The sequence below is a fragment of the Rhea pennata genome, chromosome 1 (genome assembly GCF_028389875.1).
Source record: "Rhea pennata isolate bPtePen1 chromosome 1, bPtePen1.pri, whole genome shotgun sequence".
In the NCBI taxonomy this organism is placed as follows: domain Eukaryota; kingdom Metazoa; phylum Chordata; class Aves; order Rheiformes; family Rheidae; genus Rhea; species Rhea pennata.
The window spans coordinates 182,540,292-182,612,380 of NC_084663.1; the positions used below are offsets into that span (position 1 = coordinate 182,540,292).

The 72,089-nt window shown below is 40.6% G+C and overlaps 1 protein-coding gene across 1 annotated transcript; it reads right to left on the reverse strand.

Moving 5' to 3' along the window:
* Nucleotides 1–17,118: 17,118 nt before the first annotated feature.
* On the reverse strand, nucleotides 17,119–40,964 carry OLFM4 (olfactomedin 4). Its single transcript, XM_062576204.1, has 6 exons — nucleotides 40,881–40,964; nucleotides 38,679–38,756; nucleotides 34,594–34,746; nucleotides 28,277–28,489; nucleotides 27,207–27,363; nucleotides 17,119–19,173 (listed from the first exon to the last, which is right to left on the reverse strand). Exons 1-6 carry the CDS (start codon nucleotides 40,962–40,964, stop codon nucleotides 18,380–18,382), a joined length of 1,479 nt encoding a protein of 492 aa, XP_062432188.1. The 3' UTR covers nucleotides 17,119–18,379.
* Nucleotides 40,965–72,089: the final 31,125 nt, after the last annotated feature.

The following is a 72,089-nucleotide window of genomic DNA, read 5'->3' on the forward strand; positions in this document are numbered from 1 at the left end:
ACTTACCAAAAAACAGGCTGTATTAAAAGAACAGGATAGAAGACAAAGAGAGTATTACATTTCCCCCTCATTTAATAAAATTCGTTTAATGTGGATGTTCTCTTTAAGTGTTTGCTAACTGTGACTGGCATGGAAAGAGAAGATTCCTTCAAGCTTCAAATAATCTTCCCAAAAAACCATCAAGCTAAAAAATGTGATACTTTCAAAGGGGAGATTTTTAACAACACTTCTGATAAGAGCATATATTGGAACTCCTTTGAGACTGATCTTCCTATGATTTCATTGATGTCTGGAGTATTTCAACTGAAATGTTAGACATTCCTTTAGCATAACTACGAGGTTTGTTTTTTTAGCAAGACAATCTAAGTTTTATGTTTTTAATCACCATCTGTTGTTCAATAAATGTCAAATTGTTCCTAATGCTATCTCCTAGCATAGGGTTTTTAATTTGATTTTTTACTCTGTTTTCATTACTGGCAATTGAGTACTTGTCATAGAAGATTTCTGTTTCTCATAGTGTCTTGATTCCAGTTGGAAATAAACATGCGTATGTACACATACACTCACACACAAACACAAAAGATGTGCACACTTTTTAAAGCTGTAGAGGAAAACAGAAAGCATATTAAAATGTTGTTTAACAAATACTTTATGACTCCTTTTCTCTGCAGTCATCAAGGAGAGGTGAAATATCTTTCAACTGTCAATGCACTATTAATAAGCTGAACTCCAAGTGACACACTTGATTGCTTGGATCAATTTTGAAATATTCTCCAAAGCCTTGGGAAGCCATATGGTAAAGCTAGTTGAGACAGATTAAAGATATAGTGTTAGAAATATGGAAGACCAAGGCAGGTCATTGTAAAAAGCATCATAACTAGTGAAGCTTAGACCCTCAAGAGATATAAACTGATGAAAAGGCAAAGGAGGATGCCTCATGTGCATAAATAGCCACAAGTGAAAACTCAGGAGTGAAGCTGGAGATGGGTATCAAATCTAATTCCAGAATTTAAAGTTATGGTTCTAAGTTAGAATAGATAAAAACTCATTTCTCAGCCACCAAAATGGGAAGTAGACTCACAAATAGAACCTGAATAGGGCTAACATTGCAAGAGAACATTCAGGCCAGCCCCAACATCAGGGCATGATCAATCAAGCTTATATTGTTCTTTACAGATATTTGTGCAGTCTAAAGACTGCTTATTTACATCTTCCCTTAGTCTTTTCTTCTTAGCACCATCTATCACCTTAAAGGAATAAAACACTGATAGAACTGGAGTTTGTTCACTCGATTTCCAAGTTCATTCAGAACCAGTAGGGTCACATTGAAATCAGCCAGGCAGACTATGGTAAGAAAAGCTTGTTCATGGAGAAGTGTTAAGAAGTATGAAGCCAAGAAAATAATAGTGATTAAGTTTCTTAGAGATTGTTGAACACCCTGGCTATTTATTTCTGGCCAAACATTCAAGAGTTCATCAGATCAAAAGAAAAGCCATGTGATATGCCAAAAACACCACTAGCGACAACAGCCTTTGTGCATTGCAAATGTCGTCAATCAGATCACAAGTCTATTTACGCACAGGGCACCACAAAAACTACCAAGTCCATATTCCCTTACCTGTCCTATATGAGCCCCCTTCTCCGACTTTTTAGCTGCAACCGCAAACCAGACCGGGCTCCATTTGTGTTGCTGCAAGAGCCTGCCCAGAGGACCTTGCTGCTGCATTCAGGACATTGCACTGTCCTTGCTGACTTTGCGTTTCTCCTCCCTGCACCCTTAACATCTTGCAGCAACAAGCTGTGGTGATTCCAGTGGAGCTCAGCTGGCAGCAAAAAGTCATCTTACAATATACTAATAACACAGATATTTGAGCCTGCACAGTTGTAGACAAGAAGACTGGGTAAGGCTGTGCTGAAAATTTGGCCTCAGATTCCAATCTAACATCGATTTTACACTCAATTTACAGAAATCTTCCTGAGGTGACTAAACACAATGATAGTGAAATGAGAGGTGATAAGGGTCTAGGTGGATAATAACAGTGGATAGTAACAGAAAAAAGGCCTAATTTTAGTGATACTGCACAAGAAGACACAGAAAGATTTTAACATGACCTGCATACTGGGATTGGAGAAAGGATTCCCGTGAGAAAAAGTGGCTGTATGACGCTTAGTATTGGAAAAAAGGAAAACAGCTTCAGGGGAACTACTAAGAGCTCCACTTTGTCTGCGTTAAACTTATGCCAATGGTTTCAAAAGTGTAATTGCTACTAAAATGGTCAAATTATGCATTATGAATACATTATCTCATGCATTTAGTCTTTTTTTTAGCTGACAAATAATTCACAAAACAATCCTGATTTCTGCGAATCTATCCACTCAAAGCTCAGAAATTGGTCTGAAAACAGATCTTTACAGCACTGAGAGAAACACCTCTGCTAGATCAGCTGCATTAAGAGATCAGATGTATCTTCCATTAGACAGTCTCTCTCTCACACATACACACACATATACACACACAAGTTAGCACATACTATACAGTCTCTATATTATGGCAGCTTCCTGAATGTTTCTCAGCTTACAAGAGGAATTGCCATGGAAATGTTGTGACAATCCCCTCGAGGCAAATGAGTGGTCTACACAACAGCATTTCTGAACTCAAGAGGTCCCTTTTCAAGGGTATATTGAATTGAGTAAGTCGCACCATTACTGAAGCACTCTCAAGACTGGCAGCGCAAAACTCTACAGTGATTTGCCAGCCTTAATCGCTTTTCAGCTCTATGCAACAGCCCTCTGGAAGTCCTGAGACATGCTTTTCCAACACTTGCACCGTATAACTGAAGTGCCCATTGTTAAAAGCCTGTTTTCAATTTTTCTTAGCAGTCCCTTTTGTAGCAGGAGTAGCTTTCTAAGGAGGGCTAACACTCCTTCAGTGTCAAAAGGACCCCAGCTTCCAAGAAAAGATCCCACAAAGTAAAAAGAATCAAACAGGTTATTTAAATAATGTAATACTGTATTATCACAGATCAGATTATTTCTGTCCTGCTTCTTCAGCACAACCAGCCTCCTACTCTCCCACTTCATATAGTCGTATAGCTTTCAGGTCTGAACCTTTTAGTGTTTCCTTTCTCCGCTCATTTTATCCTTTCCATTCTCTCCCTATTTTTCCTCACAGACTCCTTCTCTCTCTCTCGCTAGTCTATCAATTGCTGATATGTAGATTAACAAAAAATAGTGTATCTCATGACCTGCTATATATCTTCATCCTCCCACTGCACTCAAACTGGTATAACCTACCCCAGTTCCAAATATTGTCCTATACGTATATGTTTTTAATAGGAGGGACTTCAACTTTCAGGTGTAGATACTAACCCATACTCTCGGCAGACCAGGGATCCTCCTGGTTACTCGAATGGAGGAAGTGGGGCTTGCTGTTCAGATAGATCAGCTGTAAGTTATAACTTCATGTTCCCTTATGCTTCTACCCACCTCCCAAAATGGAGAAGAGTCTACGTCAGGGGCTTGGTTCAGTGTCATCTCTCACTGTAAGGGAATTAAGTACTTCTAAAAAGTGTCAGAATGACACTCTGGGAATTCAAGAGTCTTCCTTAAGGACAGAAATGACCTAGCATAGGTAGGAACATGGCAAGAACTTCAGTTCATGGTACGCCTCAATGATATGTTGAGGGATCATGCCTGTCACTGATGAACATTCATTCTACCCTGGCATCTTCGTTGATGTGACTCAACAGTGCTGAGCGTTATGGCAACAACAGTGATGATGGGATAACTGCTCCTCTAAAAAACAGGCTAAAAAATAAATAATTTTCTACAAACTACTAAATGTTGCTTTCACCTCCTTTTTCCTCTGAGCTGTCATAGGCCTGATCCTGCTATAGGCAGACCCAGGAGGACAGCTGGGACCTTTTTAAAGCAGTGATCCTGCTCAGCTGTTCCTCTCCAGAGAGCTCTGGAGCTCCACTTACACCACTGTCTGACTCTAAACAAGGAGTATGAAAAGGGAAGTGGAAAAAATTCTGGACTTGTGTGACCAGGCTTGGACCTACACTTTTCTGACAGTGCAAACTTGCCAAGCTGATTCCTTTTTGCTCCCCAAACCAATACTGTTCTTCTTGAGAGACTCATTGCTAATATTATAATCTACACTGGCAGATAAATGTACACATCCCATTGATTACTAGAATGACTTCAATGAAATTACTTCCTCACGTCTTTCTGTCCTTTTTCTTAGCTCTGCACATGTAATTTTCCACTCTATTGTACTTGCTCTGAACTCCACTTCGAAGAGCTTTTCCATTTCCTGCAATGCTAAGCAGTCACAACAATTTATTTGCACTGCTATTGTGCCTGCCTCCCCTCCAAGAATATCAACACAAATTACAAACATCAGTGATTTTAGCCTCCATTCACTCCAGCAACGTAATCCCCAGCCTACAGATGAAAAAACTAAAGTGTGACTTGTCCAAAGTCATATAGGAAACTCACTCCAGAAATCAGTGGTGTCTTAAAGATGCTGGAGGCCATTGGTACTGTGAGCACGTGCAATAAAGAAACTCTGTACATGCAGTGAGACCTGAGGAAGGGAGGAGGATTCATACCATCTAAGTCTCCAGACTCTCATAGCTACTGCCCAGTAAGTCTGACTTGGGGCTGCTTTCAAAGGAAAGGTCCAAACCCTGAGCTTTGTCGTACTATACTTTAAGACAATACTGCCAAAAATAAGAACCTAATTCCTGTGCTTCATATACCGGTCCCTGTCCTGCAGAAGTTTCAGGCCACAGCAAAGAAATTACTGTACACATCACCAGAAACTTTTCATTTCAGTTTCTTTTGCCTCTTCATCTCAGCAACATCCCATGATGCAAACAGCTCACTCGTGCCCTGCAAATTTACTAATGATCTCCTAAAAAGACCCCATAAATGAACGCTGCACCTCCACTGGTTTTGTTTAGACCAATGACTGGGAGAAAAGGGGATTAAATGACTTGTGGCAGACTCCACAAGTTAAGGTTAGACACATCAGATAGGAGCCCTAGACCTTACCTTTATCTCATATGCCAAGTTAAGTTTGTTTTGTTCCAAGCAAAACCATAGTCCCAAATTATTTCTTTAGAAGTCAAAACTGAGTTTTCATTCATTGTCTATTCAATGCAATCTTTTCAACATGAATGTTGTGGGATTTGAATTTTCAGTCATTCTGTTACGATGTTACTAGTCACAGAGAATAAATTGCCTGACTTCTTATAAAAACTGAATTCACACTGTGCTAGTTATGTAAGTTGTCTGTTCACAGATCAGAAATAGAACTATCTCCAAAATATAGGTGAATAATAAATTTGATTAAAAATGTGGTTTTCACATGATAGAAATGATGTAAACTTGACTTGCGTTCATTTGACATTTCATCTGAAGAATACAGACACGAGATTTTAAAAATGGCAAAGCATTTCATTTCAACATTTTCAAAAGGAATCTTTTGCATTTTTTATTTTGAAATGGCTTTTTCATATCAAAATTGACCTCATTTAAAAATAAGGGAATTAAACTGTGTAAAGAACATATGTTTTTAGTTGAAACTATACATTTTATTTATGCCAGTATGGAACAAATAATGTCATCTAGGGGTTTCTTTATCTCCTCCTTAAAAAAGAAAGAGAGATGCTCCAGTTTAATGTGAGCTGAGGTTTTTTCCCATGATTTTTTGGCTCAACCATCAAATTGAAAAATCTATTATTTGTTATTTTTTCTTCACAAACAAAACCCTTGAGGGAGACACATCTTATGCAGCTGAAGTCCTCCAAAATGCAATGATAGGATTCATACCCCTGCATGTAGGTGTCTATGATGCAGGCATCTACATGTGAGGTGGGTTTCCAAGAGTCCAAATGAATACAGGCAGCAGAGGCTAGAGAGCTACTCAACTCAACCTACGGTAAACACATACATTTGATCAACTAAAGAAACTGCTAACTTCTTTGACCATGATGACTAAGAGATTTATGGATTTTGATGCCTTCATGTAAGCACTTGGTGCCATTTGAGATGCCCTAGGGCTCACACATATAACACAGGCTAAAAAAACATGTGTCCCACTAGACCGGGTAGGGGCAAGACAGAATATCCAAAGGAACCTCAGATGGCTCTAGACTTCTCAGTGTAGGCAACAGAATTGAGCCTCACATCTCTAATCTAAGCCATTTATGTGCCACAGAACTCCAGAGTGTTATCCAGCCTACTTATTTTTATTATTTCATTCTTTTCCTTAAAAATCAATCATTGGAACATGCCTGACCCTTTCTATAGAGAGCATCTATACAATTAGCTTAGACTAGATGCATCTTTTAGACAGATAAGGATCTGTAAGATAAATCCTATTCCATCTGATTCATGTAGTTTTACAGTATGATAACAAGAGTGAAGTTCGAATACTCACAGCAAACTCATCATATTGAAAGGACCATGAATGAAACACAGCCAGTCACAACAAGTATTTCATGAGCTATTTGATAATATTTTATGAAAAGGAAAAGTGGGTTCAAGTCTACATTTAAAGCATCCATGCCAAATTATTTACTCTGCTAAAATAAAACTACTTATTATGGTATTATATATAGCACTTAGTTTCACTCATGAAAGCCTATGGAAATAGTGTTTGGAAATAGACTATGGAAATAGACTGTGCCAGATAATGGCACTGGGCAAAAGGTTCACAAGGCCACAAGGAAATGTCTAAAGTAGGTAGAAAATTTCTCTGGGTTCCCTACATAATCTACAGAGATTGAACAAAAGGAAGCAGCCTGCCTCAGTGCCACCTAAACCTCAGGCAGCAACCTATTCTGCTGACGTTTGAACCATCTTAACCCAATAGGTACTTAAATTCGTTAGGAACTTGGTTCTGCTGCTCTCAGGTTTTGGTCCCTGCAATAATCTACAGGCTATCAAGGATAGGAAACCCATATCCATCTGGAAAGGTAGATGAAGTCAGGCACAGTACCCCCAGGCTCCTCAAATGGCTCCAGACCTAAACTATATAAAGGTCCAAGGGACTTCATACTTTGCCTCAAATTCCAAGAAGTTTATCTTGGATACTGAAAAGGACCTCTATTTTAGAGATAAGCATGCATTCTCTATTCCAATCCAAGATTATGCAGACAGGTGAAGTTCAAGAGACTAAGTCCCATAGAAAAGCCCAGTTTATCCTAGTCTGGCAGAAATTCCCTTTCCAAATGCCCTTTTTGCTGAAAAGGCTTTTTGGCAGTAGTAGGGAAAGGTAGTGTAATGACTGAATGGTAATATTTGAAATTCACTTCAATTCACGTGTTTGGACTTGTTTCCCCCACAGTTGCCTCCCACTTGTCTAGATTGAACAATCCCCCTGATGTGACTATGGAGGTCCTTCAGATGTGCACCATATTTGGAATAAAATAATGCTATTATCATACAAATGATGCTGAAGAGCTGCCTCTGTTGTGCAGGCTACATTAAAAAATGAATGAAAAAAAGATTAGGTTCTGTGAGATCCTTCCTTGCAGGAACAATGTATTGTAAAGCAGATTTGCTTCATTTCCTTCAAAATCCCTCAGATAGCGCAGGACAACGCTTTTCAATGGTTCCCACTATATGCACTGCGTGTCTAAGTAAATGGGAACATGGTACACTTCAGAAATCATTGTAAAGAGTTACCGTTTATCTGGATAAGGAAGGGTAGTCTTGAGACCTGATTATGCCTACTGATCCAAATGCATTGAAAACTCTGTTCTCCTTTTCACATTCTTGGAGTAGCAAAACTTGACATCTGTGCAAAAACTGTCCCGCTGAACAAAAAATATGGCTGGTAGTGCAACTAAAAGGGGTAGAGTTTGCTGCTAATGAAACCTTCACCACATTTTATCTGTCCTTCAGAGAAGTTTGTGGTTATTGTTTTTTTAAAGTTCCCACAGGAAATCTCAGCGGTTTTATCTGCATTTTAAGGGTCATGTAAAAGGTTGGGGCATGTTTGAATGCTGAAGAAATTATTCAGAATGCAGATCTGTAAACGAGAGTGAATATTTACTCAGAACAATGGAGTCCAGGCACAAAAGCCAGGAAGCACGCATAGAGGGAGAGGGCTAGATGCCAGCTCTACGTGCTCACTGCCTATCTACATTCCCGAGCACCCATATCTCTCGACCAGTGACACTAACGAGAGATGAGGACAGTCGGTATCTCATGGGCTCTGACTGCTGCCAGGCTGCTTGCACAGACCATCCTGGGGTTTGCACGCTTGCTATAGTTCATGTAAACCTGGCCATGGGGATATATCACCTTGCACCTAGACCTCTGCTCTAGCCTTAATTATTTGGTCCTAGTTCTGACTGCTGTTATTTATTTCTTTAACACTAGAACTGTCACAGTTACAGTTATCCTGTATGACTTGATGGTATCCTGGCAACAATCTTCCTTAAAGGACAACACCACCGATTTTTCCTAAACAGCTTTTCCATCCTGTACAGCCTCACACACTCGCACACAGCACAGCTGCTATCTCCCTGAAAGACTTGTATCTGTTTCAAGTAAAGAGATGCTGAAGTCAATCATTAGGTCATTTGTGTAGCGCAATCAGTTGTCTGCCATAGCACAGAGCAGTCTGCAAGCCGCACTGCTGACATTATGCACAAAGAGCAGGTATTGAAATGATGGGGCATTCAGCTCTGCCTCCTAAAGAGCCCCCAGTACACGACGCAGAATAACGTAATTGTTAAGAATGGAGGGGTGCGTTTTCAGAGCGCTTCGCTCAGCAGTTTATCCTCCTAACTCTGATTAAAGTTAATGGGAGTCGTGCGGCTGAAACCCCATGGATTGCACATGGTTTGATGACACAATACAGCTGCAAACGAAGGCAGAATTGTGAAAGAGTCAGGTACAAAATGGCAATTTTTGTTCCATTTAGTCATCATCTCTTTTCCAGCTCTCAGCACATTAACCACTTTTCTGCTGATCATGTCTACAATGTCTAAATAGAAATTGTACTCTTTGGAGCATCTTTTTTTCAGTAGCAAAACTGAAACCTTGTCAATACCTCCAATAGTACCTATGGTAACACCTGTCTTGCATTTTTTTCCCCAAAGTCAATGCTCTTTACAGTGCTATGTGAGCTAAAACAAAATGATTTTCAGCCTCTTGCAGACTGATAATAATCTCTCACCAAGACATATGAACAAATAACTCCTGTGAATGCTCCAGCAATGTCACCACCAAACCCTGTTGAGTTCATTGTCCAATTAAAAGCATTTCTAATTATATGTAATCGTGTGATTTATGGGTGTAAAATAATTCTTCACCAAAAATTATTTGCTAACATTTTTACGAGATGTAAACATACATTATTTGTTTAAAGTAAAAACGTCCTAAAAGCTTACTCAATAAAGAAGTATTCAAGTGTCAGAAAACTTTCAGCAAATAATATTTCTCTTAAAGATTTTGAGTCCAGAAAACTGCAGATGCCTGTATCCTCTTTATTTTTTCTCCTCAATCCTTTCAAAGGCAAGCACCATCCTTCTTGCTTTGGTAACATGCCTGTATTTGCAGCTTTCACCTCTATCCTGTTAATATCAACCTTCAGACTGCTTTGGACCCATTACTTGGATATTACTTTATTACCTGTCCACAACCCCACACAGGCTCATAGTGGCATAAAGCTCTAATTCACGTTTTCCAATTGTTTCACATGGAAGTCAGGCATTTTCTTGAGCGACGAAGCAATAGCCTCATGATCTGCCTGTGAATCAAAGAAAACCCAGTCCTGGAATGTGAGAGAAAATCTACGCTACCAAATAAGAGAGGATGAGGGAGCAAGATGAACCGCTGATCATCCATCTACATGACTTATTTCTTTATTCCCTGGCTCTTTTCTGAATCTCTCTGACTAGAAAAGTGACTAGACTTCTCCAGATTATAGCTATGATTGATAGTGATGGGGGAGTCCTCAGCAGTACGGACTTGTGTCCGTCTGGGTCACCTCGACTAAACTCTATTTCCTTTGCGTGCTGGACATAGGTATTTTCCCAAGTGCTGCAAAATTGCGTTTTGTCATCTGCTTTTGAATCCACAATGGCACTTGCAGGAGGTGAATATGTGCACTTAAAAAGCGATCAGTTTATAAAACTGATTATATTAAAATGCATTTAGGAAAGCTGCTTTGAAACAGAGGGAAGTTCCTTGCTGATACTTCTCCATATAGAAATATGATGAGTTAACATTAGATACAACTAAAAATATCAGATTTCCAAGTTCTCATGCTGTGACCCTCCCCCTAGATTCTAGACATCATTCCAGAAGATCAAAATGAAAAAATAATTGTCACCACCCCTGAGCCTGATACTGTGCCTGCAGACATGCCTTTCAATTTCTCTGGGCCACTTCTGCCAATACAAAGGGAAAAGCAGAAATTAGTTTGAGCTAGGGAAAAGAGAAATCACTTTCTGTTTCCCACAGAGAAGAGAGACACAGTTAAAGCCCTCAGGCCCTTGATAAGAAGACATTAAAGAAGCACTTCCAAAACATAATCCGGTTCCCAAAGATTTGCACTAAGAAATCCCTGCAGGAGCTGGCAACGCCAGAAGCAGCGCCGATCCCCCATCCCGGTTCCTGCCCGGTGTGGCAGGGACTAGCATGAAGCCGCACAGGAGCACAAAGCTTCTACGGGAGTCGTACGACCCTAAGGGAAGAGACCCCTCCAGCCAGCACGGAGACAAACGTCCCCACATACCCGCTTCCTTTGACCTGCGGAAACCCGACCTTGCCCTGTTCTGCAAAGCTACAGACTACGCCAGGGAAGGAAAGCTGTAAAGGGAAAGCTTTACAGATAAAGAGGTCTTTTCACAACTTTCAGCTGACTTTTTCTCCTTCCCCATTTATAAAGGCATGTAATTCAGCATGAATACGAGGATTATTATTATATTCTCCCTTTCTTAACATTGAGGTTTCCGTGCTAAATTACTGTTATTGAAAGACTCTGGGGCCCACAGATAAAGGGTGCTGTATGAAGAGCTAGTCATTATTATTCCCATTTAAAATAGCCAAATGAATCTCTTCACCCTTTAAAACATACCTGAAAGAGAGACTCAGAAAATGTTAAATCAAGGTGCATTTGATCTCTCCAAACTTTCCTGAGTTCCAGAGAGCTGGCATCTTTATCATCACCGTTTCACTTGGGGGTATTTTTCATCACAATAAAATGATTCAGCAGAGAATGTTTCCATTCAAAATGCTTCAAATTGCTTTTCTGTCAAATGTATAAAATGTCCTGCATTATGCATAAGAAGGATTTGTACCTCAACTTTGCTAACATAAACAGTATTTCCAGCACAGGCAACTAACAGAACAGGTTAATGCTCTGGGGTCTGTTCGTAATACAGATGGTAATGATTTTTACTGCTTATGCATGCGCTTCCGACATAAACATCAAGACTTGAGTTCTTATGCCAATCTTTCAAATACTGATCTTCTATCACACAGGCGGTAGCAGTAACCTTACATTGCCTCAGTCTTTCCAGCATCCTGTTTTGGCCCATCTTGATTAAAAATCAGGAGCTAATTAACTGAGTCGCACAGATGCATGTTAAATTAGCCAAGAACAACAAAGTCTACTAGGCAGAGCCACGAAAGGTATCATCATTCCCAATTCCAGATGCAGAGTTTCCAGTATTGAGGAAAGGCTCACCTGTCCAGTGCCATGGAGGATTTTGCTGGGTATTTCTAATCAACCTGGGTCACTTATGTGGCACAGTGCTTGCTCTCTGGAAGCAGGTTTGTCACGTTAGCATAGCATGCTAGCCAAGCACTTATGTTAGTATCACATTAACAAAATTATCCTGTGTTTCAGCTATAAGGAGCTGTCTATCCTGCCAAACAAAAGAGGACTAGGGAGAGATCTCTCTCTGGAGTCCAAAAGACACTGTCAGCTTTACCCTGCTTAGAGCCAGCCCTCAAGTGTCATTGTGTGGAGCTCATTGCAGAGCACAGACATACATACCCTAGGTTCTCCATGCAACCTGACTTCTAAGAGGATGCAAAATAACTAACAGCTGAGCCACAAATAAATAAATAAATAAACAGATAAATAAATAAAAGACTTAAATCTCCTGGTTATTTGTCATTGTAGTACTGGGGATCTCAGCCAAACCGTGTACAAATCCACATATCCCTCAGCTCCCAAGACAGCACCAGGCTGAAGCCAAGCAGGGAATAACAAGGTTTGGAGTGCGGGCTCTCCATCTCTCCTATGAAAACTGCAGCTCTGTGCAGGCAGGAATTCAATATCCCTGGAGCTTCAGAGAGCTGGCAAGAAACCAGGCAATTCAGCAGCCCAGTTCCCTCTCTGAGGAAGAGGCAGCCCCAGATCTGTCTCTGACACCAAAGACAGCTTATGCATATTCCACGTTAAAGTCATACATCTCATTCATAAAGAACTTCAGGCACAGGCAGCTGACCTTGGGACAGTGCATGCTCAGCAGCATTACCTGGGCTAGGGCATTAGGCTCCTTATGTCTTCTCTTCCCAGTTCCTTGGTACTTTCCTTTCAAACTCAGTGGAGGCCCAACCTAATCAGCCATATAAAAGACAGTCTTAGTCTAACGCATTACATGTGAAATTTGCAGGTAATTGGTCTACTCTCCTTGATAACAATGATGATGATGATGAAAAGAAGTGCAGGTCAACTGAATGGAGAGATCAATACAAATTTTATAAGATTTAGTAAATGTGGCCTATGAGAAAGTGGTGGAAAACTGGGCTTTTTTCATCTAGAAAAAGAAGATACTTTGTAGATATACATCTACAAAATGTACAGAAGAAGACAAACATCTTCCACTATGTAAAAGATGAAAGTTGGCAACTGTGCTTTCGATCTGTCATGGACAGGCCAAAAAAAGATTGCCAGACTTCAAGCTAGGAAAGTCTACTGGAGGGATTATCACTGCATCCTTGCCCTGCTCCTATACTCTTTTCTGAAGACTCTGCTACTGGCAACTGTTACATACAGGGTGCTGGGGCAGCTGAGCCTTTGATCTAACCAACAGAGTCATGCTTATCTTCTTAAATCTGTTTAATTTACAACAGAGAAGATTTATGAAAAAAAGTCCTAGTTTTGAGGGTAGTTAAGAGCCCAAAGAGGTCACCTAGGGAGACTGTCAAGATTTCCAACAGTAGAGGTTTTAAAGAACAGATTACACAAACAGCTGCCAAGGGCAGTTCAGATTTATCAGATCATAGAATCGTAGAAGAATGCCTCCAAGCACAGAGGTGGACAAGGACATCTCCTGGGATCTCTTTTAGGACTCTGCCATTCTTTAGTGCACAGCTGTGTCACACAGATCCAGCCAAATGTGGAGCAATCAGGAGTCTACTTCAAGTTACACCATCTGCTACCTAGGGATCTACTAGCTGGCTATCTCTTTCCCTCTCCAGCATCACAGCTGTAGTAAAGGCAAAGAGATATTTGTGGGATAAGACTGTGTGCTTCTAGTCCCTGGGAATCACTAGCAGTAGGCAGAAGATAAAGAAGTTTGAGAGGAGCTGTTGTGCCAGGGTCCAGGCCAACACTCTTTAGACTCATTGCTGGGAAGGAGTAATGGTTTAAAGCCAGATTTGCCCCTACGCTTGGCCTAATGCTAAGTATGGCCCAACTGGCCCAGGAAATGTAGGTCAGTGGCAGGAGCCATTCCCTGAGGAGCTCTCAAGAATGGTTGCCCATGCAGCTTCTATCACTTCATCTGCTCCCCAGTACAAGACTAACAGCTTGCAAACTGGCAGCAGCCCAGCAAGCAGAGGGGAAGGCAGGATTCCTGCTAGACACACACATTCACCCTCACGCATGCTTACTTTTACAAACTGCAGTGTTGTGAGTTTTTAATTCTGATCTCAAACCTGGTTTGGCTGCAAACACACATTTTGTCCTATCAGAAGGAGAATTTCTCATCCTGCAAAACCACAGGTTATTCCATAGTGTGGAAAGGCTCGTGGCTGCAGACTCTGTGCATGGTTCACACTTGTGCTGCTGGTCTCTGGCTTTCAGGAAGCAACTATCACACAGTCACAAAAAATGTGAAGAAAGAAAGGAAAGCAATAGAATATTTACCAGATAGAAAGTGATCCTACCTCGCAAGTTACAAATTTAAGGATGAATTGTAGCTACAATATGTGCACATAGCTATTGAGACACTGTTTCCAGCAGAATGTTTACTCAGTTGTCTGGAAGCATATTGTTTGCCTACTTTTCAAAGCCAATTTATATTCAGCACACGTAGCAGCATGCATGAAAATTCAGACAAAAACACAGATGCATGCAACAGTCCCTGACTAGCTATTTTTGCTGTTTATTGTTTATTAATCAGAAGTGCCTAGGAGAGAGGATGAAGGTAGCAACCAACTGTGCTAGGCGCTGTAATACCTGAAATAGAAAGACAGATCTTTCTCTTTAGGTATATATAGTCTTATTTAAGACAAGATACAACCAGTGAATGTAACAGAGAGTGAGAGAGTGACATACTGGAATGAATAATAAAAGAGTTTATATGTGCCAGCTCTATGCTCTCATGTGCCTGCTAATTGAATATATGATGTAAATAAATACCAGTCTCATCCTGAAGGTAACAAGTTGGCTGTAATCAGTTGGCAACTTATCAGGAGCTTCACAGCAGAAGTTGGCCTTGATGAGAAATTTGGAGGAGCCCAAGGGAGCTGACAGATAGTCATGTTTGGAGAGGATGTCCCAGAGAGAAGTGACAGTGTGGGAGCCAAGGGCGGGGGTGTGACGAGGGAACAAGTGGAAGCAGGAGGTCGGCATCAGTCAGCAGCAAAGTAAGTTAACGGGGTCGCTAAGAGGCAAGGCTGCAAAAGTCCCAGAGTAAAGAATAAATAGCTTCCATTCAACTAGCAAGCTAAAAGGGGAGAGGGAGGACTTTAAAAAAAAAAAAAAAAAGAAAAGAAAAAAAGAAAAAACAGGATGAATAAGTGACCGCAGTTTGTGCAGACCTAGGGAGGAAGGGAAGGAGGTCATTGGGTATCAGGAAAGCCTGAGTAAATAGGGTCAGAGTGAAACTTTTGCCATTGAAAGCAATAGCCATGTCTAAGAAATGGAATTACAAAGACAGCAAACCAGGAACTGCTAGTGCTGGGAAGCTTCTGAGGAAGACTTCTGTGCCCAAGAAGGAAGAAGAGGAGGAAACACACACCAAACAAAGCAAAGGTAGCACTTTATGCAGGAGAGGGGCAGCAGGGACATGAATGAAGACTGTTCAAGGTTGTATTTCATGGCTAGTTCAAGAACACACATCAATTTCAATAGCCAGTTCTACTGAACCACCTTCATCCAAGGCCTGAGGGGACAAGACTATGGGAAAAAAGTGAAAAGATGTATTACTCCCTCCTCTTAAAGTGCCTCCTCTGGATAAAATGCAGAGGGTACCTCTCTCCATGTATGCGATTTTTGCAAGGATTACAGACTAGTCTCTAACTTAGGTTCTAGAGTTGGCAGTGTGAAAACCTCTCATCAACGAAATTACATTGAAGTCCCTGTACTATATTTCTCTATGACACCATACAAACTGATGTTCTCTTCTCCAAGCTCCGTGGCAGGTACTATTTATGTTCAATATTGTTCATATTCCCCAAAATCTCCACAGGGAGATGTCAAATCAATAGGCCAACAGCTGGACTGTAGTAATTTCATGCCTCTATTTTTCTCTTTCTAAAATGACAATGTTATTTCTACATATCCCTAAAGCCCCTTAAAATATTAATACAAGCATTGCCAGCTGTCAGGGTCTGGTCCAGCCTGGCCCATTTCTGTCCCTAAAGTGGTGTCTGATGCCCCCTGGAGCTCGGGCTGCCCTGTTGCCCTTTTCCCCCATGGGGTGGTGGGATGAGCCCTACATTCAGGTTCAGCACTGCCCCAGCAGGAGCCCCTGCTGGTACCGGCCCAGGCCATGGAAAGCCATCAGTCCGTGCAGTGCCTCTACTCTAGGTACCAGGGAAATTAGAGGACAAGGTCAAAGACCAAACTGAGCCTTGGCAAGGCTGAGACATCCTGACCAAGCCTTTCCCCATAAAAAAGGAACTTTAAGGTTGTATAAGTGGAAAGATGGTTCTGTTTTCTTTCTGAGCTAATAGATCTAGTCTGATCATCTTTTAAGTATCTTCTTTGTAGCAATGCTGACTGGTACCTGGAAAAGATGACTGTCATTCCAGCCACACTCAATGATCTCCAGCTGGAAACCAGTGCCGAGCCACATAAGTCTGGGCCCCACTGCAGCAGATTGTGATGGGCAGCCCCTACCCCGCCCCAACCTCCACTGCCCATCCCAGCAGTGGGCATTCCTCACTTACAATGAGGAAAAATCTATCCTATAATGACTCATCTCCAGGGATTACTATGAGAATCACAGTTAATCCACCAGACTCAGTCACACTCATGCTAACATCAGCTCACATCTTAAAACATGGTGAGCTGAGGTGCTCCAAGGCCTCTGCCTAAGGTAGTTCTTGATAATAAGTGGAAATCTACTTACTTCCATTACATGGACAAATGTGGAAGAAAAAAATGTATTTTGCAGTATTTTCTTCTTTTTTTTACAATGAGATCCGTATTTGGGCTGTTATGGGTTATTCACACACAAGTCGTGCCTGTGCTGACTGATCAGATTACTGCACCAATGCTTCCATGACTTTCAAATTCATTTTACACATTTCCAGGAAACAGATGTTGATACCTGATAAGTGGCAGGACCTGGCTTCAAAATGTGTCATTGGTTCATCAGCCACCAACATCTCGACTAACATCTCACTTTGGCGGAGAAATGTTATCTTAACCAGCTAACATATTTCAAAGTGGCAAAAGAAAGCTCCTTTTATGTACTTGTTGACATACTGATTCACACTCTCGTGTTATTCCAAGAGCTATTTAAGTACACTGAGCCCAAGTGAGTGCAATGATCCTGTTTCAAACATTTGGTCAGGCTGACTTCCTGTGGAATCCCAAAAGTTACCAAATTGTCACAAGCAGCTTTAAATGGCTCTCAAGTACAACTCAGATTCTTTTAAAGATTTTTTTATTAAGCAGGAACTAATCATTTGTGTGCATTGCTTTTGATTATCAGAAGAAACAAACACGATTGCAGGGGTAATAGAAGAAAGTGAACAATGAAAACTGCCTTTTTCATCATTGTATAGCTCAAAATTACATTATTTCAGCTTGCTTTCTGACATTATGTGTGTACTGTTGATACAGTACACACATTCAGAAACAATTACACACTAGCCATTTAAAAAACAAACACATATCCAGCTAGTTTGACCGGACTTCTGCTTTCTGCAATACTATTATTTACCTTGTTATAAGATGGAATTACACAAGGAATGAATTGGACCTTACACTGACAAGGCTCTCAGGAATCTAATTACGGAATGGCAAAAATGCTGAATAGAGGCACATTAAATAACACAGCTGTCATTCTACGGCAGTGCATGATATACACCTAAGAGCTGCCTGTGACCGCAGAAGTCAATGGAAGGATTTGGATCAGCTTACAAGGGCATAAAGGAAAGGAAAACAGTGCTTGCTGCTTCCTACTGCCAGGAGAATGGAGCCCCGATGACTACAAAACATGGCCAGATTGCAATAAGGCCATTTGTAAGGCCAGGTCTAGGCACAGGGAATTGCTTTGGGCAGCAGAGTGGGACAAAAAGATGGTGAAAGCCCTGCTGCCAGCTCTGCCTCTGCAGTCACTTCAGGATTTCAGGCAACAAATTGCATTTCTACCTCCTCTCCTGAAGCCTTGAGACAACTGCTACTGCTCTAACCTAAAAAACAGTCTACTCTCTTTAGACAAAGACCTACTTCTTCTACAGTTATAATCCCTCTATTAATTTCTCTAAGGCCTCAGTTTACTCTGATGACTATCAATGGGAATTCATCCTCAGTTTCTAGGTGCCTTCCCTGTATAACCCTGACAAATGCATATTTGTGGGTAATTAGCTTCTGGTCAGTGGCTAAGATGTGCCCATCAATTTCTGTGAACAAAATGTACTAAATCTATGCACTAAATCTATTCTTAGAAGCAAGATACTTGTAATACACTGAACACCAATAAACACTAACCAAAACCAGAAGAATATAGTACTGCCAAACACTGCTGCCAGCAGTACTGATAGGAGTGGGCTATTCCTTTAAGGAAACTATTCAAAGCAATATATATAACATCTAGCAGATACAGTTCATCAGATCAGATGAACCCTAAATTGTCATTAGAATTGACTAAGGACATATCAGATCTCTGATTTTAGTTGCTGCCCAGTTTTACTACGTGGTTGTATGACTGAGATACTAAGATTGAAAGCTCAGATCATATCTTAGAAGATAACCATCATTGTAAACATACAGTCTTTGATCTGTGGGGTTGTAATTGATACTCTGGATTGTATCTAATTTTTTATCCATAACAATACTAGTAGTACCTTCTTGGCCCGTAGTTGTGTCATACATGTAGAAGATTTCCTCTTTCCTAGTATTCATTATCCTTGTGGCATACAGAACACCACATATCATGAAAGCATTGGAAACAGATGGCTTGTACTGTCTTGTCTGCCAAGTATTTAGCACGTCAAGTGTGGTCTCATTGAGTTTGCTAATCACAATGTTACCCATGCTATTTTCTGTTGAATATATTACCCATAACCCACTTTCATCCACGGCAAAGTCTATGTCTTGCCATGATACACCTGCATAAGAGAAACGGTTACCATAAACAGCACTTGGAAGTGCCTTCTTCAAAACCACGGTGTTTGTTTTTAAATTATACTTGATCATATTTCTTGAATTATAAGCATGATAGTACAAAAAATTATTATAAAGAGCAGCACCACTGCCTTCCCCATATTCTAGTCTCCTTTCATATGTTTGTCTAAACAGCAGCAAATTATCAAAGGAACTATAAATTCTACAATATTCCAAGTATCTCCCATCTGTGTTCAATGGTGCAACCCAATAGACTTCCTCCTCCAGGTTAGAAGGAGAGTAATCTCTACCCCAGGAACCATATCTGTAGGAAAATCCTCTCCAGTTCAGCTTTACAACATAGGGCTGGCTAATATTCAGCAGTCCACGGTGAATGCAGCTACCTGCAATCAAAGAGAAGAAACAGATTTTCAAAATGAGGTCATTAGGAGAGAGGTTTTGCGTAGCATAGCCTCTACAGTATGCTTAATAGGGACTAGCCTTGTGACAAAGCACAGACATAAATGAACAACTTCAAGTGTAAAATGTTCACTTTGGACCAAGTTCAGCAACCAGATGTCGCTAAGTGTTTCAGGCTGCCTTAGAAATCTGGTGGTCAGATAGTACATATCATTTACAGCTATATTTTGGGGGGAAAAAATGACAGGGACATTCATCCTCAGTCAGGATTCACTTGCAGAAAATAAGTATTCACTGAGCTGTTCCAAACAACAGGCAGATTTCTTTTTCTATCTATTTAGTGCCTGCAAGCGTGATGCACTAGAAAATCCCTTGGAAAATACAATTCCAGAAGCATTTTAAGTTATTTTCTCCCTCACTGGAACTGAGAACATGGGAGACAGGAAAAAAATTAAAAGGATCTTCTCATTTCTGTTTATATGGCTGAGATGGGGAAGTAAGGAGAAGTAGCAGCTGTACTTCCAGAGTCACATTTCAGATTAGCATTCTGCTGTCAGAATCACAGCTTTACAACAGTGCGTCACAGCCACATGGTGCCTTCCACCTCAGGCCCTCAAAGAGATCTGCAGACAGTAACAAGCACAGCCTAGGCCATGTAGATAGATATTATTCTGTGTTTGCGTGTGAGGCAATTCTAAAGAGAATACAACTTTGAGCTGAACCAGAACAATTCTGTTTTCCAGGATGCCATTTTCAAGACCATTGAAATAGCCTTTTTTTTTCATTGTGTTAATCAAAATGTTTGGCTTTTTCACCTACAGAACATTTTTAAAGATGCATTGCTGGGCCAAATAGATTTTTTTTTCACATTTACTAGGAAAAAACAATGAAGTAGAAAAAAACATTTAGTGAAGATGAATAGTATTTGGAAGAAAAAAGTTGAAATGAATTTAGATCCAAGAAAATCTTTCCTTTCACTCAAGGTGAATGTCAGTGATACTCGTGTTTCCTGAAAAAACTTAGAACATTGTAAGTCACCAGTGCAAAAATCTTGCACTCAGAAAAATGTGTGCGCCTTTGATGAATCCAAAGCTGCCACAGGCAAAACTAGTGAGCTTTTTTTCAACTGTAAACTTTACTTTTTGTATGACTGCCACAGAAGTGTCCCAGATATTTTGCTTTAAGAGTATGTTCACCTGAGGTAATAGAGACCGCGATGTTATGTGACTGGCATTGGCTCACAAGCTGGTGTTCAAAGATTTCCCATTTCAGTGTAGTGCTCTAACTATTAGAGAGTATTCCATCTTAAAATGAAGTATTATCTGTATAGACCCAAGTCTCATGTTTCAATTAATTGATAAATTAATGACAACAACAGTTTGATGTTAGTAATATGCCCCTCAGAACAAGAACTTCATGCACCACCAGCTGTGGTGTCAGGGATGAAAGTCAAACCTATCCTTTATAGTTTTTGTACTTGGAGTGGGTATGTGATGACTGCTTATAGCCTCTATCAAAAGAGTGACCATAACCTCAATCTTAATGAAAAATATCTATCATACAAATAACCTGTTTTGACCCTATGTCTTAGCACAGAAGAGAAAGAGAAATAAAAGAGAATTTACCTTCTGCCCTCAAAGCTGTCCATCCTTAAGAAAGGCTGGACAATATTTATGGTACTAAATTGAAAACTCATAAAGCCATTTCCAGGAAAATCCTAGGAGGTATCTTGTGCTCAGGGACATCCAGTTCTTATCTCACAGACAGAGAAAAATGCAGAGACAGACCAATCTGTGGTGTTCTCTTTGGGAAAAGATTGGGATCAGATCTTTTTCTGATCTGCTTTGCCAGGGGGAAAGTGACCTATCTCAGGGACAAGAAATCTTGTGGTCTGAATATTAGAAATATCCACGTAGTTTGCCGGAGGATAACATTTGTGTCATTGTGCAAAGTCATTTCGGGCCGTGAGGCTCTCCATGTCTTCTCCTTGCTCAAGTTGCAGCGTTTCTCTCCTTCCACCACATAAAACTGTTACCCCTCAGAGTCCCCTACTTTCTTGCACTAATGATGTCTTAGAGGACATGAGATTCAACTGCAGCCTCCTCAATATCCATGAGGATGGTGGATAGCAGCTTTAGATTATGCTGAACCCCAGCCCCAGCTGCTGAGCAGCCACTGCTAAATTGCTGTGTCCCCAAGCCGCATTGGCAACTTCCCCAAGGTCAGCAATTCCCCATGGGGTAGCCCTGCATGACCAAGTGCCCCGCTCATGACACAACGCCTGATGCCAGGTGCAACCAACACTGTTTTCTCTCCAACCCATTCTGCATCCAGGGATTCTTGCAGCTGAAACGCAGACTGGCCCCAGGCGAATGCTGGTTCCTTCCGTACCATTGGGAATTGCAGTAAGGCAGCATTCCTGGCTCCAAACACATGAGTACTTAAGTGCTTTACAAGGGAAGGATTGCTGAGACTGTGGAGCAGGAACCTCATTTCCAAACATAATGCTCAAGGAAAGCACTGCTGTATGGCTAACCAGACTGCACCTCAAGAAATGGCACATAGCATGGCCTCAGTACTTGGCAGATTCCAATGTTTGGAGGTGCTCAAACCTCAGCTCATGCAAAGAAAGAAAGCTAATGCAGGCAGTGCTAAATGTGTTGCAGCCTGCCAGCTCCATAAATCAATTTGAATTGTTTTTTTGGTTTTTTTCTTATATCTCTGTTGTGTATTGTTACCTCTACTATAAGGGCTTCTTTTTAACTGATGACACATTGAATATATTATTGTGCTTAAATCACAATATACTTATCTCAGAATTAAATGGCTATTAAATGTTCTAAAACTCTTGATTTGTTTAAAAAATATAGTGCCAAAGCTTGCAGGTAGTGAAGCACTGCTAAGCTCATCTATATGCGACCTCAAATAATTTTTCATGTCATTAAACAGAACACAATTCCAGCTTTATTTTAATAATTCATACATTGTTTCATAAATAAAAAACAAACGTGTGTTCAGCAGAGAGACCTTTTTTTACAAAAGAAATAATAAATTATTATTTCTTCCCTTAAAGAGATCTCTCTGCTGAACACTTGTTTGGTTTTTATTTATGAAACAATGAATTATTAAAATAAAGTTAGAAGCGTGTTCCGTTTTAATGACATCAAAAATTGTCTGAGGTTTCTATATAGTATAAGCTTGATTTTGATTTCCTTGAAAACTCTCCTTTTTTTCTTAAACAAAAAAGCTCTGTGGTAGTCAGGGGGTGATCTGTCTTCTGCACAGGTTCAGAAAAATTCATTGTTGTTTATTTAATCTGAACTTGCTTCCCTGTCTGAATCTTGTGGGGAAAAAATGCACAAAGGAAACAAAGTGTCATGTAATTTAGTAAATATTAGAAGGTACTTGAAATAAATCCATATACATTATTCAAACTTTCAAGTTTTTAACTCTTTTTTCCACTGTTTTAGGCCACTGATTAATGAAGTCCTGATATTTTCACCCTCTCACTTCACACTTATGCAGAGAATAAGGGAGAGGAGGATTAACATAGATGCATACACACAGACCTCTTCTTCTCCCTACATAAGGCACCAAGACCTCAGCTCAGTTGTTTACTAATCCTCTTCTGATTGATCAGAGAAGGAGCTGGTACATAGAGGTCACAACTGGCAAGAGCTGGGCTTCCTTGGCTGGTGGGCTGCATGGCTGAATATCAGCTCAGCGTCCAGCTGACCCCGCTTTCACCCACACAGCCCTGACAAGCTGAGGCTGCATCTGATGCTTTTGCTGAGCAGCACATCAGCTTTTCACTCCACAACGCAGATGCCAAAATACGTCAGCATCCTGATCCACAGAGCAACTGCATCCGATCACAGAGGAGTGACCATAGCTCCTCTGCAGCTGAAGAGTGCAAAACAACATGGGGCCCGTATTTAAAGGGACTCCCACAAGAAGTGCAGGGCCCAACAGCAGTCTGGTACTATGCTCTCACAGGTGCACCAGATGTGCACCCTTCTTTCCCATCAGATGATCCACTGCATCCAGATATGTGAACTGTTACTAGCCTTACCATGGCCTGAGCCACAGTAGAAAGAGATCTTCTCAAGGAAAGGCTCATCTTTACTCTTACCATCTCATTGACACAGAAAGACCCACACAAACCCCTCAGTCTTCACCCATACAGCACTGGGCATGAACGCAGGCTGATAGCAGTGAGTCAGAGAAGACTTATGCTTGCAATAATGCCACATGAGCATCCAGCACAGGATGGGATGGAGGGCTGAAAGACATCTGACCTATCTTCAAGCAACTACTAATTCAGTTGCCTCATATAATCTCTCTCCAGAGCCATGTACATGCCTCCAGGGGCAGTTCAGGCCATCCTGGAAAACCTAGGAGAGGAGGCACTGACCTGCTCCCCCTGAGGTGGCTGTGGGTCTCTATCTCTCCCTCTCACTGTTTGGACAAACTCATTTCAGACTGCAACCCAAGACATTCAAGGAATATGTTGGATAGACAGGAGGTAAAATTTACTATAAAAATGAAATCTCTGTAATAGTCAAACCAGAATGCTTGAGTTTAAGTATTAGGCTACAGTAGGTCTTCTCCCTAGTGAGACCTATTCATATTCACCAGCAAATACAAATTATTAATTTCTAAATGTGCAAAATGTGCAAAAGCTGCAAAAAACAGCTATACTCTCTCTCTTTTTTTTTTTGTCCATGAGAGTTTCATCTGACTTGCTTTTCCCCCTGTCTCCCTCAGATCATTTCAGCAAGACATGACAAAGAATTTGCTGCAGAGTCCTCAAAGAAGCATCATAGAGTTCTTTTCTTTTTGCATTGGCCCTGATGCAGCCAGATGAGAGCATCACAAAAAAAAAAAAAAAAAAAAAAAAAAAAAAAAAAAGGACAAATGGATAAATATTTCTTCCCACTGCAGCAGTGAGGTGAAAGATGCTGGGATTTCCTACAGATAAGAAACTTCATGATGATGATCATTAACTATATATGTACTGAGTCCCAACTCAGTCACTTAGAACCCCATCTCTCCAATCAAAGAGTAAGGCAAATGGAGAACAGTGATTTATTTCTAATATGTTGTTTAAGGACAGGCCTGCTTGCTCTGAGAAATAAAGCAGCAAAAGCCTTGGGGGATAGAGTCAGTGGGGCTGCATGCTACAGCAATGTGAAGCAAGAAGCTTTAATTAAACTTGCCTTTAGACTCATGGTCTTAGACAGCTTGGGGATTAGCCAAGCTCTCTCAAGTTCATATTGCCTCCCCAAAATATGCAGGAGAAAGGAGGAAGGGGGAAAGAAAAACTCAGTCTGAAAACAGGACCAAGAGTCAGTTTAATACAAACATTATAAATATAATATGAACTAAAAGCAGGGCAAGGCCAAATGGTTTGGCAGGAATTCAGGGCATCCAAGCTTGCAGAGAAAACATATGGAAATTGTGTTCAAACACATAAATGAGCACTAGAGAGCTTCAGAGGCCTATGTATGAGCATACATGCAAAGCCTCCAAAATGACCACCTAGAAAATACAGTTTGCTCCCCAAGCAATAACATCTTCTTCCTACTACTTGTCTTCAGATATAGAATTGGTCTGTGCTACACATAATTGCTATATAAAGTTTCAGAAACTACAGTAGGAAACTGGAAATTGCCATCTACTGTCCAGAGAACAATTTTCACTCCCCACTAGGCACACAAAATCAGGATATGTCAGCCCTGTGTGGATTTGCAGGGGTCTGTACCTACATTCCCACATTAAATGTATACCTGGCAACTCTGAGCAGGCAGGAAACTTGCCAGTCCTCCACAGTTGCTCAGCTAGTCCTTCATGGTAGCCTCAGAGCCCATCCTTAAACTAAAAGTGACCCTGACAATACCTATACACATCCTACAAGTGTGAGCCCCTCCGGGGTGTCACATGAACCCACAGACAACACCATAGTAGGTCCTCAGCTGATGTCAGTGGTGATAAATCACTGAAACTCAGCGAACCTGTGATAGTCCTTTCCACCCGTGGCTGTAGCCTTTGAGTTTTGTGATTCTCACACAGTGCAGTGACACGTAGCAGTACTAGTACTTGAGCTAGCTGGCACACCAACCAGGATAATTTTGCCATAAGGCCTAAAATGCCAAAAATTGCCATAAGGCAATGCTGAGGAGATATTTGGTCCCAGGAAGTCTATCTCCATCTCACCACTGTGCCCTCAGAAGCAATGCTAAATAATTCTATTGTGGTCACTATCCTGTGCAGTTACATTTATCCCATCTTACAGTTATTATCCTGCTGTAGATATGACCTCCCTGTCACTGCATGAAGCCGCACTGCACAGTGTAGACCTCCCTATCCCATTCCGCGAAAGCTTCTACGTCCCACAGATGCTCACATCAACCACCCAGGTGTCAGGGGAGCCCCTTCCTCCATTACTTATTGTAAGATAAAGCATTCTTGTTCCAGAGCTTGGTAAGGTTTGCTATAGGCTTGAAGAGAGAGAGGCTGTTTCTTTCCACACACTGTCGCCTTCAATAAATCAAGGAGATACCCTTCAAATACTTTTAAAACATTGCTTTTTTTTTTTCACTGAAACATTTTAAGCCTTTTCAAAGGAGCAGGGAAGGGCCTTGAAATTTTGTGAATGCAGGGTTTTATTTCAGCTTTTTGTTATGTCTAGCTCCTAGATAAGGTGTTACTCACACATGCTGTCAAAGTGCGATGTCTGCCTGCACTGCCATGAAGCCCTGAGGAGATCGCTACAGGAAAGACTACTGAACCTGAGGAAATCTTGTTTCTCTACCTCTCAGCTTTCCAGAGAGATTCTTGACCTAGCCAGTCCAAATCTGATGAGAGGTAAACCCTGGTAGGCACACATCCATGCTCCCTACACGCAGGACACCATTCCTCACTGTTTATGGGCTCCTCTTTTTTTAGTCCAGGTGATTGCTAGCCAACTTATCCAGTCAGTACACACGAGAAAGCAGGATTCTTCCCCTGAGTGTTGTATACAATAAAGCATTTTCTATTTTATTCTTTTATCCCTTTATTCTCTCTGTCAGAAGGAACCATCCATATATAAAACACTCAGTTTGAGAATTCCTACAGTCATTTGGTAAGTGGGAAGCTTGGCCTGGCATATCTAAATTAGCGTTTCCTAACCTGTGTGCTCCAGGATAGTAGTTTTGATTCTCAAAATTTCTTACACTTCTATTCAGTCACAATGTGATTTTTCAAACTGAACACACCATCAAGACAAAAGTTACTGCAATTGTAAACTGATTACCACATGCTCTGTGACTGTTGCTGCTTTTGTATGAATTGCACTCTGGGAACCCCTGATCTAAGCTCCAAAAATGTAACCTTTCCTATTTAAAAAAAAAAAAAAAAAAAAAAAAAAAAAAAAAGTGTGAAAATCTATTTTTTCTGAAATCAGTAATAAAGCCTCCACATATTTCCACGAGACCAGAATTTTGCTCTGCAGTTCTTGACCTTCTAACTTAGAAGAATCTTTCGCCTGTGAAGCAAAAGTAATCTTCACGCAATGCTGCCTGAGTTTGCATACCAACAGCTTTAGCACATCAACTGTTGCTCATACATATCCCAAATAGCCTTAGGACAAAGTTGCCATGACACAGGTCACTTTCAAGGGAACTATTAAAAATCACAGCTAGTCAGAAAAAAACATAGTGCCCTCCCCCCCCAAATAAAAGGAATTGTTTGGAAAAAGAAGAGAGCAGAGATTCATTTTCACACTTCAGATGGGAGAAAATTTACAGCTTTTTCCAGCTGAAAACAGACAATGTGTCTGGAAGCATTCGTTTCCTGCCTTCACCTTACTTTTGAATCTGTTGATGAAACATTAGTAGCTATCTGCTCAATTTTTCAAGAGCTGTGTAGTAATGTATTTAACTATATTTAATATTAATAATGTGAAATCTCTGTATTTACTCTTCTACCCTCTCACTGTGTTGTTTCTCACCTGATATACAAGGGAAATGCTTACCTGGTGGTGGGAAATAAGGGGCTACTGTGGTTTTGTTTGCGCTCTCTTCACACTCTTTCAATCGATTCTGCAGAGACACAATTTGTCGTCGAATTGCAAGGATATTGTTTTTGTCCAATGATTCTAGTCCATTTACCAGGATAGTCAGATTTGTGATCTAAAGAAAAAAAAATGAGAGCAAGTTTAAGATCTTGTCAACTTTATTTACAGATATTTGCAGGCAGGACTGATCATAACACAGGAGATGCTACCAAACAATTTTTAAGAATTATACCTAAGTATAGGCCTTATTCTGCTAGGATGAACCTTACATCTCACATGTATGTGATTGTAAGGAAGTGCTTTAACACTTAGTTGTATACCATAATGCTAAAGATGGTATATAAGCATCCAATAAGTTTTAAGCAAGCAGTAGCTATTATTTATTTTACTATTATTTATTTTAAAAGTACTTATTCCAGCCTTGCAAAAGTATCTTGAAATTTTACTTGCAGATAAATAATGTTCTCAGTCACCTACTTGATGATCTAAAGGACAATGAAGAAACTAATGATATTCTACCTTCCATCTGAAGCAATTATTCTCTCTACGTGAGTGATTAATTACAACTTTGAAAATGTGATTTATAGTCTGCTGGGAAGGTGATAGTCTTTCCCAGTTCTTGATTTCATATTGATTGGGCCGCTGCCCTAGCAACCAGAGGCTAATTTTTTTTAATTATCTAAGTTAAAGCACAGAAGCTTTCAAGTGTGGGGGTCTATAAATTAATATTTATTATAACAATTTAATCAACTCATACATTTAATACTATGCAGAATTGTTAACTTTCAGGCAGATAGCTGCTAAAATAGAGAGATCCCTCTTTTTTATTATTTTGTGCTCTATATAAAGCAAAATCATGTTAATAAATTAAAAATTCAAACTTTTCTTTAATTTATGCTGATAAAATTCTAAAGTAATTCCACTGGCTGCAGTAAAGACAGGCTACATTTCCTCTATCTAAACATTATAGAGAGAACAGACCATCTGTATATTTGAACCCTGCTTAGCTAATTAACATTTTGGCATACCTCCAAATATATTTGTTCAACAATAACATTGCTTCCAACAAGACTGAATTTCAGCTGAGTGACCAGTTTCTCCAGGTTACTGATTTCCACTTTCAGTAACTGGAAGTCCAGCTCTGTGTAAGATACACTGCTCTGCTCCATATATTCCACTCTGATGGTTAGATTCAGGATTTTCTGTTGATACAGTTCAATCCTTTTTGTGTACTCCTTAACCTTAAAAAGAAAAAACAGGTGCGTTTTCAAGTTCAGGTTAGCAAATAAAAAACAAGCCTTTTTTAAGATGTCAATCTTTATTATGGTTCTGAGTACTCCATGCATAACTTCCATATATTTAACACACACATTCTTCACATAAACTACATAGTGAAATTCTCAGCGCATAGATAAAAAATGTAAAATTTAACCCTCATTTATTGCTGGTAGCACCACAAAGTCCCCTTGAGAATGCCTGAGGAAAACTGAAAGCAAAATTTTAGTTACAGTCTTCAATTATTTTAATTCTTTGCCAATATTGCCTCTGTGAGCTAACTTTATCCTAAGTATGCCAAGAATTTATGCTAGTGAATTTTTTATCCCACAGTCTGTAGTGGGTTATCTGGCAAAGCAACCTGAAGAAGAACTTAGGAGGTAAGGAAGTTGAAAATGCAATAACAGATTCCCAACTTTTTCAGCTAGGATTTTACCCTGGATGTATTTGAATCTTGTCAAAAGTTGGCAGGACTGGGTCTGCTTTTGTGGTTATTTTTGGGGGGGAGGTGGGTATTAACGCACTCTTAAAAATCAAAGTTAGGTTAAATGAAGGTTAAAAAGTTATTGTAGCCTTTAGATAAAGTAATTTACATAGTAATCTTTTCAGCCTTGGAATCATTAGACAATTGTCTGGATAAATATATTTTCACACATATAACTGCTAAGGTAAAGGTCACAGCGCAAGCTTTGTGGTATAGAATGTCAAGAATATTAGATGGATTTGGAACGTTCTTTAGAAAATTTTAGTTCCATGAAAATTAACACTTTGGGAAAAATATAATTTCCCTCCGATATGCTTCATTATTTTAAAAAGGCACCTATTTTCTCTTAAACCAATATCACAAAAGGTAATAAGAACAAATATAATTAGTTTGCTGCACCAGCAACTCCACATTTATCCTCTGAGAAGTTATTTGTATTATAAGTCCATCTTCTGATAACACTATCGTTTCTATAAATAGTACCTCACAGAGTGAAAGATTTTTAGCCTACATCCACACAACCATTCTTACATTATCTTAACATAAAACAAAAGCCAGCATTTTTCTGCATGGGCTCTGTAATGGCCTCTAAAATCCTGTCAGGGTATGGAAACCACAGACTCCCTATTCTCCTGTTCTGCCAACGGCCTCTGGGACTGAGACCCCAGATAACACACTTGTCAAATAATTTCTTCTAATTTTTCTGCTGAATTCCTTGTGTATTAGTAACAGGAGTGGGAGTTCATGATGTGGAAATTCATGAAGGGCAAAAAATGATCCCTAAAGATCATAATAATCAATATCTAATCATTTGCTCTAAGGAGAACTTTGAGAGAACCCCAAAGGTATAGAGGCACAACTACATTATAAATCTGTGAGAAGCCACTATGAAGCTTCTATGTGCATAGAAGCATATACCAAAAGTAGGTTGCTCCATTCCATGCATTTAAATTTGAATTTGAAACATATCTTCCATTCAAAATGTATACAGGCCACACTTTGAGCTGATATAAATTGGCACATCTCCATAAACTCTAGCAGAAGTACCCTAACTCGCCACAGTGGATGCTCTAGCTCTCCAATATCAAGCCTGAGTAACTGCAAACTAAGGATTAGCTAAGCTATTTATTATAGTTAAGAATCAAAAAAAGAAATAATATATATAGACTAACATCTAGCTCTTTAGATTTTGCTAACTACAGAGACTACTGGGATCCCTTGTCTTAGCTGCCACCATCACCATGGTCCACAAGGGACCAGAGAGAAGAACTCAGCAATGTTCTTGGAATAGCCTGAGAGTAGATGGACCCTACACTTTCACTAATCACCAAAATCATTTTGGATTTGGAAGACATACTCAAATATATCTCCTTGAGAAAAATTTTTCAAAGGTCATTGTCTAAACTGTAGATCCTGCAGTGTTTGCATGTGAACCCATTGCATGCTTAGAACAACAAGAAGAGAGCATATGTCATTACAATCTGGGAAATAAAAAGCAGGCACATGTCTGAATAAAATTACTCTCCTATGTGAAACTACATATATGACAGAGGCTTTTGGAAATCTATCAAGGAATTAATAATCCTTCTCACCATAATAAGAATAATAACAGTAACTCCCTAATAGAGACAAAATTTACAAACCACTGAAATACAGAGACTGCTGGTATGAAGGCTACACTTTGGTGAAAAAATCAAGACCAAACCTGTGAATCTGGAGTTTCCTCCAGGGTTTTGAGAATCTGAAAAAACGCTGATGGCTGGAACAAGGTGTACATAGTTATTTCAGCCCTGACTACGGAGTCCTGCAGGAAACGGACCTGACGTCCTCCTCCCATATCAGACTGTTTCACTCAGTCAGCTGAGTCATCTAGGTTGTTTAAGGACATGTCAACACCATCCAGTGGAGCATAGCTGAGAGAGAACCATACAAGTTGAGGCTAAACTAGCCCCAGCAGTGCAGCTACACAGCCACATCAGCCCAGCAATGAACTTAAGCTAACAGCTCCCCTGGGTAATTATTAGACACACGTCTATACTGCTTTTGGAGAAAGAGCCACCACCTATGCCAAGCATTGTACTGTACTATGTGCTCAGATCTGGCTTAGGAGCTCCTGTAGTTTGTACTTGTCTGTTTAAAAAGGAATATGATGTTGCTCTGTTGCTTGGCAGATAGATTTAAGCAGTTTGCTCTTCTACTGTATCTACCTGCCAGGGACTAGCTGTTGTGTCTTTATTGACCAGCACATCACCACAGAAATTCTGTGTATGGCCCATATTTAGTCCAATAACTTGTATTGATTCACATTCATCATAAAAGCCTTAAGTGGAGTATAATGAGTGAACAGGGCTTGTAATAGTCCTTTCGGAGGAAGAGAATGGTGCCAACTGAGGCATATATAGGAAAAAAAAACCCTTTTAGTTTTTCCTCCTTTCCAACCATTGTCACACACACGGCTGAAAAGGGCAGGAAAAATCTACAATGCTCATTTATCGTGTCATTTACCTGCAACTGGTATTTATCAACACTGTTTTTTCAGCATGCAAGTAGACACTTCTCCAGCACGCATCTGGAGAGCACAGAAGGGGGAACAAGGTTGCAAGAGGAAAATGCGAAAGAAAAATGGGGGAAGACTGAGGGAAGATGAGAAGAACATGACAAAACCTGCAATTCTATAAAGTCAGTTAGCCCAGGATATTGGCTTCAGGCAGACTTAACCTCTACAGACCCCTCAGGAGTGTGGTCAGCAAGCAGTCTGCCAACTGACACCTGGAAGAATTCCACTACCCATTAATCTGATTTGAAAATAGCTGTTACTGGTGGAGGGCAAGCAATTTTTTTTTCCTCCTGTTTTTGTTAGGCAAGGAAGTTCTGGCTGCTGTGAGTAAAGTTCTGAAGGGTGCTTTCTTTTCTTGGGATGAAGTGCTGATCCATCCCAGCTACTGAGGTGTCCTCTCTCCTTTTCAATTGAAAGGAGCAGCCAATTCCCACTTCGCTTTGAAAGGTTAATTCTCTTCTGTAATCATAATTATGCTAGCAAAGGTTGATGTGACAGTGGAAAAATTAGTCTGGTATTTTCAGCCTACGGTGTGTACTCATTTGGCACACAAGAGCATCTCTTTATCTGTGAGCTTCCTTGCCTGCTGATTCTATAAAAGGACCGACCCCTTGCTTTTTGCCTGATTGCCCCTACAATCAGGCAAAAGGTTAACAATTCAATCAGGTTGTTTATCTGGGACTTCTAGCACATGGAAAGCATCCTTAAAAGGGTTCAGTCCTGCAGCTCTTACCCAGGAAAACCTCCCACCAGCTTCAAAGGGTATTTTAGAAGAGTGAATGAGGTATGGGTTCTCAGAGTCAAAAAAGCAAGCATTCAGTAGAATCTCCTGTCCCTGTAGTGACACTAAGTTACATCTGAGCTGAAAAGTCAGAGGTGGATCTGAATTTCCCTTGAAACTATGCAGAAGGTAGAATGACTCCCTAGGCTTAGGATCATTTTTAATAATGATCAGTGATGAGAACTGGCTCTGTTTCATTATTTCCTCCTTTCTATGGGTATTATCATGACTAAAGTAGTACATATAGTTGAACCAGGAGGGTTCTTTCCACAACTAGAAAGGTGAAGAACTCATCTTAAAAGTCTATAAAATGTATTTACATAGCACTAATGCAAATATGCGTGGAGACTTGCGCATCATGAGACCTTAGATTACTTCAGTCCAGGTATCAATAGGGCAGTACTTAACAGTTTTCTTCTTTCTACAGAAAAAGAACATCGTAACAGACACAGAGCTACCCCAAAATACGATCTGTTCATTTTCATTTCTGACTTAAAGTGTCTCTTTGCCTGGATCATACTGAAGCATTTGCCTTTAGCTAGCCAGATTCATTGTAACACTGCTTGGCTGATTGGTCTTGGCAGGACAAAATTCAGTGATTTCTGAGTAAAATTAAGAATTTTCCCTGTCTGCAGCCAGAATTGAGAGCCAAGGGTCAGTGTCTACAGTGCTGTACGCTGGTAGGAAAGGACAACAGTTACACCAATTGACACCAGTTGGCAACCTAGACATTAAAGTCCAGGTAGGGATTCAGCTAACCCTAACTTTAGAGATGAGATTCAGCTATGAATTTATACACAATTTTAGGTGTCTGTAATACCTGTGTCTTTATAAAAGCCAGATGTCTTAACTCCCATTATAGTCAGTGGAGATCTGAGGTTGTCCACATGGAGAGGTCTAGTAGCATTTGAGATACTGTGAATGTCTGTAAGAAGCTAATTAGATATGTCACATATCCTAAAAGACATGCACCGTTCTGGGGAGAAATCTGGTAAGAGGTGGGATACACCAGGGCAAGCAACTGGGAAAGGTGGTACTTGGTCAGGAACTGTCTTGCAGAATCAGGCCAAGTTTCTGGTTGAGAAGTGGCACCCTCACCTTGCCCTAGTGAAATGAGCTTAAAACGCTGGCACCAACCGCAGTGGGAGCAGTATGGGAACCTGAAAACATCTCCGTGTTTTTCAAGGATCGCTAACTCTGAGATATGCCTCCTTCCTGCAAGGGACTAGGTAGCCCTCGTGCTTGGAGACACTGGAACTTGTGTCAACTTGCCCTTCATATCCCTTCTGACAGCTGAATGTGTTTCATCATTAGCTCCAGTTCCTTCAAAGCAAATGACCTTAACTGAAAGATCTTTCCATAGGATCTTCTGCCTGTTGTTGTGTTTTTATGCATAACTTCTTATCTGTTCCTGATTATACCAGAGGAGTTATGAATATTTATGGTTAGAATTTATAATTTAATGCTCTGCCTTTTCTGATGATTAATTCAAGGACACTTCATTTCTTAAGACATCAGGTTCCTGGAGAAAATACTTTCTCCTGGACACCTAATTTGAATCTTGAATATTTACCCATGACCAAGAGTCAGAGGCAGATTCCTGTCTTCACAGGCAGCTTCTCCCAAGCAGCATGTGTGGGTTTGCTTGAGTTTCTCAGAGAAAGCGGATCTGACTCCATGCAACAAGCTAGTGCAAGGTATATTTGTCTTCATCAAGATTGCATAATTCAGTAGTCTCATTGCCACAGCTTCAGATGATGACAAGGAGGATATTTGATTTTTTTTTTTTTTTTTAATCTTTGAGAGCAAAAGAGGTGAGGAGACAAATATTCACCTACTTCTTCACTCTGGGCTACGGTGACCTTTCTCCCCTTCATTTCCCTCTTATAATCTGGTTGGCTTTATGCAAATAATAACACATGAAAAAGCAGGAGACTTGGCTTTCTTAGACTCTGTGCTGCAATCATAAACCAGTAAAACTGAGCCAAAAAAGGAAAAATATAACCATTCTTCCAAAAATATCATATGAAAAGGCCTAGAAAGGAGACCTGAGGATATTCAAATGTATTACATGCTACAATGACAAATGTTTTATATTTAATCACCCTTCTCCTTGTTCTCACAAAACCTTCTTTCCTACTATTTGAAAGACAGGTCACAGAAAAGTGCTGCCTGCTGTACTCTTTCACAGGCAAGCATTCTTCATTGAAAATATAACTGGTATATTTACAAGAAAAGAACACCTTACTTGAGAAAGTTCTTTCTCAAATTTCTCCAAAAGAGTTGCGGCTATCTTTTCCAATTGTTCAGCCTTCTGCACTGGAAAGGTGGTATCCGGCAAGTACACAGAGCACTGACAAGTTCCATGGTCATCCAGAGAGCCAGACACATTGGAAAATAGCTGCAAAAAGAAGTTGATAAGGAGAAAAATGTTAATATTCTCTGAGTCAATGGCTAATATTTGATAATAATTGGAGCTGTGACAATCCTGAGATCAACAACTTTGCTACTAGCCTTTTTTCTTCACCTTTCTTTTTCTAAGGAACTCAAAATATCTTGCAATTTTTATGACACAGCCTTACAAAGCTTTCTGGAAATAGTTAAATATTGCTGTACAGATTGGAGAAACAGAGGCATACAGTAGTCTGTACCTTCCCAATCTTGCAGACAGTATTCCTAAAAGGGTGATGTAACTTTCCCAAAAAACGGAAAACCATGAACAACAGGAAAATAACAACATAGTAATCTTATAGTTACTATTCTGTTGATCTGAACTGAATTGATCAGACCATCTAGTCATTTCCATCCATAGACCTGAAGGCATCTTAAAGAAATCCACCAAAATATAATTAGTAGCAGTGAAAAGTTTGGGAAAGAAGAATTCTTCATTTGAAACTTTCCAACCAGTCCCAGCAAATAGTTATATGAACTTAGTTACATGCCCTGAATGTTATATGCCAAGGCAAAGAATTGAATATGCAGGCTCAGCCTAACGTAGATAGAGATGCCTCTCTTGCTGCAGAATATTGCTGGGATGGGGGCAGCTGTCCATTATAGCTTGCATGGCCAGGCTTGCAGACAGTTTGCAGATCTATTGACCATGTCATTAGCATGAACCACCTTGTCCTGGCTCTCTCTCCATGCTCAAAGCATCACCTTTAGAGTAATGTGTCTTGCGTATGGAAAGGTCAGGGCTGGCAGTTCAGATCTTCAGATTCATGATCTTGCCATATTTTATAGCCAAATCACATAATTCCCTATACACTAGGCTGACTGCAGAATGTGTTTAGGGCAGTGAAGTAGTTCGCTTGTGTTTGTACATAAGAATTTTGCCCAGTTCAGAAACCTGTCAGGAATTTATTAATAAAGATATTTGATGTTGCTTTAAAATATTCTGGCACATACTTGAATGCGGCTGCATATTTTAAAGCTACAGAACTACTCTTTAGATACAATCCTTTCTACAACCTCTCCTCCTGCCTTGCAGAAATCCGGCTGTTATTCATGTGCTTTCTCTCTCCCTCTTAAAACTAAACAACCAAACAACAAAACTATCTACTGAAAGCTGAAATATCTTGCTTTTCTTCTCTTGCTTTTTCACAGCAATTTCAACTAACTTCCTTACCATTAAACCAGCTCAGACACACAGTAGTGGCCTGCAGCAAAACCTGCAAGGAAAAGAGCAGCAAGCAGGAACAATCCAAGCTCGCGCTTCTGGTAATCTCTTTGGTAGAGCCATAGCAAACAGCATGCATCCCTTTCCAAGCGAAACATAAGTGAACTCATGCAAGGAAGTTCTATTTGTGTTATTCAGGCACCATAAGTCTTAAATATTTACTCAAGGCCAGATTGCTAGAGACATTTAGCGTGAAGGAAAGCAGAGAGGTATCCAGTGGGATTGCAGAGTGTCCCAGCACATAACTTCCATTGACTTCTCAGGCAGTTACGTTACCAAAGCACTTCCAAATATTCCACTGAGAACATACAGTATCCTATTTCTAAGTTTCTGAGTGTCCTTAAATATCTGTCTGTCGGTACCTAAATTACTATGAAAAATAGGTTCCTAAGTCATTTAGGTGCTTTTACATAATCAGTCCTCTGAGTATGGGCATTACAGGGATGGCATGATGCACCATAACAAGGACATCAGAAAAACAAACATGGCTTAGAGAATACATGCAACCTCCTGTAAGGCATTCATTTGCACTGGAATGCTGTTTTGTGTGGAAGGTATTATATTCTATCCCTTCTTTGTAGCACAGATACAATATATGTGTTGTACATATATACATATATAAAAACACTATACATAGTATGGCATATTATGTACCATATATATGTATATGTTTGCATATATAACATAGTATAAACTGTACAATGTGTACTCTAATATAAACTACAGTCTTGACTATGTTATCTAACCATCACTGTACCTAGAGATATCATGCTTATTCCACCTGTTAAAAAAAAGCATTCACATATGTATTAAAATGATCACCCAAGATGATCTCCCTGCAAAATGCTTGAACATGGGCATTTAAATTCCGTATTAACAACAATCATATTTTAAAATTTCTGTTACAACAGAGCCTAGAGTTGAAGGTGGGACTTCTCTGCAGCAAGCCAAGAAATACTCCTTTCCCAAATAAGCATCTGCTCATGGCAGGCAGAACAGCTTCCATTCTTCCACTAACATTACTAACACTAGGATCATGATGTTGATGAAGCCAAGAAGCACTTTTTAATTAAGAGTCGCTTGAGTCAGTAAGTCCTTCACTCAAAATATAATATCAGTCGAATGACTACAATATAACTAAAATGTATTCCTTCATCCTATATAAAAATGCACAAAATGGGCTGGGGTTTCTTTGTTGTTGTTGCAGTTGTATGTTTTTTAAAGTTTAATAAGCTGCACTCAATGTTTAAAAGAGAGCAAACTGTCCTAGCCTACAGCAAGGACTTGACAGAAACATTTCCCTCTGTAAAATTAAACTATGTCACATACACGTATTTTTGAGGCTATGAGAAATGTTTCTTTTCCACATCCCATCAATTTAAGAAAGTGAGTAGGAGCTGCCAGGTATTGGATCTTCTGAAAATGGGGACATTGATTCAGCTGTCTAAATACAGGCTTAGGGTTAAATCCTCAAAATAACCTAGTCATTTCAGTGCTTAATTTCCAGCTACCATGCATCCCAGTGGTATTCACAGCTCAGATTAGCTGTTTGCTCTTCCTAAGACAAAGAATGAGATTCACAAAAATACAAAGCAGGGACAAGGAGAAGGACAAGGTTTTCATCCCACTGCTGAGACCTGTAGATAAACACCTAGCTCCATTTAACTTCCGAAACCCCCTATTAGAGGCATACACTTAACCTAAAGCATTTGTCTCACACAAAAGGTGCCTCCCCATAGCCCAGGTGCCACATTGGGCTGGCCTGGAAGATGAAGACCTGCTGTCAAGATGCTCAGCCTCTCTGATGTGATTTGGAGCTGTGCATTGGGCAAATCCTGCTCTTGACACTAACTTGCAGGGCTTCTCAGATCAAGTGTGTCCTGTTGAATCTGCTCCAAAAAGGAAATGTTATTAAGCAGTCTTTGGCATTGAGAGGGGAAGAAAACCATACTGAATTCTACAAACCTTGGACTTGAGCACTGTCCTCAAAGGCAAGGAAATCAGGTTCAAGTCCTTCTATCAGCAAACGGTTTTATAAAATTAGATCTCACTGCAGCAGGGAGAATCATGACTCTCGCCTCCAGCTGGTAGGAATCTAGTAGACACCTTTTAGAGGTGACAAAATATGTTTTCAAGGTCCTGCTCCAGTCCTCATGGGAAGATATGGTACAAAGGTGTCTCCCACTTCTTCCAGGAAGGCTATAACCCCTGAACTGTTTGGTGCACTACTTCCAAACACCCATGGCCCCAGTCATTTCATGTCTGGGATCCAAGGCTGTAGTCACGAAGGCAATGCCAGAGCTCTGGATGTGACTTGAAGCACTGAATGACACGGCAGCAGTGGTGATGTTTCTGAGAATTCATCACTGCCTAACTCCTGGATACATAGCAGCTAAGTGCCTTTTCCTCCATCAAGGCTAAATCTCTGAGGCACTGTGTAGCATTTAAAAACACAATTTCCTAATTTTCTGGACTTTACCTAAGAACGATAAGCAGTGATCATACCTTTGGGGTAGTGTGCAGGTGGCCAGTCATCTTGGCAGGTTGAGTCAGATACTGAAACAATGTACTGAGAGGAGGAGTCTGAAAAGAAAATTAAAGTCTACAATTTCCTACTTTTCTGGACTTTACCTAAGAACAATAAGCAGTGATCATACCGTTGGGGTAGTGTGCCGGTGGCCAGTCATCTCGGCAGGTTGAGTCAGATACTGAAACAATGTACTGAGAGGAGGAGTCTGAAAAGAAAATTAAAGTCTACAATTTCCTCCTTTTCTGGACTTTACCTAAGAACAATAAGCAGTGATCATACCGTTGGGGTAGTGTGCAGGTGGCCAGTCATCTCGGCAGGTTGAGTCAGATACTGAAACAATGTACTGAGATGAGGAGTCTGAAAAGAAAATTAAATTCTCCTTCAGTGTGACCTCCTCCATGTGACTCTGGCCCTTCCACATGAGCAAGCCCTCATCCTGCAGCTCCAAAACACTTTGATTTTATTATGGGAGTCATCCCCAGCGACTCTAAAATTAGTTGGCTCATCTGGTCAGCTGCTGAGATGACTATTGTTTCTCCAGGCATAATGACACTTTGTCGGTACCTTTTCCCAAAGGAAGGCCACACGGGATCAGTGGATGACCAAGGTTGCTCAGCCTGCTCAAGAGGTGTGAGCTGAAGCTCTCGCTTCAGCAGAGAGAGACACCAAGGGAAGCTACTTTGAAGACAGATCCACCTGGGAGATTTTATGTAATAAAATTATGTATATCCCCTTTAACAGTCATATGTGGCTGGCTCCTGCCTTCCTATCACAGGAAGGAGAGCAGCTGTCAAGCCAGTGTTGTGCTGCATATCCCCAAAAGGCCTGCTGCATCCCCCACAGCGCACAGAGGATGGTACACAATAGTGACACAGCCTACTGGAACCCACCAAAACTTGCAGCAAAACAGCAACTGCAGCAAGACTCTCTCCCTACCAAATGGTGTGAGAAGCCAAGCATGAAGTGGGCTTCCTCCACAAGAGGGTATCCACCCCCCAGTCCTTCTGCATTTCCCAAATCCCAGCTGCAGCAGCCAGAGTCCCATAGTCAAGGAGCTCCTAACATAGACAGGACCAGCAGGGAGCTCCAAATGGCCAGCAAGGGAGCTGCTTAGCTAAGGAACATAGAGTAGACAAGCTGTTGCCCGACAGCTTGCCAAAGATTGCCATTTGAACACCATTTGTGCATTTGAATGATTACACTGAACAGGGGGGACATTAATAGTAATTAAGAGCAGTGGGGCAGAGAGCATCACAAATTGTATAAATTACACAAGTCAGGATCTGGCTTAAACATGAGGCCCAATTACAAATAATGTCTCCCATTTTAAGCTTCCTATTTCCAGCTTACTAACACTTATTTATACCTCCATTTTGACTTTTACCACTTTCTGTTTCTTACCTAGAATAATATACCCTCCCACTAGATGCTGACTTCCCTGTCTGCATTCACAGCAATCTCAAAGCCACTCAACTTTAAAATATGTTACTAAGGGAAGACAGGATTTTTCTGGCTGGTGGTTAAACTAGACAAATCAGAAACCCTCATCTGGAGCCAGATTGGGAGTTTTCCTAATTTCAACTAAAAAATATTAAAGGCAGTCACTTTCAGTCAACCTGAAACAAAATAATTTGTTTCATTTGGGAATGCTTTTAAGCTATTTGCAAACTTTTTTTCTGACAATTTGGCTCACTCTGAAATTTTAAAAAATGAGGATATAGAGTTAAAAAAAAAAATCTCTTCCTAATGCCATTTCTTAATTTTTTCAAATTTTTCTCTTTTTCCATTGTCCTTCCTCTCCTCCTTGTCCTTTTTTCCTTTTTTTTCTTTTTTGCTTGATTTGATTTGAACTTCTCCCTTATAAAAGCAAATGCAGTTTTACCTGGGGGAGAGAGCGCACCCCACTAAAGTATCCCAGCAAGGCTTTCAGGCACGTGTTTATAAAGTATGACAGCAGTCATGCAGCTGAGAAAGCGCCCTCCTCCTAGCTTCTTCCACATCAAAGATATGGATCCTTTCCTGTTATAAGCCTTTGCTAATTAATGAGAAGCTGCACAGAGCATTTAATATCCACCCAGATCCTCACTGGGAGTTGCACTCATCTAACCAAAGGCAGAATTTGACTCTGATTTTAAACCTATGCCTGATTTTTACATTTATTAGCTAGTTCATTAGTTGGGGGGAAGATGGAGGAGTACTTTAAAGTTTCTCCACTCAAAGATCTCAACATTTTCCTAATAATTTTCCAGTAGTCTTAAGAGATTTTTCACCAAGCTAAGTGAGAAGAAATGAAGACACTCAAGCTAAGGCTATGAGACTCAGAACTCACCTCTTGTGTTGCTGCCACTGAGGCTGTAGCCTGTGCTATCATGCTTTGCATTAGGAGCAGCACGGCCACCCTCATGTGCTTCATCTTCTCAGCTAGCGGATGTGGCAGCAAAGGGAAAAGCAAGCTCTCTTATAGTGCAGTCTGGGGATTTCCCCATCCAAACCTTGAGGAACTTGCCTGTATTTTTTAGCTGTTTTGGACAATTGATGTCATAAAGTCACATCTTAAGAGAAGCCAAATCACTACTGTACAAACATCATCTGCAGTTTCTCACAGTCAAAAATTAACTATTACCCAGCTTCCTAACAGGAAAGCTTTTTTCTGTACGGTATAGTATCTAATCTCAATCTTAGCTATGAGGGAGATTATGTTCTTATTTGCTAGGACAGGCAAACAGACATTTCCTTTACTGTGACACAATCATAAAAATTCTCACAGATTCATTCTAAAGTATGCAGACAATACCGGTCTGGATGAACTTGCTTTCTTCTTATAGGTACAGAGAAGAGCAGGGCAGGTTAAACTTTTCACACAGTAGAAACATCCTTCCCTTATTCCCAAGGCTAAAAGGCATTTTACAGGAAGTAAAGTGATAGGGGTATCTACAGTTTTGCAGTGTTCTCAACTTCAACATAGCACAAATAGGACACAAATAGACTATCTCTCCCCACTTTCCTCCCAATAAGCTCATATTTCGTACACTAACACTGTGTACCCTTTAATGTTTGCTCACTTGCTTAGTTTCTCTCTCCATGGACCCACATGCTAACTTACCACAGTGATTTACTACCCTGTCTCTAAAGCAATGAGCCAGAGAGAGGAAATAAAGGCTGCCGGCAATATGTAGAGTATTCCCCACACTGCCCAGCTTCAACCTGGAACTACGGCTGCTTTCCAGTCTCTTGACATAACACGCCAAACCCAGCCATCTCGTGTGACAGGCCATAGTACTACCTTGGATGCTGGAAAGACACTGGAGATTTGGTCTAAAATAATTTCATCCACAGTAAATCTGTGCATTATCATTCGGGGTGTTACCATTGATGTCAGCTCTACAGCTTCCTCCCTAAAACTGTGCCCTGCTTCATAAGGACAGACAAGTACTGTACTGTAGAAGGACAGGCAACGACTTGCTGCAGTTCCTAAGGTATTCATCCCTCTGTATGAACTCCCCACTTCCAACAAGCTTCCAGCTTCAGTCCCAGTGAAACTATCTGTGAACCCCTATCATGTGCAACAGAAGTGAAAATCACTCTCCAAAGCTCTGTGGATCACATAAATTACCTTGGCATCTGGGAGAAAGGTGCCAGCTGTGTCCAATGGGATGGTTGTTTCCAAGCACTTTTAAAAGAAGCCAAGAAGATTCTGGACCGAACTGTCCCCTATCTTTTCCTATGCCAGTGCCTGTATTGTCAATGTACCATTTGCCATTTTTCCTTCTTCATCTAGTCAGATATCTTTCTCCTACTGGGTTGGCGGCAAACGGCTGCAGTTGTATGTAAATGAAGAAAGAGTAGAGGAGACTCCTTTTCCCTTCAGGTGTTGGAGGGCAGTGGTAAAGGCAGGATGCTGAGCCTTCACGATGTTCAATGCCCAGAAAGGCAGGATGCTGAGCCTTCACGATGTTCAATGCCCAGATTCTACTGCACTGTCTTGCATGACAGTCTGCAGGAACAGAGGAGTCCCTGGCTGCCGAACAGAAAACTGATCTCATTTAGAGATTTCCCCATGCTCAGAGGGAATTCCCAGACGGCCGGTTTCGCAAAACATTGAGTCTCTTTGCATTTGGGCTCATGGTGTGGTAGTGCTCACTGCCTGAGTGTAGCATCCCATCTGACCTTATCTCATAGCTGCTGGTGACAGCTCGAAATCTTCTGAAAAATGGTACCACTTCATACAAAAGTACCTTCCAGCTGTGGAACTCGAAAGACTTTCTTGCATTATTATAGCACTATCACTTTAAGTTCACAAGTGCAAAAGCTGAGGTTGAGGATAGATCCATACTAGAAAATTCTTCAGAACTGTAAAGTCTATTTGGGGTGACATTTCTTACCATAGCTTTGCACAAGCATAACCCCCTCTGCAGACTCAAATGCTAGCAGCAGCAGCATTTCCAAGGAGTGGCTCATTTTGAAAAGAAAGGATATAATCTGTTCTTGCAAAAATACTTTTTTGTGGTAGAAGCTGCATGTACCCTGGAGGATTTCATGGCAGAGCTAATAATTTAATGCAAGATAGGCAAGACCTGGAAGACATTCATAGTGTCTGTGCTCAGAGTACCTGAGCTTTGGTGGCAAAGCAAGAAACCGAATCCAGGCCTCTCCCTTCAAAGTGACTGCTCTCCTGGGATACTTCGTGGTGCTTTGAAGGGAATGGAGAGACCAAAGCTATAACTACTGCGTCTTTGTAAGGGCTTAAGCCTTGAGCACCTACCAGAGAGGAGGAGACTGGGTCACACCAGGGCACCTACAAGATACAAACTGTCCTCTGCACCTTAAGAAAAACTGTTCCTAAGAGAACCCATGTGTGAAACAACACATGCATTATTGTTGTCTACATTGCACGGCAAGTTACCTCCAAGTTCATTCTCAGGTGGTGGTATCTTGATCATATATATATTGCATAAGCACCATTTCACTCCCAGCCACTTTCTTGGAGTGAATGAACTAATTTCCTCCAAGCAAAACTAAGAAAAGTCCTGTAAATGAATTGCTCCCAAAAGGTAGCATTGATGAGGGTTTGTTACCTGTCAACACTGGCTAGTCTTAACCAGTTCTCTAATGCTATCCCACTGGATTTTGTTCTATCAAATATCTGCCACTTGCCCACTTGGCACAACCAGTCTTACAAAAACACCGCTGGTGGGCTGCAACACAAGTCTTTGGTTATTTCTGATACTCCAAGTGAAAAGGAAAAAAGCCACATACAGAGAAGTAATGATAATGTCTTGGGGCCAAAGAGCCCAGAAGCGATCCAAGGGCAAGTGCTACATAACATGTACAAGGAAACAACCAGGCTGCCAGTCAGCCCTGAGCAGCCCACTCCACACCACTTTTCCAGAGGCGCAGGTGTCAATCCCAGGAGTAGATGTATTTAGCAGGATAGATGGGCCCTCAAAAGTCTGACATGGAGAAATACAGAAACCAGCCCGACAGTTCAACTGCACCTGTGTGTATATAGACCTCGAATGAGCAGTATGCTCCATGCCTTGTCCACCTAGCAGCCTCTCAGCAATCTGCAAACCACTTGAAGGCAGCTGTCTGCCGCGTGCACAAGCCTGCTGGGCTGGCTAAAGCACCTGGAGTCTTGCAGACTACAGAGGGGACAACCTGATAGCACACACAGCTACTCTTGTAGGCTCCAGTGCCTAGCAGGCAAGTGCAGTATTGAAGGTGGCTTTGGGCAAACAGCACAGACAAGGCCAGTGAGTTTGGAGCCTTGTCCAGGAGAAAATACTGCTTTCTGAGAGCAACAGTGATAGACTGATATTGCAAATTACCTACAAAGTGCAATAGTATCTCACTATTTTTTTACTTATTCTTAGATGTCAGTTCTGAGAGAGGAAGCAGATATTAGTTGTAATGATAGTTAATCAGTTACTTAAGCAATTTCTCTTGTACTTGTCTTTGTACAGAACATAGTACATACATTCTAGAAATCAATATCCAGAATAATCTTTTTTGTACCCTCCTTGCCTCACAGAGATGAGAGGGACCTGCGTTTTTCTTTCTAGTCAAGTTTAATTATTAGTAAATAAAAATATCTTGTTTTAGATATTTGTAGTAACTCTCTTCTGAAAAGTAAGGTTTACTGTCCTTATTTTAGAAAGAGAAACACTATTTATACAGGAAAGCTGCACATATTTAGGAATTTCCAGGAATTTTTTGGACTCCTGTCAGGAAAATAGAAGAATACAATTTTCTCTTCACCGAATGGAAAATCTGCACCCACCAGTACTTGCTTGTTGTGCAGGCTAGTCCTTGACTTAGCAGGCAATCCAGGGCAAAATCCGTTGGGCTCAGACCTTCTCTGATTTCAGGAGGAGACACCAAAATACCTTTGCAAAAAGCATTTTCATCACTCAGAGCCCTGTTCAGAAGAGTCCTCCTCAAACTCATCCTCACTTAGGCATTACACTTCTTATGGCACAGGTTACTGTGATTATTATTCAACAGAGAGATAGGTGATTCAGATCATCTGCGGTCCAAAGCTGCTGACCTGTCTGAATTCATTGGAGTCAAATATAACTTGATCATGCTTGGTGGTATGACTATAACCCTCTATGTCTCAATTTCCCATCTGCATATGGAACCGATAGTATTTCCCTGCCTCTGAGGCACGTTTTGAGATTAAATACATTAACATGAATAAGAGGCACTCAACTACTACAGGAGCAGGGACCACACTAAATATGCAAAAATAAAGGCACAAGAAAGGATATAGCTTGCTTCAGTTAGCGTAGGAGGCCAATGACAGAATGAAGAATTGAATGTAGGTCACGTATCTTGGCATTATCCTTCAAAAAATTGTCAATTAATGTATTTATTATAGATGCTGTGACTTTTCCAAATTGTTTCCGAATTTTTTCTGAATTTGTTTCCAAATTGTTTCCTGAATTGTTTCAGGACAGATTTATAACTTATCCTTTCTTAAAAAAAACAAAAACAAAACAAAAAAAAAGTGTTATAATTGTGCTAACCTGACAAAATAGTTCAGACAGAAAGTGTTGCACTGCAAGTTACATTTTGCAAGTCTAATGTAGAAGACTTTCTACTCTTTGCCTGCAGATGCAATAAGACTCAGAACCTCAGAGAATCCACATTACAGTGCATTTTGTCCAGCACTCTGGATATTGTCAATTTAATAAAGCTTGCCTAAAGCTTGTAAAATCCCCTTGAAATGTGTATTTCTGAAGCAAAGCCAAAAACACAGAGAAAATATTAATTCAAATTCAACTTGTGATACAAGAACATAACAGCTAACACTCCTTATTTAGAACATGATTGCTAAATGGCTCTTTTGGGGCTAACCAGTTCAGGCTTCTTTGGCTGTAGGATCATCATATTGCAAAACAGGGAAGTTATGGTGGGCCTTCAGTAAGATACTATGTAACTATTCACATCATAAAATTGTACTATTTCACAATATGTATATCAGACATAGACCTGTTCTGCTCTATTAGCTCTTTACATATTACTTGCACTTTCTCCCAACCAAGTGATTCACATTTGTGTCATCTATCATGAAGCCCATCATTTTGGAAGACATTATTCAAATAATGTATTTAATTCCTTTATTAGTAGAACGTCAAGTTAGTGTTTTAAAAGGCATCCGTGTGGGTAATGCCCAAAACAAGCAAGTATATGAGAAATATTAACATCTAGTTTAAAAAATGGTGTTAGTGAGAGTGAGTCTTAGTTTTCCAGGACTATAAGAAACAGGCATTTGGAGGGGGAGGTTGTTTTGTTTTGTTTTTTCTGCAGCAGAACGAGAAACTGAAACTCTATTGCAGAGAGGGCAAAATTTCCTTTATAATTTTTAAAATCCACTCATACAAACTGAGCTGTTTGAGCTGCCAGACTGAAAGAAAAAAAAATTATCCATAATGTCCAAAAAGACAGACCTTCACTAAGAAAGACATAAAAGAGGACAGGAGTACAGAAGGTGAGGTATGTGCCAGACAGAAGAATGAGAAACTTTTAGCCAGAGATCCTGTGGTTTGGCAGGAGAACTTGTTACCCTTTGAAACATAGCAACGTGGAGACTCTTGGACAAATTAATTGTGTTCAGCCATAATCTGCCAGTGAGTTCAAAGCCATAAGAAATAACAGAAGTAAAGTCCTGTTCTGTAAGGAGGAGAAGACAACAGGCAGAAGGCTGAGAAGACAGCAAAAAGGAGAGAGACTGGCAACTTTTGTTAGAGAATATTAAAACATATGAAAAGCAAAACCTAGAGGAAGCATAAGTACATACATGAAATATGGACAGCAGTACTGAAATAAACTAGGGTGTGGAGTGAGAATGAATTCTTACTGTGAGGACACCTAAGAAAAAGCAATAACTGCTTCACTAGAAGAAACAACAGTAAAATTAGTGACCAAAGCATCTTCACACATCATGTCAAAGAAAAGCAGAAGAAAACATCTGGGAGAAAGAGGACACCAGGGCTAGAAAAGAGATGTACGTTTACACTCAAATTACTATATGGTAACACAGAGTGCTAGCCACACTTTAAAAAGGTAGAAGAAGCCAGTACATAAATGCTTCTAAAGAAGAAAGAATAATTGCTCAAAACAACCCAGGGCAATGACAAGGCAGGAGGCATGTCATTACTGATAACAGATAACTGATCCTTCAAAAGACATCTTGGAAAAAGAGCTAGCACAGAGTTGGAAGGGATGATTTGCTTTGGTATTATGTTGCAGATAAGTTGACTTTCAGTGAAAAAAAAATGAGGCAGAACTAGGAAAGACTGAGTGCAACCTCATAATTGTCATCTTCCACTGTGAGCAGTACTTGTTTAGCACTCCAGTACACTGCAGCTGAATGAGTCTTGCTTTTAGTTCCTGTCTCTTCACCTGTGTAATTATGAAAGACTTGTCATCCATGTATGCGTTTCCTGTCCCAGGGAATAGAGGAAAAGAGTCTGGACAGGACTGAGTCATTAACTCCAGTCATAGCAATTACAGGCAGCTACATAATAGATTTAATCCAGAAAGGTTCTTGAAACATCTGCTCCACATACCAACATGTCAGAGGTCCCAAAACATTCCACTCCCCAACAAACATAAGACTGATATTAAAAACAAAACAAAACAAAAAAAAGCCACATGCATAGTGCCTACTCATGCCTTTGGTTTGTGAATATAAACGATGACACTTGGCCAAATGGAAGCCTCCCAGCTGCTTTTATCATTCCACATGTTTCAGGCAAACTACCACCTCCGTCAGCTTGCAGAGCAATACTGGACTCATGCACAGATGGCTCCAGTTGCTTTGTGAATGAGAAATGGGCACCAACACAGTCAGTAAGGGTTTAATGACAATGTAACCAAATGTACCATGCAGAGTTAATAGATGGGAAAGAAAAAACCTTCTCCCTCAAAATAAAGCTACAACTGCATAATGTGATCCTATTCTTTTTATTTTTTCTGGGTTTTTTTGAACCTCACCCCAAGGTTTTCCTGACTGTCCCAAAGAGGTGGCAAGAAACTTCACAGTAGCACTACAAATACTTTCCTTCTCACAGATGAAAGGGCATCTCTTCCTCCTATATGCATCAATTCACATAAAATGTAATATATTCTACCCCATCAGAAGTGTTAATGATCACTTGCTCCTCAAAAAACGAAGTCTTATGGGCTTGGCATTGCAGCGCATAGGTCCTCCTTCAGATCTTCATCTTCAACCAAATATCAAAATGAAGAGGAAACAGAAGAGATGAGAAAACCTACAAACTATGTGCTGGACACAGCTACAACTTCATTTAGCCATTAGTGTCATGATTTTCTCACACTAATATTAGATAAAGAGGCCCATAGCATATATTTTAAAGGCCCCACTGGCTCCTAGCAACAAGAATATTCTCATATCTTTCCTATGGCATTCATACCCTATACTCAGCATCCTTGCAGCACTGCAACACCAGAGCATCAATATATCTGGAACCAAGGTGTGGCCTTTCAGTATGCAAGTGGTATCTCCAAACAGCTCAGCACTATACAGCATAAACATGCTGCATTCATATATGAAATAGGCTATACAAAGACTTGAGCATGATTGAATAGACTAGATGAGCAACTATTCACACAAGTAGCCCCTTCTGTTCAGATACATTCATCACTCAGGAGATCACAACACGGATCAGTGTAAAGAAAGCCTATGTCCGGGCGATGCATGGCACTAGAGAAAAAAGTCACCATTTGGTTCTATAAACTATTCATACGTTCTGTTGTGCTGTACCTGTATATGGACATGTGTGCTTTAGGCTTTAAAATGGACACAATAATCCATTCTGACCAGTTACATACTTTGCATAATGGCAACTGCAAGCAACGTCAAAGCCGCCCTGCTCTGCTAGAAATAGATGTACCATACGAGGATATGTATCTTCAGCAGGATGGAGGAGGGACACGCTCAGAGATGTTTTCTGCAGCTGATTGATCTGACAGTGGCAGGCCAGATTACTGAAAATCTCAGAATGGGATAGGCTCTGCGTCACCTGCAGTTGTTATTATGCAGCTCAGCCTGCATCTTAGCACAAATTAACATGACTACTTTGAAATTTTGAGACAAGTAAAGCAAAAGAGTCTGAAGAAACAATGGCCTAGCAGCCTTCTCTCTCCCTGACCCGGAGATCCTTGAACTAGGAAAGCTTTCCAGCAATACTATTCATATTAAAACATGCACATTGACTGCTTTCCCCACTGGTAAGGCTACTGTAGGCTTTCTATAGGATCCAGTGTTTATCAGTCTATCCATCCTCAGCTGCAGTGAGCTTAATCCTGTGGCATAGCAAGCACAGGAAATGACTCCTATATCAAAGCATTTACCAGGATAAATGCTCATTTTCAGCCCTCCATAATTTTGCCAAATGTTGAGTGTCTGAGCTCAGTGTTTGCCTTAATGCTGTTTTAAGACCCAGGAGAAGCAGATTTTTTTGTTGTTGTTGTTTTTACTGCTTTGAGAAAAAAGTTAAAGGACAGTTTGAACGCAAATTTTTGGCAGAGTTCTGAACAATCTCATTAGCTTTCAAAACTCTACATTCAAATATATCCAGTGCAGGGAATGAAAAATATCTCTTGTTGACCTCAAGAAAAAATCTGATCCAATTTCTCCAGGTTATAAATTCACCTCTTACAGAAAAATATCCAAGATGCTAGACATATTCATCCATACAAAGACAAGGGAAAGAACCCAAGTGCCTAAGGCACAGACCATAGGGTGAGCTGCAGACAAATCTCTGCATCTGGTTAATCTTGCTGCAGCAGTGTAAGTTGCTACTGCACCCAGCTGCCCCTTGCAAGAGGTTAGCACCCTCAAAACAGAGTTAAAATAATAGATTATGTGCCCCCATCTCTATCCAGTTCACAATCTTCTCTAACTCCTCAGTGAAACAAGGTTTGTGCTATGATGGTGCACCATGAACGGGAGCAGTAAAACATCAATGAGTTCCTGCTCGTTTGTTATCTGCTACCATGGCAGTAACTTCTAACAGAACAGACATGATCAATGCCAGCCAGAGATGGGGAAGTGATAGTATCTTGAATTGCTATGGGTTGAATTGCACAAGAACGTGAGTTGGATTACTCATAAAAGCTTGCAGTTGTAGTTCAGAACATACGGTGTGTTCCTGAGCGCTTGTCCACACTACAAAGTTTATTTAGTTTGAGACAGACTGCCAACTGAAAGAAAAATAAGTCTTTTCTGAATCAGTCTTTAAAAGAACTCTATTATTTCAAAATAGGAGTGACTTCTGAATAAGTTTAGTCCACCTGGACTTGAGCAAAGCTGTTTCAAAAAAAACACTCTCTCTATAGAATTAGAGCAATTGCCTAGAGAATTAATAGATCTCAGCGAAGACAAGTCAGAAGCAATTTCTCAAAGCATATATCAAAAACAGGTAAGAATGTAGCTCCAAAGCAAATAATGGTAAAAAGGAAAGATAAGCAGTGAGAAAATCTAGGTGTACAAAATCCCAGAATTACAACATTCACCTTTCTAGCCATTAATTGTTGTAAATGCACTTCCTCACATGCCTTTGTGAACAGTCACAAGCAATATCTGCAAAAGATATACTTTTCTAGAGATACGCTTTTGCCATCTGTGGAAACAGTTTTTTTCTTTAGTTTAGATTTCAGCTTCTTCCTGAAGGTAAAAAAAATGTCATGCTATAAACTTGCCTAGGATCCATCTGTACCTTTATGGTATTAAAATACTAATCCTCTTACTGTAAGACATATTCCCAACCGCTGTTATAACAGAACAACATCTAATTTCTGATAGCTTGTGGAGGTTTGCCATTGGATTTGGTATTTCCTGCCAAGGCAGTTTCTGCCAGTTTGTGACAACATTTGCCCTGCTTTATCATTATGATTTCATTAGAAGTCTGAACCAACGGTAAAATGTGTTTACATAGAAATAAACTTTGATCCCAAGCAAATACCCTATATGACCATCAGAATGGTTCATTTTGTCCACAAGAAAATGATTAAGCACCTTATCACAAACGATTCTATTCATTGCTATACAACAACCACAGGTCAACCTGCTAGATTTTTGTTTTACTGGCAGTTTTAAAATAACAGCATTAACATCCAAGTCAAATAGAATCTCATACTTACAGATTTAATCTCTTCAGTTGTTTCCTCAAAAGTGTATTTTCACCTTTTTTACATGTTAAGTTATATCAATCAAAATTAAAGCAGAAAGTCCTCTTCTTCTCCTTTAAAATTCAATGAAAGTTTTTCAAGTCATTAGTTTTGACTTCAGTTGAAGTAAGATTTCCTCCTGGGTTGCCTGAAAATGGGGGTGAAATACGTTCTTGTACATCTTGGTTAGTATCTGTCCATCTAGATTCTGCTCTCATTATCAGAAGTATATCAGATGGATGTCAATGCAGTTTCACCAGTATAAAGCTGAGAAAAAGCCTCAATATCTGTGGTTACAGAGACAACCTGGTATCTCTGACAGGCAAGTTCTGGCAATTCTTGGCCTAACACTTTAAGAACTTTCTGCTTTCAACTGTCCACCACGGCACTCTGCTGATAGTACCATAGAGTAACACAACAGAATATATGCTACTACCTGAGTTGTCCCTGTTAACAGCTCAGTGTCTTACCTTCAGTGACTGGAGAACATGACATTTGCATCCAAGATGGGCTACCTTCTGATGTCATTTGGCTAAAGGGTGAAGGAGAACATGAGGCAATGCCAGCAACAGAGAAGAGGCAAGGACTGCGGTACCTCCCAAGTGTGTGAGGACATTTGAATCCAAGCCTAGAAAAACAAGGTGTGGGGAGAGAGGGAACAGGGGTGCCCAAGCAACAGGGCTCTCAGGAGAACAGAGAGTAGCATGAAATGTGTCAAAAAGGATAGCTTATTTCCACAGCTGGTCCAGCTGAACCCAGCTACCCTACCTGCAGCATGGCTGAGACCAGACTGTGCACCAGTGTGGCACAGGTATCCGTATGGGTTCCCTTCTGTCAGCTCTCTGACAGCTGGAGTAGGCTGTTGCAAACAGTTGGAGAGGTGATAGTATTTTCAGTCACAGAGCTGTCTGCTCCATTAGTGTGAGTCAGAGCAAGGACAAAGTCACATCGCAGAGCCCAGTAACACCACTATCCAATGGCAGAATGCATTGCAGATGTCACACCACAAGAGGGAAAAAACACAGATGAGAGATGCTTCTCATTTCTCTACTATACTCGCATCAAATGCTGTATATTTATTGTACAAGCAGCTTCCCTTTTGTTGGATTTGCTTGCACCTGTTATAATCTAATTAGGAGTAAATTGTACTTTGTTTGCTCAAATCGTAAACATTGGCAATGTGACTGTACAAATATTTCTTCTAAATTTCTTTTCTTCCTTCTGAAAAGCCAGAAGACTGCCCTGTGAACCCAGTGTACCCCCCCCCCCCAATTCTCTTTTGCATAGCATCATGAGTAACGGATGCTATGAGTAACCACAAACTAAAATCATGCCTTTCTGAACTCCATTCACTGCTTCATGGACCCCAAATCCTCTAGGTGCTATGTATTTCAGCTGTCATAAATCCACGTAATGTTCTTGTGCATGACACTATCCATTTGGATCACTGATTTAGTTAAAATGACAGATGTGAAAAAAACACATGTAACCAAACAACTCCCCAGCGATCGCACAGCTGCTGATGCTGAAGGGACTGTATGCTTTATTCAGTGATCATCAGTTTTAGCTTAGACATTTCCCTCCACATTTACCACCTGCTATCGATATAATGTCAGGTGGAGCTGTGTGGTACTGATTCAACTTACTTGTATTCAAGCTGTTCTCCTTAAAGCTTTTCCAAGGCAAATTAAGTTGGTGAGATCCTGTACCTGATGCCCCCTGCGGTTCACACATCTTTCAAGATGTGAGAACCCCAACAGCTGATCCTCACTTCTTCTCTTGTTTACATAAAACCCCTGTGAGAATCAAAAAGAATTCTGTGTAAAGCCAGAGAATGTGACAACACCCTAAACAAATGTTATTTATTAGGAATCTCTTTAAAATCTAGTCACTCACACTACAGTTCAATAGTCCTTATTCCATAAATACTCTTAGGCCTCCTCAAAGTAGTCTTGGGACCCTCTCAAACTCAGTTAGACAAGATATGGCAAATCAGGCTATTAGGCCCCTATACAGCAATACCCTTAAGCAAATACTTATGCCCCATTAATGCAAGTAGCCAAGTGCTTTGATGAATTGGGTCTTCAAACGACAAGGAAGTCATATTTCAAAGTGGCATCGTATATCTCTAAAGTGAACATATGGCTCTTAATGTTATCTGAAAAGCTTTTGTTTTATAATATGCATTAATTTATTGAGCAACATCCATTTTTTAAATTTTTTAACATAATGAAAGTTATCAGGAAAAACTAAGTTTGCTTTTAATTTAGAAAGTGCAAAATCTCCTTAGATTATATTTCTCTTCGACATACTACAAAGAACAACTGGAGAATGTGTTTTTTTGCACAAAATCCACCATTGTCTTCATAGGAAATGGTAGAAATGTATGCTTTTCTGGTCAAATCACTATAAATCAGCTTTCATGATGGACTTTGTGCACAAAATTAGCCTGCCCAACCATGTAAACAAATAAATGAATCAATGTAACATAGTTTTTATATGGCATATTGTCATCATTCATTAGTAATTTAATTCTGCCTGTGTTCTGCAGTTTGATAGACAAGTTGTGCATGGGGAAAAAAGTAACATTCTTCAGACTTTGGCACCTATTGCTAAGCTGTTAAATTCATATTAATGCGTCAAAATAAGTAATCAGCAACTCTGAAAATCAGGTCATGCAATTTTGTCCCTAAATATAGATCTAGATGACTAACTTTAGGCATTCACAGTTGAAAATGTTCATCCAAATGTGTCATCAGGGAGGGTTGAATAGAATTCGAGAAGAAAGACTTGAGAGAAAATTTCTAAACGATAACAATTTATATGATAAACAGTATTATCATTTATTATTCATATAGTTCTACTGGTGTGCCTCGCATTCTAAAGGCAAGTAAGAGGAAAAAAACAGCTAAATATGCTACTCTAAATACGTTAAGAACTTCAACTGAGGCGATAAAAGATTTAGAATACAATTACTGGTGTTTAGCTGATTATAGTATTTTCCTGGCAGAAAGATTTATACAGACATTTTTCTCCTTTGCCCTTTAAAAGCAAACACTAAAATGACCCCACCAAATTTAGAAGCAGACAGAAAAACAATTAGAAAACATTTTCCAACTTAGACCCAGATCCATAAAGATATTTACCTGCTTGATTTCTATATCAGCATCCAACTTCCCACAGAAATCAAGGAAAAATAATGGGAAGTAGGGCTGGAATTCATCTCTAAAATCAATATATATATATATAGAGAGAGAGAAAGACAACTTCCAAAGAGTGATTTACTACATTTTAAGGTAAGAATGTACATTAGATGGATTCTGGAGAGTGAGAAAGACAATTAGTTTTGACTGGACAGCTGATATTTAGAGGTGAAATAAATCCTATTATTGGCACTTACATCAAGGTTGTGTTCCCATATTTCTTTTGGACTGAAGCATTGAAAAGTAGATGCTGAAATTTAGGAGCACTCAGCACCCAACAATCTCATTGACTACTATAAAAATGCATGAGCCCTCATGACCAAGAACAAGGTATATGAACTGAAATACAAAGAGTTACGAACTTTTGCAAAGGGAACAGTCATGTCCTTGCTGAAGTGAAAAGCAAGTGTTCATTTGAACTAAGGGGAACAGATACAAGCACTCAAGAAAAGATGAATTGAAGAATCCACATATTCTTGGTGAATTCCACTCCTAGCAGGTTGTGTAGTGAACAGACACTGACCATCTGAGTTTCATTCTGTGCCAGCTTCTGTATCTGGCATCCCAGACAGTCAGTATTGTTTATTGCTCTTCCTAAGGATCTAACTGTACTAATAAAGAGCTACTGATCAAGTTTACAAACAAACAAACAAACAAAAAAAACAATTACGGCATGACCTTCCTGGAAATAGCTTACTAATAACTGTTCATTTTGCGAAGAGGAAGACGGACATTGTTTAACAGGGTCCTCTTTCAGTAAACCACTCATTTCTGTCCTTCAAGAGAAAGGTGCCTGTACATTACAGAGAAAACATTCTCCTTGTGACTAGGGAGCACAAAACTGTTGTGTAAAAATCTACCATGAAGATAGAAATGACACTAGAATCTGCAAAGCACTTTAAATAGGCAAACCTGGATACCACTTACGAAAAAATGTTTACAGATGAAATTCAGCTGTGCTAACACTCCATGACATGAGAATGGTGTTGAACCAGCTCAGAGTCCATCTTCAGTAAAGACATTTGAAAAAAAGACTCAGTAAAGATTCAACACTGGACACTCCATCCTTATAGTCTGGGCAAGGCAGAGGACAAAACTAAGACTCAGCCCCTGGTAACTATAAACCATGCAGCTACCAAATCCTTTCATAATAACCAAAAGCACAAGATGGTTCAGAGGTGGTTGAGCCATCTATACAAAATAGATAAGATGGCAGTAGAGACTAGACAACTAGCCTGAACCAGACCCTTAATTTTTAGACTGTTACATTTAGGTAAGACAAATGCAGGTCTACATCAGCAAACAGCTCTGAAGCACCAAAAGCTAAAAGACATGCTGAAAGCGTAAGTGAACTTGGCTGTGTGGAGGCAACTGTCAGTTCCTTGCTGCCTCATCAGAAGCACTCCTCTCTTGGTCCTGCTGTGGTAAGCTCCTCATCTGTGGTCCATGATAACACAGTAGTTCCCCAAAGGGTAGCCAGAAGATATGCAATCTCCACTTGGATCTGAGGACCAGCCAGATCAAAAATGGCATCTTTGAGTTTAAGAGCCAGTTTTTGCTGAAACAGGAGTAACTTTTACACTCTGCCTACCAAAACAAGAAAGGTAATTAAAAAAAAAAAAAAAAAAAAAAAAAACTGCTGAGGAGTATGGCAGATCAATATATTAAGAGAAGCACACTTAACTAGCTTCACCACAGCAAAACTGCATGTAGAAGCCTGCTGTCCTCATAGCACACATCTATCAGCTGGTAACCAAATCACAAAAGTACAGGCTGTCAAGGGCTTTCCTGACATCTCTAAACTTCTCCAGGACTCCTACCATGCCAGTGGCCCTTCTGTCTTTGTACAGTTCATTTCCCACCAGCATGTCATACAACAGTACAATTGGTGAGGGAGAAGCAGGAAGGGGGCAATGGATACAATACCAGTTCCCGATCACCCCATTATCATCAGAATTGTCTCCTTTTCCACTGTTCCTGAGCAGCTCTTGATGAGGAGCTCCTACTGGGAGCTGTCATTTTGACAGAAGCATCAACGATCTGCTGTCTCCTTCCTGACACCTCTGGCAGAGGTCCCACTCTTCCTTCTATTGTCTCTGTACATCTTTAACTAGAAATATTAAAATCTCACATTCTCAGAATCCTCCCCACTCAAGGCTTCCTTGTAACAAAGCGAAGCAGCAGCAATGAGACTGAATAAACCTCTGATGGAATGAATATCACCCTCCTTAGGACTGCTCAAGAACATGCACAAAAATTCTTCTGCATCTTGCCGCCTCCATTATTCCCATGACTTGGGTCCAGCTAATCCAGACTCAGAAACAATATAATTTCTCAAATTTGGCAAACCACTCCCTCCACATCATCAAATCAATCAGACAAGCACTCATTTCACAAACTGGAAAGACTGTTTGAAAACTGTAATGATATTTTTACAGTAAACCTATTGTGAGATAGGGGTGGAAAATCTTATTAAATTACATTAAAAGTTTTTAAATGTTTTTCTAACTTTTTCTCATTTTGTAGGCTGCACAATTTCTGACCACTTGCCAAGGAAAATATTCTTCTTTAACTACACAGTGATTGAGTGGGGCAACAGAATAAAAAGGATGTTTATATCCAGCTCACCAGTCAAACTGGGATTTTTTACTGAGTGTCATCTCCTATCAGTTAAATACTATCCCTACAATTCCCACATTAAAGGGCTTGAAACCGGGCATATTTGAATCAAGATTTTAAATGTAGCCCTTCTTGTCTTTCCAGCCTTCTGAAAACAAAATTCTAATTTATAAACATAATGGGTTATTCTGCTTCTATGCCATGAGATGAAAAGGAAGAGGTCTTCATATTCTACATTCATACGGCCTTCACATAGTTAATGCATATAACCTTGGTGACCTGCAACATCCAACGAGAAAAGACAAGGCTCAGCCTTTCAGCTTTTAGTTTAAAGTACTTTGAATCTACAATGAAGTCAATTTGGAGCATCTGGTCTTTTTAATCCCTTACATTCAAAGGTCATTTTATCTTTCAGGGGTCAAGATTTGTCAACATGATAAACATCATTTTCATACTTACTAAGAATGGAGACCAGCTTGAGACATGGGAAGCTGTCTATAGTTGAGTTAGGGTTTTTTTTCTGATCCATCCTGTTTTTTATTATTTTATTCAAATGATAAAAATAAAAAAATAATTCTAATCAGTTGCATCACAAACATGCAATATGGTGCATGATGGAGCTTACATACACTGCTGAGAGTTACCAATTTACAAGTGTCTCAGACTGTCTTTTTTTTTCTTTCCTTCAAGCACTTTTCTTGAGATTTAGTTTGGTTTGACTAGTTTGTTTTGGGCCACTGCTATTTTTCTAATTCAATTAGGTTCTAGTGCTGCTGAAAACAGGTCCCTGCTACCACTGAAGTCAACAGCAGATTCCTAAAATCTTCACCTTGTATAAATAATTGGCTGACAAATAGTTGTAACTCCTCATGCTGATTTTTATACTAATGTTCTGTGCAGATATGAACCCACTTTCAGAAAGTTAGTGCAAAACTTAAATCCGAACTTCCACCCATTTCACTGATATACAGTGCACTTGCTTGGACCCTCTGCTTGAGATAAAGGTAAGTGGCAAAGTTCAGGTTTCTGACCCAAGTTCTCCAAAATGAAACTCTCTAAAACAAAGTTTGGGGGTCTTAGCGTCTGAGATTCATTTCAGGCATATCTTCAGTTCTTCAATATTTGGAAAGTACTTCTGTGACCCTGCTCACAACACTAAATGTGTCAGTCACCTTGAACATCCAGCTTGCTCATTAACTAACTCTTAACTCAGTTTAAATTATGAAGTTGATAACTATAAAGATGCACCATTCCTAGAAAGCACTTAGGCTTTGTATTTAACTAACTCACTGAAGCAATGACACTATTATAGTGCTCAACTGGAAGCAAGTGACTTCAGTACCTTACTTAGAAGGCTGAGAAAGAGGTGAGAAAGAAAGAACTAATTCTGCCTAATCTGAGACAACTCCCTGAGGCACTAAATAGGGAATTTAGACATGTTAAGTGTTTTTATACAATTAATAAAGTAAAGCAGATATCTCCAGAGAGCAATTTATGTTAAATCACCCTTAACTGGTGTTGTCACACACCCCCAGCCCAGTCTCAATACTTCAGGATTCATAAATAATACCAGAACGGAATCATCTTTTTTAGCTGCTCCTTGATTACAATTCACACTAGAATTAACATATCAAGGTAGGAAGATATACATGAATATTTATTAACTCTATTCCTACACAGAAGCTTAAATGACAAATTTGCAAAAACATGAGAGACAGACCAACAGACAAATATTATTTATATACTTAAATAAAACATTTGAGCTAAAATTCTGGCGGCACAGTCACGACTTTGAAAGATTTAGAAAACCTAGTCTATAAGCATATTATTTCTGTAAGAGATCACTGAAATAATAGCAATAATTACCCTAATTGGCTGTACTGACAGTGACTGCAATTCACAGAGCCCTTGAAAACAGACAGCTAGGAAAAATCAGGAACAGTGCAGCTGATGCAAGCTGAATGATGGCAGAGCACATGAGCCAGACAGACAAGTATCACTTAAGAAACATTTTGGTACTTAGGGAACACACGAACCCCCAGGACATTCTTCCTTTCACCTGCAGAACTTCCAAAGCAGTATAGCTCCCTCCTTCACCCCGCAGCTCCTTGCCATCACCAAGCCCTCTTTCCCTACAGCCATCGGCCCACAGGACTACAAGGAACACTCTACTCATGGGTATCGTGCTATCCTCATGTATCGGACACTGCTTTTCCACAGAGAGGGTTAGAGTGGAAACCAGCCTGTTTTAATTCTTCCTCTCCCTTGGTCTCAGACAACCAAGCACAACTATATAACCTGTCTTAGTATGATGTGGCCCTTCTCAACTGCTCTTGTGCCACAGGAAAGACAGGTAGTCACAGGCTATCTGCTGTATCAATGTGAGACTCTCCACTCATTCTCTTGAATGAAGAAAGCACCTAACCTACCTGGTTTTCAGAGGTGTCCGCCTTACTTGGGTGTCCACATTTTTCCATTGATTAGAGAGAAGCAAGGTATTTCCTTCAGGAAGACTAGATTGCTTCTCCCTCCCGGGTTTGGCATCAAAAAATTAAGTACATCTGTACTTAAGTTAGGTGAATACCATAATCATACCAGATCCCACCTCTCGATGTTTCACAGGAGAATTATAATCTTTTATTCAGCAGTTATAACTGATAACATAACATAATATAACATCAGTTATGATTGCCCCATCACGGAACATCCCCAGATGATTCCTGCATTTGACCCACTAACCTGTGGATGGATTAAAAATAATAGTTATCTATTTTTCACATTGGAGTAGCCAGCCCACCTCAGACCAAACAGCATTTGCTCTGGTGGGTCAGTGGCTGGTATAGAGATCATGAGAAAAAAAAGTTTCCTGAGAAGACAGGAGGGAAGGGAAGGGAAGAGAGAGAGCAAAAGCAGAGCAAGAAGGGAGGAGATCAGAAAGAAAGCAACTCTGAAAGCAATTTTTACTGCTGCTTAAGATTAATGACTGCTCATCCACAAGCACTCTACAATCTGAAGAAGTGGAAGAAGCTAGAGATGCTACTCAGTAGCCAGCATAGCCCTTTGCAAACATAAAAAGCAGTATGCTGATGTTCCCAGTCAGACATATAAAACCAATATGATGTATGTAGCTTTTAAGTGTTGTTGGGGTATAAAAGTTTTATTGTTGCTTTGGATTCAAGAAAGCTACAAACCTCAGTTTAGGAATTGCAACCCCCTGTAAAAATGGTTATGAAAGGCATTTTTCCTAATCACGTTAGCAAACCCTTCTCTCCATTTTCCTTCTCATTAAAAAGCTTAAATATTTTACAGCTATGGTGTGCGGGCTTATGTCCAGATTACCCTTCATTAAATGACTTTTACAGTAGCTGGATACAAGCCTTGTCTATTATTACACACCAGATAATTATGTCCCTTTGTTTTCATTTCATCGTTTTAAACAAAGCTTTTAGGGACCAAGCCACTCTGTGAGAGGTGTTGCCAAGCTGAACACATTTCCAGCAAATCCCAGCTGGGCTGCATTCATTTCATCTGATGATCTTTGCAACATGAAGTAGCTCTTCGCAAAAATAACATAAAATAAAATAAAAAATAACAACAATGTCCTATAGCGCTCTTGCTGTGGTTTAATGCAAAGACTACTTCTCACCAGGGAAAAATCCAGCAGGATGTCAGTGAAGAGTGAAATATGATATACAGTGATTCTTAACATCATAGCTAAGCTGTGTGAACAAGTTCTATCCAGCATTTGCTGATTTCTGACAGTGTTGCTGTTTTCAGATTACCCCAGTAATGTTTCCAAAGTGTATTATTATATTCATGGCAAGAAGAAGGGGAGGAGGCCTGAAAATTACTTCCCTCCTGGCAATGAATTGTCATTAGGCTCCATATTGAGCCAGCTCTTTGCATTGCCTGAGAAGCCAAGGGAGCCAACAAAAAGACATGATTTCCCCAGAGCTGGGGGACCAGGGGAAATGATCAAGCATCTGAAGTTTCCCCAGGGTGCAAAGAGCAATAGCAAAAGGCTTTGCCAAAGAGAGAAAATTTTCAATATCTGTTCAGCTAAAATTTTAACTTAAATCTGATTTTAATCACTCCCTCATCTAGGATACTACACTTGGATACACCCATCTAGGATACACTGAATAACCAAAATAATCATTTTGGAAATAATAATAAGAACTGTTTGTACCTGTGCACCATAATGTATAATTTCTTGTGAATAGTAAGATAGCAGGTCCTTGCTCCACAACACTTACAAGCCTGTGAAGGACATGATGCAAAGGCCACATGAGAAAGGAACCTGTGCAGCACTTCACAGGGGTCTCACTTCTCTCCCTTTTTTTCATGGGCATTTTGTATCTCATTTTGACATTTTTGATCATTCTTCGGCTCTTGTAAGCTTTCCTTGACCATGAAGCTTTCTAGCCTTTCTTGGGCATACACTATGCAATTATCCCACTGAGGGAAGTTTCATGTGTTCCTTTTCTATCCACATGGTTTGGGCTGGTGAGTCTCTTTGCTTTCTCTGCATTACCATTTTTGTTCACAGTGACCAAAGTCGTACAGGGTTTAGTGGGTATAGGCAGTAAATTGGAAAAGCTTCTATTGTTATCAGACTAGAAGTTTATAGGATTCTTAGGGGACAATACTAATCTTTTTAAAAGATTTTGGAAAATCATGTCACTGCTAAAGAATTCAATAGAAAACTCAAAAGACTAAAAATATCACAATCTCTCTACCAGATATCATAGGATAATTCACCTTCTGTTAGGATTTGTAAAGTCTTTCTGTAACGAACTCTCCTATCTCATATTCATACTACACATCGAAGGGGAAACAGTCCTTCATTGCCTCATAGTTGCTTTCCCATGTAGGAAGGAGAAGAAATGGCTGGCAAAAACCACAGACATAACAGCCTTCCTTCAATCTTTGTATCTTCAAAAGGGGCCATGCATACGTGGATGTCTTTATCTTCTCCCATCCAGCTTCTAGGTTCTTCCTTCTTCATCTAGCTAAGATCTACACTAACCATTCTTCCCCAAAATCAGCTCCAGTTAGCTAAATGGTCCATCTTGTTCTTCATCCCAAATGCCAAACTGCCTCAGCAATGACCAACAAGTTCCTAAGATCAGTACTCAGTAATGTACTCTGCTTCAGAAACTCTCCTCTCTCTACCCATTTCACCAATCCTTTTTCTAATACCTAAGTTGATGGACTATTTTGAAAAGACCTGTTAGGTGAGAAAGCACTTTCATGTCCCACTGCAGGAAGGCAGGAAGTCACCTCCCACCCTATTAGTCCACAAAGCCAATCCCATTTGCCTTTCACAATAGCAGTAATAAACAGAATCTCTCTCCCTATTTTTCGGATACATGAAGTGTTAGAAGAGAACAAAATGTCAAAAATGTTTCTCTGCAACCTCTCCAGTCAGGTTATTTTCCCAAATTGTGCACATTTTTCAGAGATATTTGTTCATGAAATAGAGTAAGTTGGAAAAGGCACTCACTTCTGCACCTGTAGGTGTCTGTTTTCATTTTCCTTTAAAAAAAAAAAAAAAAATCGTCTCCACTCCCACCCTGAAGGGAGAGCGCTAATCACATTATGGAACCCGCAAGAACCAGTGTCCTTGTCACTGTGCTGCTGCACCAGCTTTGGCAGCAGTACAGCAGGGGTCGCAGCGGCTGTTGGAGAGCCTGTGCTTCCTGCCTGGCTTTGCCTCTGCTCCTGGAATTTTGCTGCTAAACATGCTGTATAAATACCAACAAGAAAAACCTATCAAGCAGATCATTTCCCATTATTTGGAAATTAGCAACCTTTAAACTATTCCTAAAAAAAAATTGTTTCTATTACCAGAACATTTCAATGAAATATGCATCCACAAGAAATCACTATACATTTCTAGATTTAATATAGGTTGTTTTTTTCCCCCAGTGAACAATTTGCCTCCCTTTTTCCTAAACCTCCATTCATGAGAAATACAATAAAACTCAGGTATAAACATGGTGTTTGCTATTATTTTCTTGTGCCCTTCAATACCAAGAGAATAATTTGTTCTCCTTAATTTCAAAAGAGAGCAACGATTAATGATGCTAATGAAGAATATGGGGGAAAAAAAAGAAAAGAATTTCAAAGGATTTCTTGTCTATAAAAAAATTATTTTGGGCCTGATCCCAAAAAAAATCATGTTTCTTTGCACAAATAATCTCACTGAAGCTGTATCCTTAAACCATGTTGTTAGGATCACTGCTTTAGCAAATATGGGCTTCAAAGTACAGTTGTATCAATGAACTGATTTTGATATGTGCAGTTGTTGTAAAATCCTTTGTTAAGACAAGATACTATCACGAAACTGAAAGCTTAGACATAAGCCCCAGATACTACCCAGTAGCAAACCGGGCAAATGGTTGTATGTTTGACAACAGCACATAAGACATCAGCTTTCTGACTGTTGCCTTCCTAATAAAAAAATAAATAAAATAATAATAAAAAAAGTGCATTCACTGGTTCAGATATCCCCCTTAGCAGGAAAAGGTCTGCAGGAAAAAGGAAACACATAAGAATGCACTGAAGCAAAGTAATGCGCCTTGAAGCTGACTGTGCCCCTAAACTATGCTCCTGAGATTATATCCTGAGGCTGCAGGGGGCATGGTTAAGAGCAATTCTCTCCGGCTCCAAAAGAATGAAAGCAAGTGTCAGCATTGCCGTAAAATCAATTCATGGATGATTGCTCCCAGGATGACTTGAAGCAGCAGTGACATGCGTCTGGACATTGTGCTGGTGAGGAATCACCCTTAATGGCTTTCCACCCGATCTTTGGCTGCAGGAGTCAATTCAGCCACTACACTAGCACAGGGCTGAAATGCCAGGTCACAGACCCAATGCCTCAGCATGGCCAGCTCATGACAGTGACACTTCCTTCACAGTAAGGTGAAGATTATCAAAAGGAATGGAACAGCTTAGGATACAGTATAAATCCGGCAAGCTTCCTTCTACTCTGTCACCCCTCTGTTGCCATATCTTCTAGATCACCATTGTTTATTTTGAGTTTTGAGGCCTGAATTACAGCTTGATCAGTGGTCCCATTAACAAGGGACAGTTGAACATGTATCATCATAACATAAAAGGGGTGGCAATGGTTCTGTCTCTGATGCAGTCTTCTCGATATGTGTTACCCTGTTCTAGAGAAGATCAATATTGACCAGTTTTGTGTTCCATTAATGGCATCTTTTTCCTTACTGTCAAGATTTTGCTTGTACACAAAATTTGCACTAGTAAAATTAAAGTTGTTTTTCAAATTGATTCAGCCTTTGGCTAGCACATCTTCTCTGTACAGGGACACTTTCATCAGCTCATCAAGTTATATGAGCTAGTACGAAGCATTCAAGTTACCACTGCTCACAAGTCACCATCTGTCAGCTGAACCATGACAGCAGATTATAAACCCCTTCCTGTCCTGCTTCTAGCACCCAATAAATTGTATTAGCTGAAAAGTTTCTCTCTCTCAATCCCCTGAGCAACTTTTAAGATTACACAGCACCCTGGGGCATGCCAAACACAGCTGGGACTTCTCAAGTCTGTTCTCAAATTCAACTGCCCTCATTCCAGTTACTTTCTGCCAAAATGTTTAGCACCTTAGGCTCTTTTCCTATTCATTGCTTTATACAATAGACCTAGAAATCAAGCTATATGATTGATACCAGTGGCTATTAGGAGTAAATGAGAATTCTTATTACATGCAGACTCATTGTGAATGGGGTTAACTTCCCTACACTCTCTGAAGGACATCATGAAGTGAAAGAAGAGAGACATATATATGCCACGAAATGCCCAAAAGGGGGCATTTCTGCTCTGTATTCTGCCACTCCTCATGAAAGAGATAAGGACAGGACAACCAATGGTGCAAAAGCTCTTCTGCATTCAGAGGCATAACAAGGACAGCAAGAGATGAACACTCACACTGGATGTGTAAGTGGAAGGTGTGTGTTGGGAAAGTAATGAGCCTCCTAGTCCTCTGTTCCTGACAACTCTTGGAGCTATCCTTCCTCATCCTTTTCTGTATGCTTACTCTCCAACTCCTCACAGGTTCTCCAGCCACTTAGAGCCACCACTGGTGGCAGCTCAAGCTCTAGCAACAATAGAAGCAACCCAAGGAGGACTGTCAGAAATGGGGAATAGAGAGGAGACAGGAACCACTAGCAACAGGATAGCGGCACCTATAAGCTGCAAGGAGACTCGGTGAGGTACTGAGTCCTGTGGATTGAAGCAAATATTCACATTTCAGGCACAGAAGCCTGTAGCAATGTAGCCCCCAGCTGTGAAGAGTACTAGTCACAGTACCCCAGACAGCCCGTTTAAAGCTAACTTCTGTTTAAAGCTGCACACCATGCCTGCAATGTAGACATATGCTAGACATATCCTCTTGTATTTACATGCCCTGATGTGGAAAGCTATGAGGTCAAACTAGAAAACTCATCTGGTACACAAGGGAATACACTAAAAAAGGATCTACACTTGGGATCTTAGTACATAGCAGTTAAAATCAACAAAGACTTTTGAGTTAACCAGCACTAAGTGTGGCTTAGGTCCTGCAAGCACTAAAGCATCCCCCTAATTTTTACCTGTGTGTATAGTTCCACGAAGCTGGAAGATTTCTCCCTTCATGCAAATCAGCAGCAACTTTTCCATTAATTTCAATAGGGGCATGATTTTTATCTGTAATTTTTAAGCAGCAATACCTACATACTAAAAACTGGACTCATCCCACTTAATGCTGGATATCTTGAACCTATGCGTCTAGTCTGAGCTAGCTGCTCCAGGCTAGCCTAGTCAGCAGGAAGAGTTAAGCACTTTTGGTTGGATGAGTCGTTTCACATACAGTAGGTGTCTAAGACATGCCCTTTGGCAGTGCCAGTTTCTTTCTGCTGACGATAACAGGAGCCAAAGGTGACTAACTCAAAAATAGACATCATTTAAACTGTACACTTCTGGAGGCAGGTGAGATTAATCCTATCCTATATATTTAAGCAACTGGACCTGAATTCTTTGAAAGCTGCTCCAGTAACAGCAAGAAATCTGTCTGTTTTGACTCTTTCCAACAGGACAATCTAATATTAATTGTAAGCAAATTATCTGGGGAAAAAGCAAGTAATCTGTGAAATCTGGCCAAGATGTTCAAAACTTTTGAGGTGAAAGAGATTTCCAGAGACTCCATAATCTAATGTATATCCTGCCTTTTTCCCATCTAAACGGCTGCTCACACAGATTTTGCAGGCATCTACCTTTGGCAAGCAAGAAGGCATACTGTGAGTACTTGCTTGTGAGAGGAGCATGCTTCAGGCATATCCAAAACCATACTTGCAGACTTGCACACCTGCTTAGCAGGAAACCATCCAATGGCTCCACTTCTGCTATGGCATCCAGGCATGACACAAGCCTGCTTAACTGGAAATTGTTGTGGTGTGCCGCAGCCATGTCCTACATGGACAGTAAGAAATAAAGGTCCTTCTTTAGGAATGAGATCAACCTTGCAACCATCACTTTACCAAAAGTACACAGAGTCTATGAAAATCACCAAATCTCTCACAGCGCCCTTCTCTTTCACAGGCGTGCAACAGCAACATACAGGGTAAGCTTCATGTCAACTGACTAGCTGCCAAAAAGTGAGGCATCTGGTATAAACCGATTGCTGCCTGGGCTTCTTCACTCCCAGTCAATGAAGAGAGACATTTCTTGGTGCTTGTCAAAGGCTATTGACCCCATTTCTCTTACATACCTTTGTTAGGATACAGTGAACCACCCTTTAAAGGACTCTATCTTTCTTCATTGACTAAAAGCCTAGATGGCTACCTTAGTTGTCTTTTTCTTTTTTTTAAACAACTAAAGCTAGATAAGGTGTATACCACCAGGAATCTACAAAGCAATTTAGCAGGATTTACTACTCAACCAGTAACAAATAAGATTCTTCTGTGTCCACATTAAAAAGGCAAACCATTACCCCTTCTCTCAGTCACAGGAAGTAGAGACCTTTAAAAAAAATAAAACATTACATAAATGCTTGAGACCTACTAATTTTCCATTTGTTTTAAGTAGTCACCCGTCATAAGATACAGCACTCAAAAACTCTCACTATTCCCTAACAAATGCCTTCCTTTATTTTCATAGGCTTTCAGGAACAAAAATACTTCAGGATGCCTTTTGTGGAGTTGAAGCATTTCCAAGCAAAGAACTACTACACAAGAAAAGAGTACAGGTTATTGATGAGAAGCTGGGCATGCTTTTTTAGAGGCAATCTACTGTACTTAGAGAAACAATGGTTCCACTGTGTTGGAGGGGAAATTTTGCTACAACTCTTTTCAGGTCACAGTCTAAAGACCTACTAGGGAAGGAAGGCAGGACAGGGAGAGACACAAATCAGCCCACCTGTGTTTGCACTGTCTTCCTATCGCCTACTCCCTTGCTCCTTAGAGAAACCATCTGTAGGTTGAAACTAGGTTTGAACTGTTAGTGATCTAGATGCAGGAGAAGCTAGTCCCCTGCAGTAAAAGCACATTTAATTAATCCACATTGAGCTCAGTGCTTCTGCAACTAAACTGCTAATCCAACTCAAAACAGCTGTTTCAAAGGTAACTTAGGTAGATCACAGGTACTCAGTAGATGCCATCAAGCAGTAAGAACTCTGTTGTTGTAACATTAGGATTGTTATTCCTCCCAGTTACCTTTGCAGCTGGAGCCAGAATCTAGCCCCTGATTAATTAATTCAATTAATTCTTTAAATTTGTTGAACTGCTTTTAGTTTTAATAAGTCTGAGGACTTCCAAAGGACATCAAGTTCCTGCTTTTATTCTATTATTTTTAATTAGATTAGATGTAATTTTTGTATTCAAATGAAGAGTAACAAATGTAGTTGTGTGGCAATGCTGAATCAAAACACAATCTCATAGTAAACATTTAGGCTTTTTAGCAATGTTGACTGTTCAAATCAAATTACAGTACATGCATTTCTAAATTTCATTCACTCAGTTCTTTTCACTTTGGCCTAATTATAAATACTGATCATGGCTACTTTGATTACTTAAGTTTTGATATTTTAGCTGTTTGTAAAATCTCTTAAGACCATTAAAAATGATTACATTCTAATGTAATGAGTAATTTTCCCTTGATTATTATTACATCAAATTTTCAGACAGTGGTTATAATTAGGCACTTGTACCTCAGCAGCAGATTTTATTCAGTCTTGGATCCAGTCCATTTCCAGGGTATTTAATTTTGAGTGAAATTCTCTTCCCAGTGAAATTCTCTTCCCCGAAGCCCACTACCAGTTCTGGAGTCTGGCAAGTTTTGTGCCTGAAGACATCCATAAATAAAAATACTTGAAACCTGCTGGGTCTGCTTTTTGAGGCATCAGCTTTTTAAATGGCAACTAGAATAGACAATATAATCTGCAGGAAAAAATATGTATTATCCTACTTTGCTTACAGAAAGTATTGGATCTGTAGACGTTGCTAGGAACGTACTCTGAAAGTGATTTTGCTCAAATTCCATCCTTAGTTACAAACATGTAAGTTAATTGAAGCAAATGGAACTGCATGCATTGGGAGTGAGTACCAAATACAGTTTAGCGTTTGAGCCTCCTTAGATCTTTTATCAAGTTTCCTCTACTTACAGACCTGATCCAAAGCATGTTACAGTCAGCCAAAAGACTTTCACTTTTGCAGAATTTAGGACAGAGCGTTAATACATAGGTTACCGTTTGCAAAGGATTTAAACACATCTCCAGCTTTAACAAAGAAAGTAGCCCCATTGTATTCAGTACGACTACTGATATGCTTCAAGACCGGCTTGTGTTTATATGCCTCACTGAATCAGGTCATCATTCCTAATTATGATTATGATTATGTCCCTGAACTAAAGGCAGTGGGAATAAAAGCAGGGAAGTGTGTCTCTGGAGGGTCACACCTATACAAGAATTAAATCAACATTATGCAGCTCCACTCTGACGAAATCACTGGAGTTAACACCAGCAGAGACAGGAAGGATGCAGCAGTAAATCAGACTTGTAGTCTGTTACATGGTTTTGACATATCCTTCAGTTTTATCAGAAATCCAAACACAAAACTTAGCACTCTGAAACATCAGTGGATTTGAGACATTCCCTGAAGGGCTTTGAGTACTGAAATCAATGAATGGAATGCAATAAACTGACCTATAAGCATAGTTTTTCAGCTGTGACAAATAAAATATTGATAATGGTCTTCATTTTGCTTAACTCTTTCACAATCTTTCAAAATAACATGTGTAATAGACCATAGCAGAATGGAAATTACTTACAAAAATGTGAGATGGGTTTGCAAGGTTTCACAGGAAGCAACACTGATTTTTATCTCCCTGAGACACACCACATACCATGAAATGCAGTAGTATGTATTGCAAAAGGCTGCAGCAAAGGTTGGTTCAGCAGAGGGATTACCAATGGTCTGTATCAGCTCACAATTCTAACATACGTAATTGGGTCCTTCATTTGGAGATTCATTATTGCAGTGAGTATATGTGCCTTACCCATCATTTAGAGGTCTGTCATCTGAGTGCCCCCGGTGCCATCTTGCCTTTACAGATAGAGGCTCACAAAGGAATGGCGAGGTTTCCCAGCGGAGTGGGGGTTGCAACAGGGGTGGGAGCTACCAGGGATCTAAGTCTTACCGGGTGATTCACAAAGGACCTGCCTAAATCCTAAATAATCTGACATCCTGAAGCATTCAAACTCTTCACATAAAGGATCCCATGGGTATGCCGAACTACCTTCCTCAGGCTTGGGCTTCACTGCTGCACTAAGGCTGCTCAAGCTTTGCTGATCCCAAAGCCCCTCTGCTGCTGAACATCACAACATTACAGCCCCTCTGAGGATTTCCTCCTTTGCAACTAGTTCAAGGCCATTTGGGAGCTTGAATTGAAGTTTCCTCAGCGCTACCATTCTTATTAGATTCAGGAGGCATTTGTGGGATAAAAGAAAAATTATGTTTCATCCAACCACCCCTTCTTCTTAATACAATGATAACCACAATTCCAGGAAATCCATCACACGAACTTTTAGGAAGTGTGCTCTGGATTGCTTAGTCCACCCAAAACACAAAGTGAGTACTGAAGTACACAGTGGACATAAACAGTGGTATGGTTTACACAGTGCCCACTATCAGCAATATGCAGAGGCAGATCCACAGCCATAGCTTCAGGAAAATCAAACAGCAGGAATGGGGCAATTCCATGGTGTGGGTCCCTGTGAAAAATAAGGCGGCACTTGCAAGTTAACTAGACACGTCTTCAAAAGCACAAAAGTGGGGTCCTTCATTGCCAATTACTGGGCCATCTTGTAAAATTGTAGCTCTCCTTCATTAATCCCCCATCTCTTCTTCTTTTAAATGAACTGGGCTGAAAAGGCAAGCAGGAAATTAGGATAAAATAAATAACAACATTGTAAAAGTGAATCTGATCAATTTTAAATGCATTCCATAAGCCTCTCCTTACCGGAGTATAATGGAGTTTCATTGCTGTCCCTCCACAATATAAAAGGAATTGCCAGACATGAAGGAGCATATTTAAAGTGGACAATTAGTGACGAGCCGGCATGTTCTGAGCTCCTATTCATTTATCTGCATGGATCTTTCTTTTTCTGTTTTTCTCTCTTTTTTTTTGGGGGGGGGGGAGGGGAGGGAATTTGCTTTCAAAACGTTTCCATGGAAAACAGAGAGGAAGGCTGCTATCAGGAGCAACAACAGAGCCTACCCAGCAATGTGCTTTTCGGACCCTCCTTTTCCCCCCTTTTTTCTTCCTCCTCCTTTTTTTTTTTTTTTTTTTTTTTTTTGTAGCTCGCCTGGGCCGAAGTTGAACAGTTTGCACCAGCATATGGCAAAGGTTGAGGTCAGACAGATAAAACGTTTCATTGCACTGAAGAATGGTTAGCAGCACGTGAATGTAAATTCTAACACATCGTAAAAAATTGTTGCGGAAAGAGGGGCTTCGGCTACGGCAGCAAATCTGTTTCCCAGCTCCACCTCATCCCTTCCAGTTCACTTCAGGTATTGTGGAAGCGCGAAGGGACTCTGGAGTCACCCCTTGGCAATCTGTGCCTGGCTCCTCCGACAGACTCCTAATGACTTTCCGAGGAAGATTTAGAGGCTTTGCGTCCCGGAGCCGCGCAGGGGCTCAGCGCCGGCCGCTCTCCCGCGCGCAGCCAGAGGAGCCCACAGCCCCGGCAGCCGCGCTGCCCACCGCCACTGTTGTCCCCGCGGCGCTTGGCCACCCTCGCCGGCCCCGCCATTTCCCCGGAGGTCACCGGATCAACCTAGTGGAAAGGGACCCCCCGAAAACCGCCGCGCTCACTGCCGCCGCGCCATTCAGGGCGATTTGTAGCGGGGCTGGTGGCAGCCCCCCGGGCCGCCCCCGGCGCCCAGAGCTGCCGGCAGCCCAGCACCAGCTGCCGCAGCCCTGGGCGACGAGGGGCGACGACGGGCGGTGGGCCGGGCACGGCGCCCACCGCCACAGCCACCAACACCGGGCCTCAGGGCCCATGGCGCAGCACGGCGGAGACCCCCCGCGCCGAGGCCCAGCACCTGCCCGGGCACCGCCGGGGTGGGCGGGAGGGGAGGAGGAGGCCTGTGAAATGGCCCCTTCCCAGTGCCCGTGAATGCTGTCTGAGGGAGGGCCGGGGGCGGGGGGCAGCCGCGCTTTGTGTCCGCTGTTGACGCTCGCTTTCTTCACCAGCAGCGCAAGGCGGGAGGAGGCCGCGCTGGGAGGCGAGGGGGCCGCCGGCGGGGCGGTCGTGTGTGTGTGGGGAGGGCACCCGGTGCCCTGCCGGGCCCCGCTCCCTGCCCGCCGCGGCTCCCCCAGCCCAGCCCGGCCCGGCCCGGCCCGGTGGCTGTGCAGAGGGTGCCCCGCTCCCCCGACTCCTCTTCCTCACTCGGAGGAGAGGAGGGGGAAAAACGGACAACCAGAGACAGCCCCACGTCCACGAGGACTGTCCCCCC

What these genes read in the sequence shown, in the direction of transcription:
- OLFM4 (XM_062576204.1), bottom strand. Translation starts at nt 40,964, where the DNA reads ATGAAGCACATGAGGGTGGCCGTGCTGCTCCTAATGCAAAGCATGATA. An exon ending in CAGTGGCAGCAACACAAGAG is followed by an intron (nt 38,757 to 40,880) that starts GTGAGTTCTGAG and finishes TTTTCTTTTCAG; the next exon opens with ACTCCTCCTCTCAGTACATT. An exon ending in TTGAACAAATATATTTGGAG is followed by an intron (nt 27,364 to 28,276) that starts GTATGCCAAAAT and finishes TTTTTTCTTTAG; the next exon opens with ATCACAAATCTGACTATCCT.